Below are 72,089 nucleotides of genomic sequence, written 5' to 3' on the forward strand. Positions count from 1 at the left end.
CGAGCATTTGATCTATCAGCAGAACACCTAGCGGGTTCCTCTGTAGGTAAACCAAACAGAGAGAATGAGAGAGAGTGAGAGCGAGAGCGAGAGCGAGAGCGAGAGAGAGAGAGAGAGAGAGAGAGAGAGAGAGAGCTGTCTGGCACTCAGGGAAACCCACAGTGAGGTCACAGCTCCCCACCCGGAGACGCGAGGGCTCTCTGGTTCTCTGCCCTGGGGAGGTGGCTGGAGCCTCTCAATCCTGAGTCCTCCTTGCCTCTCCCTTTTTTCTGCCTCTTCCCAATCCTTTTTCCATTGGCTTCTGGCCTGGAAAGACTGAGAAAAGAAGTTAAAATCACATCGACATACTGAGTAACTCTGAGCAATAGCTCTCCTCTCTCTACACCTGTTCTTTTTCTCCTCACCTGTCCAAGGGATCTACCTCGTAAGACAGCGGTAGCTCCCAAAATAAACAAACAAGCCTGCAAAGTAGTCATCACACTGTCCTGGAGGAAGGAAGTGGGGCCTGCCTGTCGCCCCCTGCCCTAAAGACTCGATTCACCCAAAGACTTGTATAAACAGACGGTTTCTCTGAGTCACTGGCAGTTGCTGGTTCCCCAGGTCTCTCCTGGCCAGGTGGATAGGAGGGGAGGTGACTCACCTGGGGCTCCAGGCCTTGCACCTGTTTCTGCCTCACCCCAATGGGGAGGCTCTTCTTGGGAGGTTCCCTGCAGGTGCAGGTGCAGCTGTGGGCTGCACAGGTGTGGGCTGGGCCGAGGGCTTGACTGAGCCTGGCTACTTATCCCTCCTCAGCTCCCTGCCCACTGCCTTCTCTCTTGCTGTGGTCCTACTGCCTCTGCCTCTGCTGCAGGGATGCTGGGCCCCCTGGGGACCCTGCCAGAAAGGAGGCAACCTCAGGGAATGTGTCCTCACTCTCCCTCCCTCCATGCCTGCCAGGGGCGAGTCAATCACCTGAGCTTCCCAAGGGCATGAGCAGAGGCTAATGCTCCACGACGCTGGGATCTGGGGCCCTGGCTGTTGAAATGGGCAGAGGAGCAGCCCTGCCACGGCCCTGGGGAGGCTGCCCTGACATATCCCTCCACCTTCATCCTTTCCCACCTCAGTCATGTGCCCAATTCATTGTCTTTTTAAAGATTTCTTTTTTAAATCAAAGAACACACATATATTTGTTCCTTCTTCATAAGTAACTGAAATGACTACAAATAAGGCTAGAGCCAGGCATGCTGTGATGGTGAGTTTGATGGGCATCCTTTCAGATCCTTATGCATGTGGCATGTGGACACATGCAAACCTTTAAATATCCAAGTTCTGTTGTGCGTTATTGTTGTTTTTTGCCTTGTTTTGGAGGTGAAATTCATATAAGATAATTCAGCACTTTAAAGTGTCCAATTCAGTGGGATTTAATGCATTTACAAGGTTGTGCAACCACCATCCCTAATTCCAAAACATTTTCATCACCCCAAAAGGAGACCCCGTCCCCATGAGCAGTCACTCCTCATTTTTCCCTCCCCCTACCCCCTGGCAACACCAATTTGCTTTCTGGCTCTGTGGATTTCACCTGTTCTGGACATTTCGCATAAATGGAATCCTATGTTATGTGAAAGTCTGGCTGCGTTCACTCAGCACGATGTTTTCAAGGTTCATCCATGGTGTAGCCTGGGTTAGGACTTCGTTCCTTTCTGTGGCTGAATAATGTCCATCGTGTGGAGACACCACACTTTATCCATTCATCTATTGACAGACATGTGGGTCATTTTATTTTTTGGCTATTGTGAATGGTGCTGCTATGAACACTGAGTAGTTCATACAAAGATTTGCTTGAATATATGCCTAGGAGTGAAATGGTTGGATCAGATAGTAATTCTGCATTAACTTTTTGACAGACTGTCCAATTATTTTCTGTGTGTTTAACACAGATCTGATTCTCCTGTAGGTATCTTTCTGTAACTTGGTTTTTCACTCAACATCTTGGAGTAAATTCTATGTTAGTTTATATAAACCAAGGTTTCTCAGCTTGGGCAGTGTTGACATTTGGGGGCCTCATCATTCTTTGTGGTGTGGGCCAGGTTGTGCATAGTAGGATGTCTAACAGCCGAATCCCTGGTCTTTATGGACTAGGCGCTTATAGCAGTCTCTCTACCGAGTCATGACAAAAATGTCTCCAGATGTGGCCAAATGTTCCCTGGGGGACAAAATCACACTGGGTGACAAAACCACCCTGGGTGAGGACCACAGCCATAGAGCTACCTCATTTTTATAAAGTCAGCTTGATATTCAATATTATGAATATATTTAGTGTATATTTAGCTGTTCTTTTACAAACAGACACACCTCCATTGCTTTAAAATTTTCACCGTTATTGGGAATAATGCAATATGTGTCCTTTCCTGTCTTTTGCTGCACACAGGCAATATCTGATCAAACACAAATTAAGTTGCGAGGTGGTCAGATTATAGGGGATGTGTTTCTTCAATTTAGGAAGAATTGCCGAATTAACTTCTAAGTGGCTGTGGGAACCCACACTCCCAGCCTCTATGTGTCAGAGGATCTGCTTCCTCACCTCACTAATGCTTATCAGTGTGAAACTAATTTTGGCAATGTGGCTGCCAAATGGTCTCCAGTTGTTGCTTTAATTTGTTTTTCCCTAATTACTAGTGGGGGTTGGAAATCCTCTTTGTTTATTAGCTATTAATATATGGGTTCCCTCGTTGCAAAATGCCTGTTCAAAGCCTTTCCTCATTTTTCTATTAGTCTTGTTTTTGTTGATTTGCAGGCATTTTTTAGGGATTCTAAATACTAATTTTGTCTACCAATCATTTTTTCTTTCTGCTTCTTGTGCCTTAATACTGTTTCTGTCAGAAACATTCTCCTTGGTTTCTTCTAATACCTTTATACTATAAGTTTAGGGGTCGAAACCACAGCATGACGGGTCTGCTGCTGATTTTATAAATAAAAGTTTTTTGGAACACAGCCATGCGCATTTGTTGGCATATTGTCTCTGGCTGCTTTTGTGCAACAGTGGCAGAGTTGAGTGGTTTCTTGCAAAGCCGAAAATATTTGTTATCTTGGGAAAAAGGTCGCCAACCTCTCAAACTTTAATCTAGACATTGTGTGAACTTTACAGATTATGTTTTAACTTATTTTTAAATGGCTATTTTCCCAAAATCATTTAGTAAATATTCCAGACTTTCCCCACTGACTTAAAATGCTACCTTTTTTAAGCCAGGCACATGCCTGTAGTCTCAGCTATTTGGAAGGCTTGGGTGGGAGGATTGCTTCAGGCCAGGAGTCCGAGGCTGCAGTGAGCTATGATTGTGCTTGTGAATAGCCACTGCACTCCTGTGAGACCCCATCTCAAAATAAAATACATGCTTTCTTTTAAAAACTGTAATAAGTCTTGTTTTATATATTCCTGTACAATCAAATGCTATTTTTGAAAAATTATTTTAGTTTTCTAAGATAATTTTGGTACTAATAATATATCTATAGTATGCTATTTATATTATAATGGTAATACTGGTTGTAGTAGTTAACAACAAGTGAGATTTATCTAGCACTTACTCGGTTCTTGGAACTATTCTAGGAGTGTGTGTGTGTGTATATATACATATATATACACACACACACATACAATTTATAGTTTAATTTAGGGAGAACTCTTTTTTGTTTACATTTTTGTTTACATTTTCATATCTTTGTATCCAGGAATACAGTAATCTCTCTCCATTTATTTAGAAATGCTTTTATGTCCATCAGGACAATGTCATAGTTGTCCTTCATAAACTTCTTGCACATTTCTTGCTAGTATTATACTTAAATGCCTCGTAAGTTTCTGTTGCTTTTATGAGAGTGATATTTTTCCAATTATGTTCTGTTCATGAGGATAATTATAGAGGAAATCCATATTGTCAGTTGATCCTCAAAGCTGTCCTAGATACAGTCATTATCTGGAATTATTGACATCACCTCTTCTTGTTCAGTCCTCATACCTCTCTTGTGTTTTCTTGTCTTAGTGCATTGTCTAGGGTCTCCAGTAAAATGCAGAGGAGATGCAATGAGCCAACATTCCTGATTTTATTAGGAACATTTCTGATCCATTCCTGATTTTATTGACAATGTTTCTGATCCATTCCTGATGTTACTGGGAATGTTTCTGTGTTTCACCATTAGATATGATGCTTGTTTCTTTCAGTTCTCTACATTTGGGTGTGCAGGTCTCACTTTTTGATGCCCTCTGTTCCCTCCTAAGCAGACTGAAACTCCCCCCAGCAGCACCAAGAGGCAGGGATTACAATTAGGGTGACAGATGGTCACAAATCTCAATTCATTCAATTTATTTATCAATTGCCTATCCTGTTGCAAGTCCCTATTCTAGGTGCCAGGGATATTGCAGTGAACAAACCAAAGACCCCTGCCCCCATGGAGCTGATGTTTTAGTAGGTAGGGACAGACAAGAAACAAAAATCACAAGCTAAATTGTTGAACTATTTATGTGATATGTGCTGGGGGTGGGGGGAATAAAGCCAGGTACAAAGGATTGAGTGTGGCAGGGTGGGAGTGTGGTTGCAATTGTCGATGGGGAGTCCAAGCAGTCCACTCAGAGGGGGAGAAACTCGAGCAAATATGTGAAAGGGGTAAGGCAATGAGCTCTGTCATGACCTGGGGGAGGATGCGTTAGAGGGAGCTGATGACTTACCAGATCCAACCAGCTCACAAGAACCAGTCAAATTTTCAAAAATTTTGCAAGCTGGTTGTAAAACACAGCTGTTACTAAAAGTACACTGTATAAAATTACAACAAAATAAACTAGAGGAATCTAGGACTGAGCCCTCTCTTCTCGCTTCTGTCACAACTGAGAAGGTTAATCTGTCATTCTCAGTACCCATCCGGGTGCCAACATCAGCATGGCACACCTAGGTCTTGCGCAAATAGATTATAAGGAGATTGATTCTTTTATCTGAGAGTCTCTGGAGTAAGTTCTTAGAGGCAAATAATTTGCTTGAAGATGAAGCAAGTAAGAAAGTGATAATCTAGAACCTTAAAATCATAACAAATGCTCAAAATTCATCACTTCCCAATTATTTTATATATATTTGCCATTGTCTGTGAAATTCTTTATGACTATTGCATGTGTATGATGGAAACACTCTTTAATGGTGTGCTACTGCACACCACTTTCGTTACTTCTGCCATGGGAAGATATTTACACCATGGAAATCGGCAAATGGTAGCACAATGATGGAGTTGAGTCTGGAGGCAGGGAGGCTAGGGAGGAGGCTCTATCAGAGAGAGAGAGAACAGGTATGGAGAGAAGGGAAATTATTACTCTAGAGAGATCTAGGAAGTAAACAGAACAGAATTTAATCACCTAAGTTCAGTCCAGACAAACCTTTTATGTTTTCCAAAGTCTAGGAAGATGATAAATACAAAATATCAGCAGACACAGTAGAACCTGTTGACAAGACTGCCTCAAATGCAAAAACAGACAAAGTGTCTAATAGCAAAAGTTACATTCAATGATTTTGGGTTTTCTTTATTATTTATTTTTTTCTCATCTCTCTATTTATGTATTTATTTCAAAATATTAAGGGGGTTGTACTTTATATCTCTGCTTGGTTCAAAGGCTGGCCTGAGTCCTTGGAAGTACACTATGATGTTGGTTTCTGCAATGCGGAGGTTTTGTTCTGCCCCAAATCCTGCTGCTTCTCATGGGTTGAAAAATCCTCAAATTCTGGGGGCTCTTTTCAGTCTCTTGTGGCTACATTTGTCGATGGGGGGCGGGGAGAGACATGAAAATATTTAAAAATTAGTTAAACAAATAACTTTGCATCTCTTGTTTTGGAAAAAATGCTACGTTAAGGACAATTAAGGGTACAGAGTTCATTTAAAATACATCTTTAGGTTCTTGAACTTGGGGTGTCTATTTTTTTGAACACAGAAGTGTGAGGGTTCAAGTGCTTACTATGTAATAACCCCTTTGATAAGGGGTTAACCACCTGGGGAGATTAATACCACTACTCAATCCAGTTCAGAGATGAGCTATCACTGAGGGATGAAGTTAATTTACTTCCAACAGGCTAGAAAGACTGAACAGTTCCCACTTTACGGAGAAGTAAAAGACTCACACCCAAAGGGAAGGTGAGTCGATAAGAGACACACACCCTGTTACTAATAGTAGGCAAAGGGAGAATTTGAACCCAAGCCTGTCAGGTTTAAAAGCCAGTGTCCCAAAACTATTGCAAAATTTTAGTCCTTCTGCCCTACTTGGCCCAGGCAACCTGTTTGATTCAGTATCACTCATTTCTCAGTCATTTGAGGCAAATGTTTGCCCTGAGTACCAACAAGACTATCATTTACTCAACTTAACATCAACTCATGTTTTTAAGCCTATAACATTTTTTAGTATAAATGAATAGATTACTACCATAAATAAAAAAACAGAACCACTTGACATGGTGAGTGTGCCAGGCAAAACTTGTTTTCCATTTTCCCACCCAAACACCAACTGATACGGAAGATAAGAGTAAAAAGAGAATATCACGAAAATAAAAGAACATTGTTTGAAGCCTAGATAGCTACTGTTGCCTGCTGAAGGCTCTGAGCCCAAGACCCACCTTCCGATCCCCTAAAGGGATGTGATGAGAAAAACGTTAAAGATGTAGCAGCACCAAGGTGAGATGTTTTCTCGGGGTGTCATCAGAAGGATGCAAAGAATTTAAAAGGCAATACCATTTTAGAGCTGCTTAATCTTGTATCTGTGAACCAAGAAAAACCACCTGAGTTCTGACCTTGGGAAGCATTAGTTGATTCCAAAGCAATTGGATCTAAAAGGAGTGGTCAGGACAGGCACAGTGGCTCACGCCTGTAATCCCAGCACTCTGGGAGGACGAGATGGGAGGATCACTTTAGGCCAGGAGTTTGAGACAAGCCTGGACAATATAGTGAAATCCCATCTTTACTAATAAAAGAAAAAAGAGAAAACTTAGCTGGGTGTGGTGGTGCACACTTACAGTGCCAGCTACTCAGGAGGCTGAGGTGGGGGGATCGCTTGAGCCCAGGAGTTCAAAATTGCAGTGAGCTATGATTATGCTACTGTACTCCAGCCTGGGCAACAGAGGGAGACCTTGTCTCTATACATACATAATGAGTGCAATGCGCACGTCTAGGGGATGGACACGTTTGAAGATCTGACTCCGAGGGGTGGGGGGCAAGGGCAATATACGTAACCTAAACTTTTGTACCCTCACAATATGCTGAAATAATAATAAAAAAAGAAAAAAGGAAATAAAATAAAATAAGATAAAATGAAATGAAATAAAAAGTGGTCCATTCTATCTCTGTAACAAAATATCCCACATATCCCACAAGTATGTACAAATATGTACTAATGGGAAGAATAAGATGGAGAGTTTGAGAGTCCAGTGTGTCAGCACCACTATAGATAACAATCCTTGACTGATTATTTCAAAATAGCTTGAAGAGAAGCATTCACATGTTCCCAACATAAAAAAAAGACAAACGTTTGAGGCGATGAATATTCTGGCCGCCCTGATTTGATCATTGCAAATTGTACGCATGTATCAAAATATCACGTGTACTCCAAAAATATGTAGGACTATCACGTATCCATTTTAAAAAAGAAAGAAAGAAAGAAAACGAGCAGTCAGAGAGACTCAGCTCAGCAGGTTCCAGCTGAGCAGCTTGCCAAGGGCGCCCCTCAGCTCTCGGCTCTGCAGGCTGTGGATGAAGGGGTTCGGCGTGGGAGCGACCAGGGTGCACATCACCGTGGCTGCCATGGCCGTCTGAGTGGTGTGCATGGATGCAGGGTTGAAGTAGACCCCGATGATCGTCTGGTAGAAGAGAAAGACAGCACAGAGGTGGGAGCCACAGGTGGAGAATGCTTTCCGCTTCCCCTGGGCTGAGGGCGCCTTCCACACAGCCACAGAGACAGGTGTGTAAGAGGCCACGACATACACAAAAGGGACCCAAACCACCAAGCCCCTGAGGACCAACACCAGCGTCTCATTGACTTGCGTGTCAGAGCAGGAGAGTTTGATCAAAGCGTTAAGGTCACAGAAGAAGTGCGGGGTCCTATTGGTGCAAAAAGACAGGCGGGTCACCAGGAGAGTGTGGACCAAGGAGATGAGGTTGGCTGAGATCCACGGCACCATCACCAGCCAGGTCCAATGAAGGATGCTCTTGATTGTCACACAGCGCAGCAGATGGCAGATGGCCACGTAGTGATCGTAAGCCATGGCTGACAAGAGGATGCTGTCTGCTCCCCCAAAGGTGATGAAAAAATACGTCTGAGCTAGGCAAGCCAGGGAAGAGATGGTGGTGCGCCTGCACAGGTGGTTCGCCGGCATGTTGGGAATGGTGGTGGAGGGGAAGCAGACGTCCAAAACAGACAAGTTGCTGAAGAAGAAGTACAGGGGGCTGTGCAGGTGAGGGTCTCAGATGGCCAGCATGGTGAGCAGGTTCCCCAGGCACCCAATCAGATACAGGCTGACAGACAGGACAAAGAACACCTTCTGCTGCTGGGGCTGCTCAGAGAGGCTGAGGAGGATGAATTCAGAGACTCTGGTCCCCTTGTCCATGTCCAGGTGTTTCTAAAGACAGACACAAGGGCATCAGCAGTGGGTGGATTTCCCATGGAGCAAATGAGACACCTCATTTCTGTCCTTTCCTCCCATCAAGACTCAACTCACCAGCCTGGACAACATAGTGAGACCCCATCTCTTAAAAAAAAATGTTAAGATATTGGACAGTCATGTTGGCTCATGCCTGTAATCCCAGCACTTTGGGAGGCTGAGGTGGAGGGACCACTTGAGCCCAGAGTTCAAGGCTGCGGTGAGTTGTGATCACTCCACTGCACTCCAGCTCCAGCCTGGGCAACTGAGTGAGACCCTGTCTCTATTAAAAAAAAAAAAAAAAGACAGCTCACCTAACCTCTCTGACTCTGTGTCCTCTCATCTCTTACAAGGGAAATGAATAATTCCAACCTCTCAGGGTTGGCATAAGGATTAAGTGAGAAAAATATATAAAAGGAGTGTTAATCTATACTTGCCTTGTAATAATACAACAACTATTTTTATTAGTTAGGGTGAGAATCCTTAGTGATACCATCAGAACAAAGAATGATTAAGGGTTTCTTGTCTTTTTCCACAGAGACAAGCCTGGGTTTAAATCCCAGTTCTGCCACTTGCTAGCTGTGTGACTTGGGGCAAGTTACTTAACCTCTCTGTGCCTCCGTTTTCTCATCTTTAAAATGAGGATAAAAATGGTACCTGCTTCATGGGAGTAATAGCACCTGTCCCGTAGAGTTGTTGTAAAGATGTGAGGGGTGAATATGTAAAGTGCTGACCTCGTGTGTATTTCTGAGGGTTGGGATCTCTTGGTGATTTAATAATCACTAATTATGGGTTCACACAAACCTTGTTTAAATGCCAGCCCTGCCACATTAGTCATATGAACAAGTGATAGGTCCTCTCAGTTTCCTGGGAGGATTTAATGAGGCAATGCTTACAGAGTTCTTTATAAGAAGCTTTTTTTCTTTTTAAGGCATCACTCTGAAATGTTACAACTCATCTATTACAGTGTATCTTCCATATCAGTTTCCTTGTACAGATTATATAATTATATCTTGGGGTAGGTTATCTCAAAGGGAGCTAGTTTCACTCATTTTATGCTTTGTAACATCAATGTTAGCGGCAGACAATCTCAATTTGTCCATAAATGATGGCCCCATAGCCCACGTGGGACTCACATCACCTTGAGCCTGGTATCCACTGGGCCAGTGACTCTGTCTCAGTCAGTTCAGGCTAAATTATGCTGCATAACATACATCCCCCGATTCTTGGTGGCTGATAAGAAAGGCACATTTCTACCTCCAGGCACATGTTCATCATGGGCTGCCAAGGCTTTACTGCATGTTTAATTTACTCCAGAACCCAGACTGGTGAATGAGTCTTTGTTGGGAAACTTGCCAATTAATGCACCAGCCAGAATAATGACATGTATGTTGGCTCCTAAGAGCCTCTGCCAGAAAATGACATGTTACCTACACTCACATTTCAGTAGCCAAGAGTGGTGTCAAGGAAGTGGAGTAGGAGCTACCTCTCCCAGAGAGCAGCAGTAAATATTTATGAACAATAACACACTTTCTGAAGGTTTCCAGCCTCCTTCCACTCCTACTGAAGTCTGGGGAGAGAAGAGTGCATGTATCTCTCTAGGAGGCAACCTCTAAATTTCTTGTACCTCTGGGGCACCATGCTTAGAACCTAGGAGTGCTATTTACTTTGCAGTGCACCTGGGGCATGCCATGGTATGCTCAGGGTACACCGAGGCACAAAAATATTCATAATACAGGTGGAAGTGTCTTGATGGGGGAGGGGGACATCTTCCATACTCTCTTGCACTTTTCATTTAACGGCTCTGAATTTCTGATGACAGCACCCACCTCTCTCCAAACTCACATTTACTTTTCCTTTTTCTTACTAGACATCCTCCAGACAGACACTCCAGTCCCACGAGCTACAAACAGACTCTCCCCTGCCAGAAGCTACTGGGTTTGGTCACCTGGGTCACGCACTGCACAATTCCACAGGGATCCGTTTACGTAGATCGTAACCTGCACAACGGTAACCAGCACAACCAAGTCTCAGAATGGGCATCAACCCCAACTCCTCTCTCACTTCTCACCCCCCACTCATTCCTAACGTGTGGATTTAAAAACTCAACTTCATCCGTTGGACAGAAGTAGAAAATTCAACCCTGGAATAAGGACCCCGATAGTGGTGGTGGTTCCCCGTGTCCGCTCTCGCCCCCTGGTGTCCATTCTTCACATTGCAGCCAGAGTGATCTCGCGAAAATGCGGATGGGGTCTTGTTCAACATAATCCTTTCACCGCTCGCCACTGCTCCTCTAATCCCCAGACATCTTTAGTTTCTGTTTTCCCTTCCGCTTTGTGCACTTGGCTGCAGCCTCCTGGGATTGCCCCCGCCCCCACCCTGCTTTAGGGCCTTTGAATCTGCTGTTCTTTCTGCCTGGAAGTCTCTCTGCCCGCAGCTGCACTTCCCCCTCAGGTGTCTGCAGGGATGCCCGTCCTGGCTTCCCCACTATGGGGTCTGGCTGAGGGATTCTCAACCATGACACCACTGACATTTGGGACTGGATTCTTTTTTTTTCCTCTGTGCTGGTGACTGTCTTGTGCACCGTAGGTTGAGCATTCTTGGCCTCCACCCACTGGAGATGCCAGTGGTAACCTTCCTGTACCAGCTGGGACAAACAGAAATATCTTGAAACCCTGGTTGGGATGTTGAAATTGCCCCTATTTGAGAATCATTGATCTACATTAAATTCCCCTCCTCTCTCCCACCCTCAGCCCCTGCACCTGAATCCTCCAAATTTGAGTAGGACAATGACATTGATCTGATGCAAACCACATACCAGCCCTTGAGCCAAGCATTTGACAGGCATCACCTCACTGAACCCTTAACAAGCCTATGAGGCAGGCAGCTGAGGCTCCAAACCTAACTCCCGCAGGGAACTGGGATTCGGCTCAAGCTCTTTTCCAGCACCCACTCTCTTGACCAGTTCATGATACGCTACCCACCCAAGAGGCTGTGATGCTGGTACCATGGCCTGTGTGGGTTAAACTGAACGAGAGGCCCTCAGCCTCTGAGGGGGGCAGTCCCAGGAGATCTTTCCTTCCTGATACACTTACTTGATTGGTGGCAACTGGGCTTCCATCAGATCGCAGGGCCTGTCCGCTCCCGGGTCATGTTTTTTGGGGTCTTGGGCTGCCTACCGCCTCACCTTTGTCCTGGAACTGTGGAGGAGAGAAGCATGTTTTCTCAGGGAGTGTGCAACGGAACCACCACTGGCAGGTTTATGCCTGACTCTGTGGCTTCTGGGGCACAGTCCCCAGAGACCCTTGTTAGAGCAAACACAATTAGCTTGTCTTCCCTGGTGGAGACTGGGAACCTACTACCTTTGTGAAAAAGAATTTTGTTCCAAGAGTATTGGCTTTTTGGGGGGGGCGGGGATACAGGGTCTGCTCTGTAACCCAGGCTAGAGTGCAGTGGCCCAATCACAGACCACTGTAACTTTGAACTCCTGGGCTCAAGCGATCTTCTCACCTCAATCTCCCAAATTGGGCACCACCACATCTGGCTAATTATTTATTTTAATTGTTTTAGAGATGGGGTCTTGCTGCATTGCCCAGGCTGGTCTCAAACTCCTGGCCTCAAGCCATCCTCTGCCTGGCCTCCCAGAGTGATGGGATTACAGGTGTGAGGCACCTCACTGAGCCTGAGCATTAGCTTTATTCAGACCCGTCTGTCTTGGCTCACAAAGGGTTAGCACAGTACCCATTTTTTGCTATGAAGTAGCTTTTAAATACATTATTAGTAATCGTGTTTATAATGGTGTCAGCGTGTGTCATGTGGCTGGAGCTGTGCTAAGCATGCAATGTCGTATAATTCCTACAAAAGCCTAATGAGGAAGGAAACTGAGACTCTCATGTGATCACTACCACGCAACTAGAAGTGGCAGATTTGGGATTCACATCTAGTCTGACTAATGAAATACAGATGGTCTGGAGCACACATCAAAAGGCAAATCACTCCTTTGGGTGAGGGGTCTTTTTGGGGGTTGACGAAAATGTATTGGAATATAGGCGCTGGTTGCATAACACTGTAAATGTACTAAATGCCTCCAAATTCAATTGTATGGATATACCAGTTTGTTTATCCACTCATCTGTGGATGGACATTTTTGGGTTGTTTCCACCTTTTGGCTACTGTGAATAGCACTGCTGTGAACAGTCATGTGCAAGTATTTGTTTGAGTCTCTGTTTTCAATTCTTTGGGGTATATATATTTAGGAGTGGAATTGTTGGGTCATGTGACAATTCTATATGTCACTTTTGAAGAACTGACAAAGTGTTTTCTATAGTTGCTAACCCTTTTACATTCCTACCAGCAATGCATGGGCATTCTGATTTCTCCACGCATTTGCCAACACTTGCTGTTCTCTCTCTCTCTCATGTGTGTGTGTGTTGGAATTATAGCCATTGTAGTAGGTGTGAAGTGTTATCTCATTGTGGTTTTGATTTGTGTTTCCCTAACGACAAATGAAGTTGAGTATCTTTTTTTTTTTTAATTGAGAATCTTGCTCTGTGGCTCAGGCTAGAGTGCTATGGAGTGAGCCCAGCTCACAGCAACCTCAAACTCCTGGGCTCAAGCAATCCTCCTGCCTCAACCTCACAAGTACCTGGCACTACAGGCACGCACCACCATATCCAGCTATTTTTTTCTATTTTTAGTAGAGACAGGGTCTCCCTCTTGCTCAGGCTGGTCTCAAACTCCTGGCCTCAAGCAATCCGCCCACCTTGGCCTCCCAGAATGCTAGGATTACAGGTGTTAGCCACCCCGCCCGGCTGAAGTTGAGCATCTTTTTTATGGGCTGACATGAATCTCGAAAACATCACAGCAAATGAAAGCAGTCAGACACAAAAGGTCACATATTGTAGGATTTCCTTTATATGATATTCCCAGAATAGGCAAATCCACAGAGACAGAAAGTAGATTCATGGATGAGGAGCCTGGGGAGCAGGGCGAGAGGGAAACAGGGAATGACTATTTAATGGGTATGGGGCCTTTTGGTGGTGGGGGGGGTGATGAAAATGTGTTGGAACTAGATACAAGTGATGGTTGTGTAACATTGTAAATGTACTAAATGCCTCTAAATTGCTAACTTTAAATGGTTAGTTTTATGTTATGTGAATTTCACCTCAACACACACAAAAAAGTGTATAATTTTTCTCATTTTGGGGGAAATACCAATAAGAACAAGAAAATATAACTTAGGGCCTGGAAAACTTGCAAAAACGCACAACACACACAGCTGTCAGTGCTGGCACGTGTGTGGGGAAGCGAGGGTGCGCGGACACTGAGAGTGGGAGTGTAAACTGGCGCAACCCTTCATGGAGGGCAACTGGTGCCCTCCCTAAATTAGCATTTTTCTGCCTTCTTGTTAAAGAAGCACACTCTTTGGGATCTGCTACCTCAATTACAGCAAATGGATTTGCATTTCTCTCCTCCACGAACACTATGTTTGCTCAGGTCCTACTTAATAAAACCAAAATCAAGCTGCCAGAAAAGATTAACAAGATGAAGAGAAACAAGGAGAAGGTGCTAAGAACAAGATCCAACAGTAAACGTGGAAAGTGCTTACAAAGACAATGGATATTTGAAAATAATAAAAATGATAAGAAAAATATAAAGTTAATCCATTTTAAACTGTAGGTGAAATAAATAAATTTTTAGGAAAAAAATGTGAAGTTCCAAAGCTGGTACAAGAAAAAGAGGGGCTCTGGATACTCAAGTAAGTTTTAAAGAAATTGAGACGGTACTTGAAGACCTTCTGTCCTTCCCCCAAATCATCACCAATTTACAAATCCCTTACAAATGAGTTCTACTAAACTTTTAAGGAACTTTAAAGCTTTTAAGAAACTTTTAAGGTAGTGTCTATGACATGGTCTTCAAAAAAAAAAGTAAAATAAGATAGAAAAGAGCTATGAAATCTGCCCAGCTCAGTTCGTCAGGTTAATACAATCTTGGTCTAAAACCAGAAAAGAATGTTTACAAGAAAAGATAATTATAGGACCACTTCACCCATTCATGTAGAGTTTTAAAACCAGGATAAATTATAACTTAGGGAAATTAAATGGTATATTATAAATAGTTTATCATGGTCAAGTGGTGTTGGATTGTCTCATGAATGAAAAGGGTAGTTCAGCATCGGAAATGCCATCAAGTGATTCATCACATGAATCAACTAAGAAAGAAAAATCGTGTGATCATTTCAATCAAGATAGAAATACATAAAAATGTAGATGATCTGAATCCATGAGGAACAGTTTATAGTCTTGGATGAAATGACCTCATATGATAAAGATGCCAATTCTCACCCACATTGTATCTTCAATGCAACCGTATTCACAATTCCAGTGAATCCACTGTAAATTTGCTAAAAATGATCCTATATTTCCTGCAGAAAAATAAAAGTCAGTGCAAAACTTATCTTAATCTTATAAAAATGTAGCAAAGAAAAGAACTATCCTCTCCCAGGGCCTGAGACACCCCAGAGAGTCATAGTCATTTTTAAAAGTGTGAACGTGGAACAGATATGGAGACTGATTAAATTGACTGAAAATCTCAGAAAATACCTCTGTAGTATTCAAACCCTAATATATGATAAAGGTGGCAGCACAAATCAAGGGAAACATGTAGATTGTTCCCTCGTTTGTGGCTTGAAAACTGTTCATTTTCAGAAGCAAAGTAAATCTGAATTTCTCCCTAACACCACATGCAAAGGTAGAATCCACATGGATTCAAGACATAAATCTGAAATATAAAACTATATAGTTAGTAGAAGGGAGTGTAGGGGAATATGTGATCCAGGTGTGGGGAAAGACTTCTTAAAATTTCAAAAGCACAAACATTAAGGTGATTTTTAAAGTGATACAAAAACATGAACACTGAGGATTTCTGTTCAAAAAGGATATCCTGAAGTTAACAGGCAGACAGAAAATTGGGGAAAGATGTTTGTGTTGTCTAAAACTGACACGGGAATAATATCCAGGACAAACAAGAAAACAGTTATAGCTAGAAGTAGGAACCTCAATGCAAAAATGAGCAAAGGATATGAGCAGATGATTCACAGGAGTTACCCAGGCAGATGCAAACATGCTCAAATAAAGGAAAAGGAAGAAGGAAGAAAGGGAAGGAAGGAAGGAGGGAGGGAGGGAAGGAGAGAGGGAAGGAAGGATGGGAGGAGGGAAGAGAGGAAGGGAAGGGAGGGAGGAAGGGAAGGAAGGAGGGAAAGGAGGAATGAAAATAAAAAAGCAATGGAATTTCACTGCATACCTATGCAATTCCCCAAATTCAAACACTGTCAGTGTTGGTTGGACTATGGGGCAAAAGGAACCCTTGCACACTGCTATTAGGACAATAGAATCAGGGAGATTAAGAATATCCACACCCTGTACACCCGAAAATTCATTCCTGGGTATCTACCCTGGTTTCTCAAATCTATTTATAGGGGAGCATGTAAGAGAATGTTCCCAGAGGCATTGTTTTTAGTGGGGGAATTGGACAAGTCCACACATCTGTAACTGGGGAGGAGGCAGGTAAGATGCAGTGGATACAAACAACGGAGCCTCGGGCAAGATTTACATGGACACTTAGCAGGGTAAATGAATCCTTAATATCGAGGATTATGAAAACAAAAAACAAAATGAAGTAGGTCTCTAGCATCATTCCATTTGGGCACATTAAAAATACATGCACATGAAACTATTCTGTATGACCCAGTAATGCTGGACACGTGTTTATTTGTCAAAATCCATAGAATGAAGCACACAAAGAGTGAACCCTAAGTATGGACTTTCATAAATAATAATGATGTATCAATACTGGCTCATCAATTGTAACACATGCAATAAATAAATAAGAGGGAACAAGGCATGCAGGAGGGGATATGTAGAAACTCCCCACAATTTCTGATCCATTTTTCTATAAACCTAAAACTGCCTTAATAAAGTCCATGAATTTAAAAAGTAAAAAATTAAATAAAAATATCACACGCATAGAAAGCAAAGGGGACAAAATATAATTTTTTTAACCCTCATAAGTTCTTAGTAGAGGCACTCCCCTGAAAACAAAAATCAGGAGGCGGGTGGATCGTTTGAGCTTAGGAATTCAAGAACAGCCTGAGCAAGAGTGAGACCCCCTACTCTACTAAAAGTAGAAAAATTAGCCGGGCATGGTGGCACCTGCCTGTAGTCCCAGCTACTCGGGAGGCTGAGGCAGAAGGATTGCTTGAGCCCAGGAGTTTGAGCTAGGCTAACGCCATGGCACTCTAGCCCAGGCGACAGAGCAAGACTCTGTCTCAAAAAAAAAAAAAAAAAAATCCATATGTGAACATGGATACTTTTATTCCTTCTTGTCTAATTTGTATGCCTTTTCTTTTTCTTGCCTAATTACTCTGGCTAGAACATTCAAGAACTTCCGGTACTTTGTAGACAAGTACAGGCTAAGTATCCCTTATCTGAAATCCTGGGAACAGAAGTGTTTCAAGTTTCAGATGATTTTTTGGGTGGACGGATTTTGGGATATTTGCATATACATAACTTGGACATGGGACCCAAGTCTAAACACAAAATTCATATAGGTTTCATGTACACCTTATAGACTTAGCTGGAAAGTAATTTTATACATTATTTTAAGTGATTCTGTGTGTGAAACAAAGTTTGTACGTTGAATCATAAGGAAGCAAAGGTGTCACTGTCTCAGCCGCACATGTGGACAAGCTGTGGTTGTTTGGCGTCACCATCACTCCTGACTCTGCTGACAAGCAATCACTTCCTTGTGTTTATTCACATGGAAGTATGACCGCACACTGCTCCAGTCCTTCAATAAGGCCGTCACATATTTTCATGATGTCATCTATGCACACTTTTTCTGCAATGTTAACACCCTCTTCATCATTGAGGACTATCTTTATATTTCAGAATTTCAAAGATCTGACCCAAGAAACCTGGTGTACACTCCCTAATTACACACCACGGGAGGGTCTTACTTCCCAGACTTTTTTTTTTTTTTTTAAAGACAGAGTCTTGCTCTGTCATCCTGAGTAGAGTGCAGGGGCACCATTATAGCTCACTGAAACCTCAGACTCCTGGGTTTAAGTGATCCTCCTGCCTCAGCCTCCCGAGTAGCTGGGACTACAGGTGCACACCACCATACCTGGCTAATTTTTCTTTCTTTCTTTCTTTTCTTTCTTTCTTTCCTTTTCTTTCTTTTCTTTTCTTTTCCCTCCCTCCCTCCCTCCCTGCCTTCCTTCCTTCCTTCCTTCCTTTCTTTCTCCTTCCTTCCTTCCTTCCTTCCTTCCTTCCTTCCTTCCTTCCTTTTTCTTTCTTCCTTTTTCTTTCTTTCTTTTCCTTCCTTCCTTTCTTCCTTTTTCTTTATTCCTCTTTCTTTCTTTCTTTCTTTCTTTTCTTTCTTTCCTTTCTTTTCTTCCTTCCTTCCTTCCTTCTTTCTTTCTTTCTTTCTTTTTTTTTTTTTTTTGTAGAGATTGGGTCTTGCTCTTGCTCAGGCTGTTCTCAGACTCCGGTGCTCCCAGTTTGGCCTTCCAAAGTGCTAGGATTACAGGTGTGAGCCCGGCCTTATATCACTTTTGACCATAGTTTTACAAATACAGTGTATAAAAGATTCAAAATGTTTCTAGAAACTCAGGAAGACAGACAGTAAATGAAGGGAAAGAATATGATAACTTATGTTAATTACTAATTCCTTTTAAATAAAATGTTGTGTTATTCTAAATGAATTGGGTGTTAACTTGGTGGTGAAGGAATGAACTACAGGTTTTTCCCTGAAAAAAATTCAGTTTCAACTTCAGTTCATTTGTCCTAAGTAGGATTTCACCCTTCTTCTTTTGTGACCTTGGTTTATGAAAACTGCAAATATAAAATATGCATATATAAAAATAAGGCAGGTTTCGTATCTCAAAAATTGAAGTGTTTTTCATATATAACCATAATATCATAACTCACATCATGAAACACAATGTTTCCGGCTACTCCTTTTATATTAATAGAAAGCCATTAAAATTTTCTCTTTGATGATGTCAAATATACCTCACTTTCCACTAAATTAGGATATTACTCAGTAAGTCCCTAATACCAATCGAGATAGTGATATTAAAATCTCACTAAGTATATAGAATTTAATTTTAAGGAATAAAAGACTCCCTTCCATGTGGAGTAGGCAATACAGAAATACATTTCATTTTGTTCGTTAAACAGAGGGGACACTCACTGCCTCCTGAGACGATGTAAACATGTCAATTTAACCTAACATGCACATCTCTGAGAGGCGGGTGGAAACTGGAAACCCGAGCATACGAAGAAAACCGACGCAGACACGGAAAGGACATGCAAAGTCCACACCAATGGCAGACCCGGCCCGGAATCGAATTTTTTCCTCATCATTATAATGAAACATTGAGCAAAATGACATTATTTAAGGACCTGTTATATACACATATACAGTTTTAAGTGTAGCTGTGAATTTTCATAGGTGTGTAGTTACACCATCACCAAGTCGGAAAACAATCAGGTGGAGAGGAGACACGTGTTGCCCACTGTTTTTATTTCAGCATATTCCAGGGGTACAAATGTTTAGGTTACATATATTGCCTTTGCCCCGCCCAAGTCAGAGCTACAAGTGTGCCCATCCGCCTAACCGTGCGCACCACACCCATTAGGTGTGAATATGCCCATCCCTCCCCCCCACCTGCCCGACACCCTATGAATGTTACTACCATATGTGCACATAAGTGTTGATCAATCAATACCAATTTGATGGTGAGCACATGGGAGCTTGTTACTGAATCCTAAACCTTTAACCACTGAGGGGGGTTACATCCCCATCCCTTTGCCTTCGATAGAAATTATACAAATAAAACACCATTTGCCTTACGAGTCCCTCTTATCAGATTTGACACCACATTTGCAAAAGTACCTAATTATATGAAACTGGCAGTATTCTTGAGTTTGATCCTTGGACAGTGCCCAGGACACGTGGTGACACATTCGGCCATCACACTGAGAGACTCTATTGTTATGAGGTATACGAGTTTGGGTAAGGCCCTGTGCTCCCTCTAAAATGGAAGGAATGATTTTGGGGAAATGGAGAAAGGATCAAATGAGATACTAACAACCACGAAATTGCATAATCTCTAAAATGGGAAGAGAAATTAGAACTAAAAAGGGACAATGACTGGATTTCCTCTGTTCTTTGATAACGCGCTAAGCTGTTACTCCCCACCTTCCACGACCTGTGCTGAAGTCTAAGCGTATGGAAATGGTACCTGCGAATAGAAAATGGATCCTGGGAACTTGTGGATCACTGGAACACAATGTTTCTAGCTATTCCTCTTACAGAAAGACATTAAAAATTCCCCACTGTGCAGATGTCAAATATACCCCCCTTTTCACTAAATTATGATATTACTCCAGTGATAACCTCTGTCTGCAGCTCACCTCAACTATTCCTTGGATAACTGCCCTAAGCATCCATAGCTCCTTTTAGTATTTCAACCCGGACATCACAGTGGACTTGCACAGACATCACTCTGCTCGTAGGAAAATACCATGATGGTCCAGCACTGTGTAGATGACCAGTCCTTCCTCAAACTAGGAAAAACTCCATTTTAAAATGGTATACGTATTGCATCACTCACTCTGTACACCAGCAAGATGACACCAAATATCAAAGGCCGTTTAAAATCTTGAATGACATTGAACAGATACACTACAAACACCTGTGGCCCAAAGTAATGAGAAGTCTCAAGTCCTAGAATTGCATGTCCAAACTTAAGGTGACATATTACATGCACTAAAACTTCTAGCCAATGCAAAAATGAAGATGAACTATACCTGTATGTTTACCTTTAGGGGAATCGTGACTGCTAATCCCCCAAATTCAGGACTGGTTATATTGCTCCTTAATGTCTACATCCACACTTGGGCAGTTCCTGAAAAGTGTTGAAGATGTATTAGATGTGGAAACAGAAATGATCGGTGATGATATCTTCACAGACGCTCCTACCATCCGTGGAGAAGACACACACACACACACACACACACACACACACTAGCTTTCTCATTATCTCACATGTCATCATTTATTACACTTTCCTTTAATCTCCATCCTGTGCTTTTCTTTAATCTCCATCCTAAATACCAAAGCATTACCATTCATTCGCCACCTCTTTTTTTTTTCACAAAAATGTAAGCACCAGGATTGCAATGATTTGTTTTTTCACGCCTCTATATTCAGAGCCTGGAGGTCCTGGATTATTTGCATTTAATTCTGTATGTTTTTAGTCCACATCTAGCACAGGAAGAGTGTTGAAAAATTAGCATCAAGAGCACATTATCTGAGCAAGGCTTGACTGGAGTGATACTGTCTTTATCCCTTCCTAGGCTTGTATTCTGACAATTTACCTAAACATTTCGGCCTCTTTCTACCTATAAAGGAGATTTTTTTAAAAAGCTTTATATAGCCTGCTAAGGAGTGAAATTATTTATTTTAACTGAAGTACAGACAACTGACATACAATAGTTTGACTTACGATTTTTCAACTTCGTGATGGTGTGAAAACAATTTGTGTTCAGTAGAAACTGTACTTCAAATTTTGAACGTTAAATTTTCCCCAGCTAGCAGTATGTGCTACGATGCTCTCTCATGACGCTGGGCAGCAGCAGTGAGCCACAGCTCCCAGCTGGCCACATGATCACGACGGTAAACGACTGATGCAGAACACCTTATTCCATAAATTATATGAGACGGTCAGCACTCTGTTATAAAATAGGCTTTGTGTTAGATGATTTTGCCCACTGTAGGCTAAGTGTTCTGAGCACGTTTAAGGTAGCCTAGGCTAAGCTATGAGATTTGGTAGGCTAGGTGTATTAAATGCATTCTCGACTTATATCTTCAACTTAAGGCGGGTTTATTGGGACATACCACACAGTTAGTGGGGGGCCATCTGTACTTTATGGAAAACAGTGTCCAATACATCACAGGAAATATTTCAGTGTTGGGATAATAAGAAAAGCAAAAACAGTTCCAGAAGACTAGAATCCAGTCTCACCTCATTGCAAATTCTTACGCTCTTAAAAAAATACATCATATACCTCAAATATTAGACCGTGCTCCTCTGTAACCATGATGGACCAAGACAAAAACAAGGGCTTTCTGTGACCAAGTCCCTAAAATTGGTAAAAGAGAACACATTCCAGTGGGGGTGTAGGGCGAGGTGACAAAATAAAAAAATAAAAAAATAAAATAAAAACACATTCCAAATCATACAAATGACAAAAATTCTCCTTTTCCTCACTACTGAGACTCCCTAATACAGGAAGTCCTCACTTAACATAGTTGATGGGTTCTTGGAAACAGACTTAAGCGGAATGACATAGCGGATACTGTACTGTATCCCATACGAACCTAACTCTTGCGTACCAATTAGCCAATAGTAAAACAGGTTTCATTATTTAGTTAAGTCATTTCGCTTAAAGTTGCAGTTTCCAAGAACGTATTGAGGACGTTAAGTGAGGACTTACTGTACTCACAAATTAGGTTTCCCTCCCCTCCATTCTTGCTGCCTTCTAGGTAAGAACTATTACAACTGCCAAGGATAGAATCAAGTTCACCCCCTCACTGCATCCAATAGGGCGAAACATCTCACTTCCTTAAACAGCAATCGATCCACCAAAAACAAACACAGATTTGTAAGAAATTCTATTGAGAAGCCACTTACTGATAAATGACACAGTCATTTATGGTTTGAGGTCATATTTATTACCAGAATTTATTACACCCTCTTTGACATAAGGTATGGTTCTGGTGGTCTTTGGCAAGAGATCACTCCTACAGCATGATTTAATTTTTGGTATTATGAGTGAATGAGAAATTGCTATCAAAATAAAAAGTGTAACTATATAAGCATGAAAAGTAAAATTTATATGAGAAAAACAAATGCCTGAAGTTGTATATTCCTGTAATACTGACTCACAATGTCGAACCAATAACGTGGCAGTTATAAATCTGATCCAATCCATAGTGCAATATTTTAATATATCTTCTCAGTAGATAAAAAAGATAATAACATTTGCTAATACACAAGTTGTCTAAAAATAATAAACATCTAAGAAACATAAATTTTGTTTGAAAAAAATACATACTGTGTTTAATCATATAATCAAACATAGCTGAAAACGAACTGAGGCAGCCCATTCAGCAGTGACAGGAAACACCTGCAATCTTCCTGCTAGTAATAAAAGGAAGGTGATTATCATCACATGAAAGTACAGGATGAGACCAGTTACAGCACAGTGTGGCAGACGAACAGGTGTGCATCTAGTTGGTTTTGATGATATCACTGTATTTGTCATGCTGAATCAAGAACACAGTCACTACCAATATAAACAAAGATGTTTCCTGTGCAAATTAGATCTTAAACCAGTTCAATCTCTACACCAAAGGACTCAAAGCATGAGAGAATGTTCCCAACCATGACAGTCTGGATTGGTTGCCTGGTATACACACTGGGGCTTGCAGGAAAATCCAAACTGTGGATGGAGCTTTGGTATGGAGTTTCTGGAGACATCTGTGGAAACCTATACCTCTAAGAAAGTGGAATTTAAGTAGATAGTGGTGGTTTTGAGGATACTCTTGATTGGCAAGACAAGGAAGCTGGAAAACAGGCTGGAAGCAGGTGTCTGAACATCCAGTATGAATCCGGCTGTCTCCCTGTTCGGTGCCCTAAAACACCATACTAATTTTGTTTGAAAAACAATACATACTGTTTTTAATCACACACAATGGAACATAACTGAAAATGAACTGAGGCAGCTCATTCAGCAGTGACAGGCAACACCTGCAATCTTCCTGCTATTAATAAAAGGAAGGTGACTATCACCTTCTTCACTTCTGCCTCCTAAATCTCACCAAAGCTAGGCAACTGGTGAATTCTAACAAGGAAACATAAAGGGAACGGATCCTGGGAAATCTAGGTCCCAACATTACCAACACTGACATAACACAATCCAGAGATCCATCTCCAACTCTAGATTTTATTGTCCTATCACAGGTCTCTTTTCTTAACTCAAAGTCAAATAATCACATAATAGCCAGAAATAATGACAAAGACTAAAGGGCTAAAGATGAAAATAATAATTTGCATAACATTATACTCTATGATAAACTTAGCATACTTATAAATTGATGTCATGTATTCATTAGCAAGGGAGATGGAATAAACTTTGTGCCCCAAAAAAACAAACCAAAAATGTAGTTTTTCCCATAAGAAAGGTGGAATACAGACATAGGGTAAGGGATATTTAGAAACTGCCATGAGGCCGATGAGAAAATCCCAACAGAAACTCATTTTAACAAAGACTCATTTTACAATGGCTGATTAAGCACAGAACTATTTAAAAACTAAGTAAAAATTAAATCCACCTGCATATCAGGAATAGATTTTAATTCACCCACGAATCTAACATGCGTCCAAATGCAAGGAGAAAAATTTTATGAACTGACTTGAGAACAAAAACACTATTGCATTCATATACTATTGCTTAATAAGTTCTTACAGAATTCTCACCTCAGCATTTCTTTTCGAGTAAGAATCCATAGTCCAGAGATCTACTTGAAGAATGAGCCACTGATTAAGGCAATATTTTTAGAACATTTCTTTCATGGTGTGTATTTGCTGGAGCATTCTACACCAGCTACTTTGCATCAGGCTCTTCAAATGACTAACATTTATAGGATTTCTCTACATGAGGAGTTTTCACATGAGTCTGAAAATATCTGTTAAAACAGAAAGCTTTCTTGTATTTTTCACATTTCCAGGATTTTGATCCGGTGTGCATTGTTACATGTGAGCCAACTGAAAACTTTTGCACATGGCTGTATTCAAGAGGTTTCTCTCCACAGTGTGTTCTATTATGGCTTTGAATTGGGCCAGGATAACTATGAAGGCTTTTCCACACACCATACACTTAGAAGTGTTCTCTCCATATGCATTCCCAGGTGTGCCAGAAAGGATGTGCAATAACCAGTTTTCCCACATTCTTTCTTTACAATTTCTCCCCAGTATGAGTTCTTTCATGTATTCAAATGTAACTGGAATCACTGAAGGTTTTCCCCCATTCCTTACATTCATAGGGTTTCTCTCCAGTGTGAGTTCTTTCATGTCTTCAAAAGGAACTGAACCAAATGAAAACTTTATTACACTGCTTACACTCATAGGGTTTCTCTCCAGTGTGCATTATTTCGTGTATTCGAAAGGAACTGAAACTATGGAAGGCTTTCCCACAATGCCTACAGGCATAGGGTTTCTCTCCACTGTGAGATATTTCATGTATTCAAAATGAACTGGGCCAAAGGCTTTGCCACACACCTTGCATTTATAAGGTCCATCTCCAGTGTTCACTTTCATGTGTCTTCGAAGCTTCTGGGGACAAGTGAATGCTTTCTGACATTCCTTACATTCATAGGGTTTCTCTCCACTATGAGTCCTTACAAGGTATCGAAGGGAACTGGAACTGAAGGCTTTCCCACATTGTTTATAGTCATAGGGTTTCCCTCCAGTGTGTGTTCTTTCATGGGTTCGAAATGAACTTGGAAAATTAAAGCCCTTCCCACACACCTGACACTTATAGGGTCCATCTCCAATGTGCATTTTCAAGTGTCTTCGAAGGTTCTGAGGACAACTAAATGCTTTCTGACATTCCTTACATTCGTAGGGCTTCTCTCCAGTGTGTGTTCTTTCGTGTATTCGAAATGAACAGGGAAAATTAAAGGCTTTACCACACACCTTACACTTATAAGGTTTATCTCCACTGTGAATTTTCACGTGTGTCTGAACATTTATGAGAGAAATGAAGGCTTTACCACATTCCTTACAATTATAGAGTTTCTCTCCACTGTGAGTCCTTTCGTGATTTCGTAAGGAACTGGAATAACCAAAGGTTTTCCCACACTGCTTACAAGCATAGGGTTTCTCGCCAGTGTGTGTTCTTTCATGTATTCGAAGTGATCTGGGAAAATCAAAGGCTTTCCCACATACCTGACACTTATAAGGTCCATCTCCACTGTGCATTTTCATGTGTGTCTGAACACTTATGAGAGAAGGGAAAGCTTCACCACATTCCTTACAATTATAACGTTTCTCTCTAGTGTGAATTCTTTCATGATTTTGTAAGGAACTGGAGCAACTGAAGGCTTTCCCACATTGCTGACATTCATAGGGTTTTTCTCCTGTGTGATTTCTTTCATGTCTTCGAAAGGAACTGGACCAAATGAAGACTTTATCACATTGCTTACATGCATAGGGTTTCTCCCCAGTGTGTTATTTCATGTACTCAAAAGGAACTGAAACTAAGGAAAGCTTTCCCACAATGCTTACACACATAGAGTTTCCCTCTAGAGTGAGACTTTTCATGTATTCCAAAAGAGTGGCGATAACTGATGGCTTTCCCATGTGGCTTACGCATATATGGTTTTTCTCCATATTCCTGACACTCATATGGTTTGTGTCCAATCTCAGCCCTGATGTGCCTATGAAGGGATGAATGACTCATGCTGACTTTGCACATATTGCTTTCATATGGTTTTACTCCAGGATAAGTTTTCTCGTTCTGAATGCAATCTGAACTCTGGCTGAAGGTGTCTCCACCTGGACTACCTTCTTTACTGTCACAGAGTCTCTCTAGAATCTGACTTCTGTGAAAAATGAGAAGCACATTACTAAAGGTTTGTTTATAAATGATTTTATATTTATTAATAGGTATTACACTTACATTTTAACATTATCAGGGAAAAAGTGTCAACTGTCCTGTCTGAATTGTTTGAACATGAATAGACTGAATGTCACAAGATGACTATTATTAAAACAATGATGTTCACATGGGTTTCTTAATACTATTTCTAAGAGAACTATATTGCAAACATTTATTAATAATATCTGTGACACATTTCAGCATATATTTTTGAAGAATATTTTCCAAGAATAAATAAATATGAAGATGGGCTCATTTCTTTTGTTTGCTTGTTTTTACAATTTCCTGTCATTCCAAGATTCTCTCCAGGGACAATTGCTTTCTCTTGTGAGTGCAAATTACCTTAAATTTCTCCTGGGATTTTTCATACTGATCTTCAGTGTTCTGGTCTTCCCATTTTTTTCCTAAAATGTAGATCCAGAAAAATCATTATGAATTATTACAAAATTATAGAAAAATTATTAGGCTCTAGGTTCATAGTACTCAGCAACCATCATGTCTGATCTAACACCAAAGTATTTCCTTTCCATGTTGGAAATCATGGAACAGCACTGATGAACAAAATCACTTGTTCTCTAATAGACTAAGTGAAGGGACGATGTCATCCTCACCTAGAGAGGTCAGGTTCCTGAAGGTTTCCCACATCACATCTCTGTAGAGATTCTTCTGGGGAGGATCCAGCAAAGCCCACTCCTCCAGTGTGAAGTTCACAGCCACATCCTCAAAGGTCACTGAGTCCTGAAACATCTCACATGTGCACAGGAGGATGGCTGAGATTCATACCATTGGGGACCTATACTGTATTCTTAAGATCATAGTATTCTGTAGTCTCCAGACATTTATTCCATGGACTTGGTCATCAGATTCTGACTCTGTCAACACTCACTTCCTCCCACACAGCAATTCTGATACTAGAATTGAACTATCTGGTAAAGTAACAGCAGAAGAGAAACACACCTGTAGTTGTTAGGTCCAGGGAGTAAGATTTGCAGCTAGGTCACCCCTAATTTTTACCTCTTTGCACAGTGTGTCTATAGTACCTGTGATAACAAAGTCTCACTAATTTGTGTACAGAAGGGAGTTTATGTGAGTAAGCAGACCTGAGACTGCATATTCACAGAAATGCTTGTTCACAAAGCTCGACCTTTGACAGTATCTGGGATCTGGATTTTGGGAGAGACTCCACCAACCTAACAGATAAGAGAATAACTTACTGTATCAGAAACCCCAAAACTGAAACTTCCATGAGAAACAGTACAATAAAAACCTAAATTCAAATAAATGAACTGCCGAAGGCTGAGTGTGGACAAGTTTGAGAGTCAACACTCCAGGGGACGCAGTCTAGGGGGTTCCACTAATTTGTGAAATTTATCTCCTGAAACTCTACTGGTAGTACTCACAGGGAAGATTAGAGAAAAATTGCTTCCTCCTTCTAGCAGGAGGAGGGAAAGAGTAGTAATTTTGTAACATGTCCCAAGAATTCTGTTCTTAACACAGCTAAGTGATGAGAATGAGAAGTATAGCTGACCCTTGAACACAGGTTTGAACTACGGGGGTTCACTTATACCCAAATTTATTTCAATAAACATACTGGAAAAATTCTTTGAAGATTTGTGATAATATTGAGATGCCCATACTCCCCAAAATGATCTATAAATTCAATGCAGTTCCTATAAGAATCCCCAGTGACTTCATTGTAGAAATCGAAAAGCTGATTCTGAAATTCACAGAGAAGTGCAAGGGACTCAGATTACCAAAACAATCTTCAAAGAGAGCAAAGTAGAAGCATTCACATGCGACAACTTCCAAACTTAATATAAAGCAAAAGTAATCGAGACGGTACAGTGATGACACAAGGATAGTCACTTAGATCAGTGAAATACAACTAAGCATCCAGGGAGAGTGAGGTCAATAAGGTGGCAGAGTAAGCCAGTCCAAACACTCAACTCTCAACAAACAAGCATAAGTGTCAGAAACAGACTTTGTCAAAATTCTCAGAAACCATCAAGCGTTAACAGCAACCATGAACACAGAATCCCACCTCCTCCCCCCCAAAAAAGGCAAGTGAAAAATGGTAGGAAAGTTTTATGGAGTATCTACTTCTCCTTGGCCCAACCCGTCCCCCATTTGATGGCCATCTTGAAGACAGCCACCTGAGTTCCCAGTCTAGGACCCTGCTCCATGTCCAGAGGGAGCAGAGCAGATCTTATTTACAAATTATTGTATTTATATGTTCCAATCTGTCTGGGAACTACCTGAAGGTCTACCACAAGTCTTTCTTTCTTTTTGTCTAAGACAGAAGCAAATAAGGGTGCAAAATTGCCAGGAATTGCTTGAAAGTCTTGTAAACAAAAAGCCTGAAATTGCCTGGGACAAGAATATGGTTGAGACTTAATATGACCACTAAAAGCCCAGGAGGAAAACTAAGGAGAAAAATTTCTTTTGGAACTTATGGTATTCACAGGCACCCAGGTGTACTAGGGAATTCAGAAAACCCCATGCATGCCCAGGAAAGAACACATTTTCAGAAAAGACCTGAGGAGACCCTCCCCCTCCCCCTCCCCCTCCCCCTCCTCCTCCACTGGCTGAAGATACCTACAGGAACAGAGACTTCAGTGACTATACACCACAAGGAATACAGTCTCTGAAAAAATACTTTAGAAAAGTTATGAAACAGTCAACTATAGCCTTCAACAAACAAGAATAGCAAACACCACTGGAAAAGGGGGAGAATGTGATTTCCCAAGTTACCCCATTATAATATTCAAATGTCCAGTTTTCAACAACAAGAAAAATCAGGAACAGTACAGAGTACAGAGAAACAGGAAAATATGGCTCATCGATGGAAAAAAAACTGAGATAAACCATCTCTGAGAATCCCCTGATACTGAACTTACTAGACAATGACTTTAAGCAAATTTCTTAACTACGTGCAGAGGTAAAGGCAACCATAGAAAATGAACAAAAGGAAACAAAGAAAAGGATGTATGAGTAAAATAATATCAATAAGGAAAACAGAAATTATAAAAATGGCCATATATAGAAATTAAGGAGCTTCAAAATACATGTGAAATGAAAAACTCTCTAAAGGTTTTCAACAGTAGATTTTAACAAGCAGAATAAAGAATCTGCTAACATGAAGATAAAACAGCTAAAATTATCTAGTCTGAAGAAAAGAGAGAAAAAAGTAAAATTAAGGGAATGGGTCTCTGGTATATGTGCCTTGCAAGAATTCTTACGAGAAGTTCTTCATAGAGAAGGAAAATGATGTAGGTTAGGAACTCGGTCACATATAGAAGAGTGTTAGAAAAAAATAAAATGGAGGCAAAACAAATGCTTTACTATTCTTATTCCTATCTTATCTAATAGATAAATGTTTGCTCAAAATTATCATATAAACAATGTATTGGGTGGTTATAGTTTCAGATGCGTAAAACGGATGACAGCAATTTCCTATGGCATGGGTGGGAGGAACCGGGAACATTCAGTTATACCTGTATACCACAAACCAGTCTACAATAGTGTTATTTAAAAGTAGATTTACATCAGTTGTAAACGGAAGGAAATAACTAAAAATAATTTAAGAAACAAGTACACTTGATATACTCACACAGGGAAGAAAACAGAATCATGTAGAATGCTCAATTAAAATGATAAGAGAAGAAGAGGGGAAATTTTAAATAAAAAGAACTACAACTAATAGAAAACGGTTACCATATCTAACTATACCAAAAATCACTTTAAATGTAAATTATCTAAATACACCAATTAAAAGACAGACTGACAGAACTAAAAAGCAATATTGAACTTTGTGTTGTCTACAAGAAAAACATTTTAAATATAAAGGCATGGGGAAAGGGGCGATGTTGGTCAAAGGACACAAAATTTCAGTTAGAACAAGTTCAAGAGATCTATTTACAACTTGGTGATCATAATAACAATATATTCTAATCTTGAAAATCGCTAAGGGAATAGATCCTAAATAAAATAAAATTTAAAAAAATCAAACAATCCTATCAAAAAATGGGCAAATGACATGAATAGAAATTTTTCAAAAGAAGATATGAGAATGGGTAAAAAACGTATGAAAAAATGCTCAACATCCCTAATCATCAAGGAAATGCAAATCAAAACCACAATGAGATACCACTTAACTCCGGTGAGAATGGCCTTTATCAAAAAATCCCAAAACAACACATGTTGGCGTGGATGCGGAGAGACAGGAACACTCATACACTGCTGGTGGGAATGCAAACTAGTGCAACCCCTATGGAAAGCAATATGGAGATACCTTAAACAGATTCAAGTAGACCTACCATTTGATCCAGCAATCCCATTATTGGGCATATACCCATAAGAACAAAAGTCATTCTTTAACAAAGACACCTGTACCCGAATGTTTATAGCAGCACAATTCACAATCGCAAAGATGTGGAAACAACCCAAGTGCCCATCAATCCATGAATGGATTAGTAAACTGTGGTATATGTATACCATGGAGTACTACTCAGCTATAAGAAATAACGATGATACGACATCTCTTTGGTTCTCCTGGAGAGAGTTGGAACCCATTATATTAAGTGAAGTATCCAAAGAATGGAAAAACAAGCATCACATGTACTCACCAGAAAACTGGTTTCCCTGATCATCACCTAAATGCACATCGGGGAAGGATACCAATTGGATATCAGACTGAGATGGGGGGTGGGGGGAGGGGATGGGTGTATGCCTACATGATGAGTGCGCTGCACACCCTCTGGGGAATGGTCATGCTTGAAGGTGCTGACTCGGGGAGGTGGGGGGGGGATGGAGGTATGACTACATGGTGAGTGCCAGGCGCACTGTCTGGAGAATGGACACGCTTGAGGCTCTGACTCAGGGGGATGGGCGGGACATGGACAATGTATATGACCTGAACTTATGTACCCCCATGATGAGCTGAAATAAAGAAAAAAAATAAATAAATAAAGAGACATTAAATATAAAGGTATACAGAAATTTATACCATTCCTAACACTAATTCAAAGAAAGCAGGAATAGCTATATTAATTTCAGATGGATCAGGTTTGAGATCAGTTCCGGAGAAGACATAATAATCCTTAATATATATGTGTTTAAAAGTCTCTGATTACATGAGGCAAAAATTTATAGAACTGCAAGGAAAATAGAGAAATCCACATTTTTATTTGGACACTTCAACACATCTCTATCAGTAACTGATCAAAAAAGTAGAATCAGTATATCAATAATGATATAGTTGAAGTCAACAACATCATCAAACAACTGGATTAAATTAACATGTATAGAACACTTCATCCAACAACTGCAGAGTACACGTTCTTCTCAAGATCCCATAGAATATTGACCAAGGCAGACCACATTTTGGGCTCTAACACACCTAACAAACTTAAAAGAATAGAAAACGTACAATGTTCTCAGACCAAACTGCAATTAAACTGGAAAATAATAACAGAAACATAGCTGGGAAAACTCAAAATAATTGGATATTAAACCATAAACTTCTAAATTACACATGGGTTAAAAAGAAGTCTCGGCCGGGCGCGGTGGCTCATGCCTGTAATCCTAGCACTCTAGGAGGCCAAGGCGGGTGGATCGCTCGAGGTCAGGAGTTCGAGACCAATCTGAGCAAGAGCGAGACCCCGTCTCTACTAAAAATAGCAAGAAAATTATATGGACAACTAAAAATATATACAGAAAAAATTAGCTGCGCATGGTGGCGCATGCCTGTAGTCCCAGCTACTCGGGAGGCTGAGGCAGGAGGATCGCTTAAGCCCAGGAGTTTGAGGTTGCTGTGAGCCAGGCTGACGCCACGGCACTCACTCCAGCCCGGGCAACAGAGCGAGACTCTGTCTCAAAAAAAAAAAAAAAAAAAAAAGAAGTCTCAAGAGAAATTCAAATACTTCAAAGGAAATGAAAACAAAAGTTCATCCAATCAAAATTTCTGGGATGCAGAGGAAAGTTTTGTTTGGGGGGAATTTAAAGAATTAAATGCACATACTTAGTAAAGATGATCTAAAATCAATCATCTATCCTTCCACTTTAGGGAACTAGACAAAGCAGAAAATAATCCTAAATCAAACACAGGAACATAACAACTAGAGAAGGTATCAACGGAATTGCAAACAGGAAATCAATATAGGAAATCAACAAAACCAAAAGCTGGTCCTTTGAAAAGTTCGATAAAGTGACGAAACTATAGCCAGGTTAACTACAAAAAGAGAGAGAGAAGACACAAATCACTGCTATCAGAAATGAAACATGGGATAAGACACCATCGCTACCAATCCTATGGATAAAGACATTGTGCTAACAAGTCTGCAATTCAGGAAGGTAAAGGGAAGAGAGGCACACAGGCTTTGGACAGCGGAGTGTCAGGTGGTCATGCTCTGCTTTCCTCTCCTGGTGAAATGTTCGCAAACAGAAAACAAACCTTTTATAATAATAGCCATTTATTGGTATGTGGGAAAATGACAATTTAAAATACTGAAGCTGATAAAATGTAGAATGCGGAACAAACAGATAACGTCTTGGTGAATTTCACAAGGACAGCTGGCATTTGGGAATGCAGTTAGGGGTTTAATGCCAGCCCTAGGAAGAGCTGGGCTGTGGGGACAGGGTCGTAGATTTGAGACTCTGCTTCCCATACCTTTGGAAGACTCACGGGAAACGGGTAACACCTGGAGAGAAAGGAGGGACTGGGAACCCCACAGACCGCAGCCCCGCCCACGCACGACCCCCACACACCGAGTCGGGACCCTCCCCCGATGACCTTCCCGCCGTCACTGCACAATCTGGGACCCGCGGAGGTGCGGGCGCGGAGCTGCCCAGACAGGGCGCCGGTGCCGAGGTCTCCGCGCAGGGACCGGACAGGACGTCCGGGAGCCCGGCTGCCGGTGAAGCCCCTCCCCGCTGGCCGGAGGGACGGAGGACCGAGCTGCACCAGCTGCTACTCGTGTCTGCAGACTCCTGAGCGGACCGCGGGGAGGCCCGGGTCCCGCCACAGCCGGTTCCGGCCGGTTCCAACCAACCCCTGCTACGCGTCTGCGGACGCCCAGCCCCGCACACTCACCATTTCCCAGCTTCCGGGGTGTCCCGGCGTCCCCTCCACCGCTCCTGCGACCAGCGCTGTACACAGAGCGCCAGAAGATGCGGCGGAGGCACCTGGGTCTGCAGACAGAAACAAGGCCCGGCGCGCGCAGGAGAGACAGGAAGACCCCCGCGGGTTTGTTGAAAGTCGCCCCCTGCTCCCAACAGCCCGACTGATTGGACAGTTCGCGCGTGGCCCCGCCCGACACCCCTGATTGGATGGTGCTGCTCCAGGCCCCGCCCCCTGAACTTGACTGACAGTAGACGCAGTCAGTCGCCAGGGTTTTAACCACTGCTCTGCCCAGGCCGGGTTTCCTTCTCGCGCTGGGCACCTGGCCCCACCGAGGGGATATTTGCATTTAAGCGGAGCTTGCTCCTGGCTTTCCAGAATGGGCACTGGCTTCTTCCTCTACTCAGTGGGCGCTTCCTGCTTCTTCCTTCCAGACATGGCGTCGCAAGTGTGCAAAGGAAATTCTAGACTCGGTGTCCCATGGAGCGACCCCTGGCCTCGTAGCAGGAGGGGCGCCCAGACCAAGCCAGGCCACACTGGATCAAGAGGGAGGGCCTACTGTCCTGCTGGGGTCAGTAATTTAGGATGAAGAGAGGCCAAGGCTTCCTCACACCTTAGCTCTCAATGTACTCATTTTCAGCCAAGAAGATAACACACCACCAAGGCTATAAAATTATTAAATGCCTGGAAAAACTGGAGTTATATGGCAGCAATATTCTACAAAGGAATCAAAAGGGAAGAAAAGCAAACATTTGAACGAGCTCAAAGAAGCAGCCTGGTGCACCCCCAGTTCACAAGGAAAACCCATATGGGGAAGGTGAAACATATTCCTGAACTTCAGAGTCAGGCTTTGCTGACATGGAGACCCAGAGTGGATCTCTCCCTGGTGATGAGACAGGAACAGCTAATGATTTAACTCTGGGAGCTCAACATGCCCTCCTATACCCTCTGCAGAGTGTGGAAACACTCCCTACTTCAACACTTTAATATTCATCAGCAGGAAACTCTCACCTGGGCTCAGTTTAAGGTTCTGACCTAAATAAACTGTCAAATTCATGAATCCTTTCTCCAGGAGACCTAGTGAGTCTTTCTGTGAGCCTGACATTTACAGATTTTCTTCATACACAGAAATTACAGGCTGACTCTAGTGACCTTATACATGCCCAAACCAAAAACACTGTCCAGAAAACGGGCCCGGCTCCTGACGTCCAACTACAAAAAGGACAAACAGCATCTGCACGTTTTGGGTTATTATAATATTCACTGCTTTCCTCTGTGTTGTCTACAAGAAAAACATTTTAAATATAAAGACATGGGGAAAGGGGCGATGTTGGTCAAAGCATACAAAATTTCAGTTAGAAGGAACAAGTTCAAGAGATCTATTGCACAACTTGGTGATCATAATAACAATATATTCTAATCTTGAATATCGCTAAGGGAATAGATCTTAAATAAAATAAAATTTTAAATAAAAAATAAAGAGACATTAGATGTAAAGGTGTGCAGAAATTTATACCATTCTTAACACGAATCCAAAGAAAGCAGGAATACCTGCTGTCTGGTTCTCTGGGGCTTCTCAGAATCCACACTCCCTCTGTGTCTGTCCTGAGCAGACAGAGGCCCTTGCAGGAAGCTGCCCAAGAATCCCTAGGGGAGCCCCATGTCCCTCCCTTTGCAGCCTCCAGACTGGCCTCAGCTTGGAGCCACTGGCCTCAGGCTCTGCTGCCCACTGCAGGGTGTTCACCTGCTTCTCACCAACACTGATCAGTTAAATGGGACAAAGAGCTTCAATCCCAGTGTTTGAATACAATACCAGCAGAGTCCCTGTTTTCTTTCTGTGTTTATGCAGAGGAAGAAAATTCTAAGGTGATTTATATGGATTTAAAAAACTGGCAAATAGTAAACGAAGATGCTAGCAAAACTGATTTTCATGTTAACAAATTGCTCTATAAAACAACTAATCAAACAGGAACATTCTTTTCTTCTTCATCATGTCATGTTGTCACCAGGTGCTCTGTGCCTGGGGATATGCATGGCCAGTTCTTTCCATTTGAAACCCTCTCTCAACCCACCTCCACTACCATTAACCCACCCGACTACTTCTGTAGCTAAATCCCAGGCATTGTGTAAGTAGATTTCCCTTTCAAGCAGTCTAACTGGCCTCAGGTTAAATCCAGCCGTGGCTCTCTCTCTTATGTCCCTTGACTTACATTATTCATTTGATTGTCTTCCAGGATAGACTGTGATATCCTAGGTGAGCACTTTATCCATTTTATTTACTTCTGTTCTTTCTAATCGGTCACCCCACCTGCTCATTGAGAGCACACACAGAATATTACAATATTGGGTCTTAATCCTGCGTTTCTAACTCAAGGGCTTCTAGGAACCTTGGACTCACTGCAGTGATATGACTGTCTTTTGTATGTTAATGAGATTACTCTTGGCTGAGGACATCTAGATAGCTTCAGGATAGGGGCTGGGCTGGCCACCAGAAAGACCAAGGCATGATGAGAAGGTTGGAACTTTAAAAAGTTGTTTAAGTTTATTTTTAATTAACAAAGAGAGTTGGAACTTTGTTTTTTTTTTTTTTTTTTTTGAGACAGAGTGTCACTTTGTTGCCCGGGCTAGAGTGAGTGCCGTGGCGTCAGCCTAGCTCACAGCAACCTCAGACTCCTGGGCTTAAGCGATCCTACTGCCTCAGCCTCCCGAGTAGCTGGGACTACAGGCATGAGCCACCATGCCCAGCTAATTTTTTTGTATATATATTTTTAGTTGGCCAGATAATTTCTTTCTATTTTTGGTAGAGACGGGGTCTCACTCTTGCTCAGGCTGGTCTCGAACTCCTGACCTCGAGCGATCCACCCGCCTCGGCCTCCCAGAGCTAGGATTACAGGCGTGAGCCACCGCGCCCGGCCGAGAGTTGGAACTTTGAACCACACCCTCTAGACATCTGGGGAGGGGAGAGGGGCCAGAGATTGAGTCAGTCACTTATGGCCAATGATCTAATCAATCATGCCTACGTAACAAAACTCAACCCCCATAAAAACCTTTAAACAAAGGGGTTGGGAGAGTTTCTAGGTTGGGGAATACATAGAGATTCTGGGAGGCTGATGCACCCAGACAAGGAATGGAAGCTCTGAGCACTTCCTTCCCCTATACCTTGCCCTGTGCACCAATTGTATGTTGCTGGGTTGTATCCTTCATGATAAACTGGTCAGAGTAAGTAAAGTGTTTTCCTGAGTCTTGTGAGTCATCATAGCAGATTATCAACTGTGAAGGGAGGGGGAGATTGTTTAAAACTGATTTTGTAGCCAAGTCAGACAAAAGTGTGGGTAACCTTGTTACGGAGCAAAAGGCTCACTTCCCAACCTGTGTAGAACCCAATAGTATGGCACTGGCTTTTGAGACAACAAAAGGCTTTATTGTGAGTCAACTTGCAAGGAGACAGGAGACGATACTCAAATCTGTCTCTTCGATCTGGGGGTGTGTCAAGATTTTATGGCATTTCTAACTAGCCCCAGGTGATGCCAATGCAGCAGATCTGCTAGGCTGGTAGGGTTAACGATTAGGAAGTTAAAACCCTTTTGCTCATTGCATGTGCTGGGGCTACATAACTTGCAATTTTGGCTGTGCGACATCTGTAACAAAAGCAATGCTTAGTTTGAGCTGTTTCCACAGTTACCCTGTGGGCAGCTAATCCTTGTGACTGGTTTCTAAAGTGAGGGCAGTCTTGTAGGACTGAGCCCTTAAACACGTGAAGTCTGACACTAACTCCAGTTACTGTCAGAATTGAATTGAATTGAATTGTTAGACCACCAGTTGGTGTCTAGAGAGCTGGAGAACTGGTTGTTGATGTGGAAAGAACCCACACATTTGGTGTCAGAAGTGTTGTGGGTAAAAACAGTTCATTCCCTTTCTCCCTTGTCCAATGAGAAACATTTTCCATTCCATACCTGCAATCAGTCTCAAATCTTCCCACACATGTCATTTCACAATACTCTCACCCAGCCCTCTCAGTATCCTCCTGGGTCTCCCCAAGCCCACCCTTGTGTTCTACATCCTGTTCTCCCTACAGCATCCAGAAAGAACTTTCTAGAAACAAGTGACCATGTATCCCACTATGCTTAAAACCAACCAACTGGTGCAACCACTTTAGAAAACTGTATGCCAGTATCTATTCAAGCTGATATAGGCTTCCCTTATGACTTAGCAATTACATTCCTAGAAACAGACCTTCTATTATCCACTAAAGGAAATGGACTAGACATTCATAGGAACATCATTTATAGGAACTCCAAACTGGAAACAACACAAATGTCCATGAATATGTTCACATAATGGAATATCATACAGCTATTTTCTGTATGTATTAAAAAATATGTAGAGGTCCCCATTACCCTTGGAACAAACTCTTCCAGTGAACTTCATGGTTTTGCATGCTCTTGTCCTCCCACCTGTCTGCCTTCATGTCCCAGAAACCCTCCAGCCACATCCAACTCTACAGGGCTCACTGGACATACCATTGTCCCTGAATGCACCATGCTTCTGTCACCCTGAGCCTTGCACTTGCTGTCCCCACTACCTGGAAACCCCTCCTCCACCTGGCCATCTCATCTGGATAACACTGACTCACCTTTCAGGGAACTCACTTTAGACCACCTCCAGAAGCCTTCTGTAAGTCTCTGGTTGAGTCTTTGACTTAGCTCCTACACTTAGCTCCCCCAGGCCCCTGGGCTTCCCTTATCACACCTCTGACCACTCTTTCCTGGTTACATGACAGCATGCCCCCACTGGACCATGAGAAGCTGAGGGAAGAGACCACTCTGTCTCTGGTCATTGGTGTATGTCAGCATCTAGAATATTTCAGGGGCAACAGAGCTGGAGAATTTGTCCTCCCAAGCCCATCAGTCATTGGTTAAAAACTGTTCCCAAGAGAATGCAAATTCCTAGGCAGGAGTGCCCACAGGAATCAAGAAAAGTGGGTTCTAGTAGCCTCAATTCCTAAGGGTCAGTGAGAGCTCACCAGGTACTTCTGAATTAAGACACCTCCCACCACAACTCTCTAAGAAGTGAGCCCTTCCTGGGGGGTTCCCTGCCCTTCACAACCATAGCACAACTCTCCCTGGCTCCAGAACGGGGTGTATGACCCCACTGGACACTTCCCATTATGGGTCTCTGAACTCCAAATCCCCAGCTCTGACCTCCACACCCTTTCTATTGGTTAAGGGCAAAGAAGGCCACTGACTGTCCCTTTAAAAAGTATCAACGGACTATGTCCAACTGCTGTTCATGCTGAACCCTTCGCTACGTCAACAGTCCATTTGAATATTTGCTGCTGCGACCAAGGTTTGCTACTTGCACCTGCCAAGGTACAGGGCACATGGAAGACACTCTGCCTGGTTTACAGGTATAGGCTGAGCTGTGGGAAGAGTGGACAAGAGAACAGTTTACGGTCTTAGATGGTATGATCTGTGAGGATAAGGATGTCAATTCGTTCTCAAATTACATCTGCAATGAAATTGTACTTAAATCCCAGTGAATCCACTGTTAGTTTGATAAAAAACAATTCCAAGATTCCTTCAGAAAAATAAAAGACAGTACAAAACCATACTAATCTTATAAATATCGAGCAAAGAGGAAAGTTATCCCTTTCCAGGTTCTGAGACACACTATAGAGTCATAGTCGTTTTATTTTTTAAAATGTTTTGAAACTATTTTTCTTCCAGATTTATTGAGGGCTAATTGACAAACAAAAATTGTACATATTTAAGGTGTACCATGGAATGTTTTGATATGTGAAATGATTGCCACAATCAAGCTAGTTAGCATATCCATATCCATCTCCTCACATAGTTACCTTTTCTGCCACGAGGAGAAAACAGTAAAAATCTACCCTTTTAGCAAACTTCACGTATTATGTCGTAGGCTACATTATTAACTATATCCACCATGCTGTACATTAGAACTTCAGGACTTAATCATTCTGCATGATTGGAACTTTGTACCCTTTGACCAATATCTCCCCATGTCTCTCCCCTCTGACACACATGCAACCACTATTCTACTCTCTGCTTCTATGAGTTTGACTATTTTAGATTCTACATGTAAGTTAGATCATGTGACATTTGTCTTTCCGTGCCAGGCTTATTTTTCTTAGCATAATGTTCTTCACGTTCATTCATGTTGTCACAAGTGGCAGGATGTCCTTCTTTTTTAAGGCTAAATAATATTCCATTGTAGTTACTGTGTAGACCACATTTTCTTTATCCATTCATTCAATGATGGACACTTAGGTTGATTCCATATCTTGGCTATTGTGAATAATGCTGCAATGAACATGGGAGTTGAGGTAGCTCTTCAAGACCCTGAGTTTGGTTCTTTTGGTAAATATTCAGAAGTGAGATTGCTGGCTCACAGGGAAGTTCTATCTTTAATTTTATGAAGAACCTCCACACTGCTTCCCTTAGCAGCTGCACCCTTTTACACTCCCACCCACAGTGTACAAATGTTCCACTTTCTCCACATCCTTATCATAACGTGTTATCTTTTTATAAACCATTCTGCAATAGCCATTCTAACAGACATGAAGCGATATCTCATTGTGGTTTTGATTCACATTTCCCTGATGAATACAGATGTTGTACCCTTTTCATGTAACCTGTTGGTTATTTAGTGAAATGTCTGTCTAGGTGCTTTGCCCATTTTAAGTCGAGTTATTTGTTTTTTTCCTAAGAGGTTGTCTTAACTGTATATTTTGGCTATTGACTCCTTATCAGAGGTATGGTTTGCAAATATTTTCTCCCATTCCACAGGTTGCCTTTCATTTTACTGATTGTTTCCTTTGCTGTGCAAACACTGTTTCATTTGATGTAGCCCCATTTGTTCATTTTTGCTTTTGTTACCTGTGCTTTTGGGGTGGTATCCAAAAAATTATTGCTAAGACCAATGTCAAGGAGATTTTTCCTTATCTTTTTTCTAGGAGTTTTATGGTTTCAAGTGTCATATTTAAGTCTTTCACCCATTTGGGTGGGGAACCTAGGGCCTTCTATTTTAATGAAATCTTTTTATTTTTATCAATACATTTTTGTTCATGTTTTATATTTTTATCTTATTTTTAAAACCAATCTAGGATTTGTTCTATAAAATTTGAATTCAGTCGGAAGGCTGTGCTTAAGGACCTAGAAGAACACATGTTTTATTTGGTGGTTGTCTATTCTATTGCATTGGTCTAAATATCTGTTTTTATGTCAGTACCATACTGTTTTGATTACTATAGCTTCGTAATATTAATATATTTTGAAATCAAGACTCTCTGATGTGTCCTCAAGGAAGGATGCCCCAGGGCTTTGAGTGATGGGCACTGAGAGCTTTGGAGCAGGGCTGGAGGTGGTGGGTTCAGACAAATTCTACTTATTGCCTGATTTGGGGACCCCATGATATTATTTCAGTTGAATTCTCTGGGGGCTTGTTGTTTTCTTCGTTAAACATAGACCACCTGGTTATCAGTGTGAATTTTTTGTTTGTCCTCAGCTTTTTAATCACATATTAATAGGGAAGAGGAGATTTGTATAGTAGCCTGAATGGCTTCATGGTTCAGGATGCTGACTCACATCAGACAGAGACTAGGGTCCCAATTCTGGCCCAGCCACTTCCTGGCTGTGTTGCCTTGGTGAAGTGAATTGATCTCTCTGAGTTTCTGTCTGCAAATGGGGAAGCTAATAATGATAACACCTGCTTCATGACATGGTACATGTAAACTTGCTGGCACTTAGTAAATGCTCAATAAACGCTAGATAGTATTATGTTCTTTCATCATTCAGTGGGAGTCTGCAAAGGCAGGTGGGCGGGGTCGGAGTGGATCTAAAGCTTGCAGTGGTGGGTCACTGCGCGCCCGCTCTTAGCGGCTCCACCCGCAGCCAGAGGCCGCCCTCGGCTCGCAGGATAATTTCTGGCTTCCTGCGCGGCTCGGTGTCGGGCAGGACGCGGAAGTGCAGCAGCGTGAGCGCCAGGGCCACCTTCATCTCGGTCATGGCGAAGTTCTTCCCAATGCAGTTCCTGGGGGTAGGGGTGGGGACTCTGACTGCACCCAGGACCCCCATCCGGGCCACATCGCACCTGAACCTGGCCCGGGACCCACACCCTCACCCTGATCAGCCTGAAGGGCAGAGGGGGTTATAACTATGCCTGGGACCCCCATATGGGCTCTCGTATCCCCTGAACCTGGCCCAGTTCCAGCCCCCAGCTCAGACCAGCAGACAGCAGACGGGGTTCTGAGCACACCCCTTTTCCAAGGATCTTGTTCAAATCTGTGTCCCCCTGAAACAGCTGCCCCACAAGTCAGAGACTGGTGGCTGGGGGATGTGACGAAATTGCCTCCTAGACTCTCAACACCCTCATCCAGTCTTCGCCTCAGACCCCCACTGGCCTCACCTGGGCCCCACCGAGAAGGGAATAAATGCCAGAGGTGACCTCTCCTGGGAATTTTCTGGGTCGAAGCGGAAGGGGTCATAGACCTAGGGACGGGGCAAGATAGAGCTGCTGAGTGGGGTCTCTCAGGAATCACAGCCACCCCCAGAAAAGACAAATGTGGGCACAGCAGAGGGAGTGTCTGATTTCACCAGTCAGGACCCCTCCCCCTCACCAGGTCCAGGATGGAGAAGGGGGGAGGGGCAGCACCTCAGGGTCTGACCAGACTGACGGGTTGTGATGAATCCCAAAGATGCTGATGGCACAGATGTTCCCTGTTGGGAGGAGGGGACAGTCAGGACAAGGCCCAAGCTGCCTGATGGGACCACCACCCCATCCAGGAGCCGCCTCCCCCTGCCACTGTGGGCACCTTTGGGGATGACTCGGCCATCTGGGAGCACAACGTCCTGGGCACAGTAGCGGGAGATGGTCGGGGATGGAGGATACAGCCGCAGACTTTCCTTGATGCACATGGTGAGGAAGGGCAGCTGGGCCAGGTCCTCCCTAAGGAGCAACCCCAACAATTATCCAGGGAGCAAACACAGTCCTACTGATGTCCTGTGACTCCCTCTCACCATCTTTCTTTGACCCTTAGACCTATAACAAAATAAATTCCAGATGAATCCAAGATTTAAGCACTAGAAAATCAAAGTCACAAAGTGCTAGAAGAAAACTTGGCCTTTAATTTTAGAAGCGTCTGTGAGCAAGATGTAACACTCAGGGGGTAGCCTTAAAAATGTGAATACATTTACATGAAAAGGTTTTTTAAAGTATATAATGAGCTAACAAAGCAGGGGGAAAATCTCCACAAAGGATCTATAAGGTTATTTGAATAAACAAGATCCCACTTCACACTATACAGCAAGATGATGTAATATAAAGGTGTCAATTCTTTCGAAATTAACCAATATATTCAATGCAATCTAATAAAAAATCTAACTGGATTTTTTTTGGAAGTTGACAATCATATTGTAATTGGAAGAGTCAATGTTCATCAAGAGGTAGGTCAATTTAGAAAGGAAAGATAGAAGAAAGAAACCCAACCTACCTGGTATTAAGACCTATTACAGGCCGGGCACGGTGGCTCACGCCTGTAATCCTAGCACTCTGGGAGGCTGAGGCAGGCAGATCGCTGGAGCTCAGGAGTTCGAGACCAGCCTGAGCAAGAGCGAGACCCCGTCTCTACTAAACATAGAAAGAAATTATATGGACAGCTAAAAATATATATAGAAAAATTAGCCGGGCATGGTGGTGCATGCCTGTAGTCCCAGCTACTCGGGAGGCTGAGGCAGGAGGATCGCCTGAGCCCAGGAGTCTGAGGTTGCTGTGAGCAAGGCTGATGCCATGGCACTCTAGCCCGGGCAACAGAGTAAGACTCTGTCTCAAAAAAAAAAAAAAAAAAAAAAAGACCTATTACAAAGGCATAGTGATACTAATGAAATAAAGTTATTTTTAAAACCAGGGTTCTGCTGCAAGAACAGGAAAACAGACACATGGAACAGAGAACTTAAAGTCAGGCACATAAATAGGTGAGTAGTTGGCATCTGGTAAAGGAGTGTCCACACAACCCTGGGCAATGGATAGATACTTTGGTAAAAGGTATTCAAACAAGTGGTAATGTGGAAATAGACAGAATCAGATCCTCGTCTACGCCATATACAGAATGGAATCTCTTCCTATAAGAGAAAGGCAAAACTGTACGGTCAAAAGTTGATAACAGAAAAGACATTTTTGTGATCTCAGAGTAGGAATTCTTAAAACCTCAAAAGCACAAAATGGGAGTTGAAAAAAGGAGAAATAAATATGTATAAAATGAAAATTTCTGTGTAATAAAAGACACCACGGATGGAATCATCACTCCAACAAGAGATCTGGAGAAGATGTCCACAATAAATATATAGACCTAAAACAATATCTAAATCTAGAACAACATCTTGAATAGGTAAGGTATTCCTGAAAATCATCAAGAGAAAGGACAAGTCACCAGAGGGAAAAGTAGCCAAAGGATAAGATCTAAGAATTCAAGGAAGCTCAAACACAGGAGATTTAAGAAGGGATGCTCAAGGTTGCTGGTTATCAGAGAAGATGAGATTATCTAACAATGAGATGCCACTTCACATCTATTCGAGACAAGAATTAACAAGGTAGGTAATGCTAGGGGTTGGCTAAGGTTTGGGGTAGAGTGGCCTCATGCCCTGATAATGGTGTGGACAGGGGCTGCCATTCTGAGTGGCAACTGCCAATATATGGTCAAGGAAACACGATGCATGTTTTACCACCCAGCACGCTGGCTCCCAAGTATATATCCCAGAGAGATTCTCGGACAAGCAGATAAAGAGACATGTACAAAGATGTTCATTGTACTGGAGGGATGGAAGCAGCCTGGGTATCTAGCGCTAAGAGATGATAGAGGAAAGGACTATATGATGGTTAAAAGCAACAAACTAAGTGTACTTAGAAGCATGGATTGGTAATAAAACCACAGTGCTCCATTTCGGGAAAAGTAAGAACCAGAACAAGATCTGGGATATAAGAACATATTTACAATTTTAAAATACATCCACCCCAACAACAAATTTTATGAATCCCATAAAATTCTAGAGAGACCCATCTCTCTAGAATCATATTGGTGGAGGGCTTTGAAGTGGAGAATGGGGGTAAATGGGAAGAAATAAGTACTGCATGGAAAAAGCAGGAGAACTGGCCATGAATTGAAGAGCATTGTTAACTCAACTGAGGTCCCAAAAAGTAATTAATTAAAATTTCCAAGAGTATTTTTCAAACTAGCTAACCTGAGCATAAAGTTTAAATGGAAAAATAAGAACTCAAAAAAATTTATAAAACAAAGTAATGAGACAGAACCAACTTTATCAAATATGAAAGTATTTTAAAAGTATGATAATGAAGACTTATTTGTGTTTATATATGGCTAATAAATAATGAAAAAGAACAGAGTCCAGAAATAAAGCCAAATGTATAAGTAATTTTAGCTTGTTGTGAAGCTGCTATTATTTAAAATCATAAGACAAGTACAAAATATTCATTAGATTCTGTTGGGACAATTAGCCATTTGGAGGAAAAAAAAGAGACTCCTACCTCAGTATTTATAAAAAAAAGGATTTCATAGAGAAAAAAGCATTAAATATTTAAAATATTAATAAACTTTAAATACATAAAATATTTGTAAATAAATAAATAAACCCTCTAAATATTTAGGGGAAAAATAAACCTGAACTGTATTTTAATATCAGAGTGTGAAAAGTTTTCCACGCATAATTTTAATAAAATAAGAAGAGAACCTTTAAAAGAAAGAATTAATAAAATTGCCTACAAATAATTGAACTAAACTAAAGCAAATAAACCAAAATCAAAAATAAAGTCAAAGACAATTGGAGGAAGAATTTTGCATAACACAAAAGCTAATTTTGGTGATATATAAAGAGTTCCTACAAAATCAATAAGAAAAAAACTAGAAGAACCCAAAGAAGGAAGGACAAATTATGCAAACTGACACTTCACAAAGAAAGAAATATGTATAGGTGATCAACAGTTGAACACAATGCTTAATTTTACCCATACTTAAAGTGATCTTCAATAAAATAATGAAGAATTTCATGGCACCTATCAGATTGGCAAACATTTTACAGTTTCATTTAAGGGCAAACATTTTACAGTTTGTGAGGATAAGAGAAAATTGGCACCCTCAAAATCTGAGTGTAGGAGTGATTTTTCCAATAGCTATAAAATTGTAAAGCTCAAACGGTCTTTGGTTTGGCAACCATGCTTCTAGGAATTTGTCTTGCAAAGATGCTCGCATGTGTAAGCAATGGTCAGTGTACAATGATGTTCACTACACCGTATTTGTTATAGCAAAAGGCTGGAGACTACACAAATGTCCACTAGCAGGGGAATGTTTTAATAAATTATGGCACATCCATATAACGGAATTCTATACGGCTATCGAAAAGGAGGAATAGGTATCACTCATCCCATCATACACTGGAGGGTAAATCACCACAGAGATACTAGCAGGAAATTTGGCAATATCTACTATAATTGAAAATGTTTGCATAAATGTCTGCAACAGAGGGGAGAGTCAAATAAACTCTGGAATGCTACACAGCACTCAGAAAAAGCTCCACGATACATTGGTGAGGAAAAAGAATAAGTGACTATTTTTTATGACAAACTGATAGCTCTAGAGACCTCTCAGAAGATGGAAGAGAGGATTAGGCTTGAGGACAAAGGTGACAAAAGTGAACCTAATTTTTCTTCCAGTGTCTTGTTTTGTAAAACAAAAGTGGGGGGACTTGTCCCGATGATTCATTTTACCATTCAAAATTAATGTTTCAAAACTTTATTTTGTAAACAAGGAAAAGATCTTGAAGCTGTATTGTCAACACACCTGCCTGAGTGCCCTGCCTGTACTCCCAGTTGTACTGAGACAGAGAGAATGAAAGATGGGCAAGAGGACAGAGAATGTGAACAGATGAATGTGGGCGTAGACTGAACTGTCTGGAAGGACACAGGAAGAGGAAAAGAATTGGGATGCTGGTATGAGAAGGAAGCCTATATTCATTGTAACCCTTTAGTACTGTTAGAATTTTTACCAAGTACATAATTATTTTGAAGTTAGGGGAAGCACAAAAATGTCTCCCTACTTCACAGGATTGCTATACTAAGTGAAGCCTTGAAGTTGGCATCACCCCATAACGTGTGTCGAGTCCAGCACCTCCTCTCAATCCCTCAGCTACTGGCCCAGAAACTGTTCTCTGGACCTTCAACCCCCATCTTGTCCCCTCCAGTTTGCCCCCATAGCCACAGAGAGATATTTCTAATGCCCAGATCTGGCCTGTATCTCTCCTGCTCAAACATCTCCCGTGGCTCCCCATTGCTCTCCAATGTTAGTCATGGAACTCTCTTCAAGAAAGAGTTTGCCATCCAGCTGTAAGGATTTCGGTGAGCTGCTAGCCTCCAACTATAGGATCTTCAGACTCTGCACCATTCAAGCTAAGACCACACTATCTTGAGCAGCCCCCAGCCAATGACTGAGCATGGTCATTCGCTAGTGTCTCACCATTTCTTCCCAGTGTCTGACTTCCCTAACAATAGCATCTCTGCCCACTTTTAGCTGTTATCTAACATCAGCTTCCCAAAGGACTTGAACTGACACACATCAGGTTAAAGTCCAATCTCTTTACATGGTTTCCATGGCATCCCAAGAAGGGCTTCCATTACCAGCTCCAACCTCCTGGGGAGCCCCTCCCTGTTCCTCACACTGTGCATTTCACAAGGATTCAGACACCTTTACTGCTCCTCACCCCCCAAACACACCAGGCTCCCTGGTGCATGCCTCCATCCTGGCCTTTGCATGGCTGTCCGCTTGAGTGGAAGCGCTGTCCTGTCCCCACGCCCAGTGTGGTGAGTTTGCATTCACTGCCTCCCTCCCCAGCCTCTCCTCCTTTTCCTTCTGCCCCAGCTTTGACCTTGTAGGATGGACCCCAAGTTAGAAAAGGTAAGGCAGTGTGGAAGTGTTTACTGAACGAAGAGACAGATGACTTTTACCCACTAAGATTTTTGTAAATCAATGGAATAGATGGTAAGGTGTGAATTAGAGGGAAGGGCAAAAATTAAGGAGGGTGAAGGTCTTGGAAAAATGTAACTTTAGCCAGAAAAGCAAGTGGGTGGAGGAGAAGCTTGTTGACTGAATACATGCTGGGAGGCATCTGCTCTACATACATTGTCACTAATTCTCCAAGCAGCCCTGCAGCGTAGAAATTCATCCACATTTACAGAGGAGAAAGTAGTTCAGAAGAGAATATTGCATTACTAATGTCAATAGCAAGTTATGGGACGATAAATATGGACTCCCTGATGTTTCCGCCCCAAAGCCTGCAAGCTTTCCTTTGCTGGCCAGGCTGGGTACCAGACACGGCTTCTGGGTTCTGCTCCTACTGCCACTAGGCAATAATGGCCCAACCAGGATAAAGATCTTCCCCTTCCCACCTGGGCAGCCAATGAGAGGGGCTCAGGAACAGGCCATGAAGAGCTGCACTCACCATTCAATCTCTTTAGGCTCGCGGTCCCTCAGGAGCTCTTGCACCTCCTGCCGGCAGCGCTCCTGGTATTCTGGGTGCTTCGCAAGGTTGTACAGGACCCAGGAGAGGCCACTGGCCGTGGTGTCATGGCCTGAGGGGCAGCCAGGCAGGCTTGAGTCTCCGGGCTGCTCCAGCACCAGGGTGTGGACAGTGCCCACACATTGAGGCTCTCAGGGAGGAGGGGAGGAGGAGAGGATGGGCAGAATGGAGTGATCCAGGGTCCACCCACCACATCCCTGGGATGGAGAGACCCCTGTCCTCATGGCAGTGGTACACTGGAACCCTCACCTGCAACCATGAAGGTATCAGCCTCTGCTCGTACGTCCTCATCTGACAACTCCTTCCCATCTTCATCCTGGAAACAAGGCAAAACCCCCGAATCACACCAGCTCTAAGGGCACCTGAGTCCAACTTGAAAAATTCCTGAAGAGCCATTGTCCAAGCAGGATGCCGCCATTGTCTTCTCCAGAACTTCCCCACAGGCTTCCTCCCTGGTCTCCTGCCTCCTAATTGCTCTCCCCAAGCACCAAACAGGAGTCACCTCAAAAATTTATCTCTGACTTGTCCCTCCCTTCCTCAAGTGCCTTCCATAGCTTCCCAGTGCCCTCTGAATCAAGTTGAAATTGTTTGAGCTGACATTTGACATCACTGTCTATTATGCCTCATGAATTCAAATCCCAGAAAAGCCCACCTTGGCCAGCAGGAGCACATCAATGAAATCCAAAGTCTTGGACTTGGTCTTGATCTTGAGGAAGTCATCAACACCCTGGGTGGCAAGAGTGCGGCGCTGTTCCTGGATAATGGGAACCGTGAAGTTGCACACCAGGTTGCAGACCCTGCGGAAGCGCTTCCCACTGGGAGTGAGGTAGTACAGGAAGTCCATGTGCAAGAAGATCTTCTTGTACCGTTTTAATATGAGAGCACTGAGCTCCAAGATAGCAGCAATGTATTGACTGGGACTCCTGCAGGACCGGGCCAGAGAGAGGAAGCAGCTCATTAACACACACAAAACCCTGGGATCACTTCCCAATCAGAATCCCAGAACCACGTTCCATCCAGGAAAAAAGTGCCCCCGGCGCCCACTTCTCTCTCCGTCTCCCACTCTCTGAGAGCTGCCTCATGCTCCAGGTTCCCAGGGCAGAGCTTGGGCATCATGCTCATTTTCTCTCTTTCTTACTCAACACATGGTCCTGCCCATTCTTCCATGGTTTCTCCCAAATCTGTCCCATTTTCTCCACCAAGCTCAGACTCCTCCTGTCCAGGTCTCTCTCCATTCTGTCTCTGTGTAACAGTCAATTCTCTGCAGAGTCAAATGTCCAAGCTCAGCCCTGACCATGACTGTCATCTGCTCCGTAGCTCCTTGAAAACTTGAATAAAGTTTATACTCTTTTGCCTGGCTTTTCAATGTCCTTGAGATATGGCCATTGCCTACACCGCCTCCCACACAAACTCATTTCCAAGGTGTCTCCTTAATGCCTGTTGCACATGCTCTGCTTGGCCTATCCTCCTTACCTTCACACACACAGTTCCACCTACCTGGAAGAACTGCTCATTCTCTCTCCTATTCAGGGTCTTTCAATGCCTAGTTCTGGCTCACCTCCTCCAGGAAGGTTCTTTTGGTTGCTCTGACCAGTCCTCTTTCCTCCACCTACTCTCAAGAGCCCACGCCCTGGGCAAGGACTCACTCCTGACAATTGCTGTCGAAGCTGAAGATGCATTTCTGCAGACTGTCCAAGGTCATGAGGCTGATGTGCTCAAACATGTCCAGATGGACACTGCCCTCTGAGGCCAGACACTGCCACTTGACCTGGCCAGAGGAAGGGACAAAGCTGGAGCCAGGCCCTGGATCCCCTGAGCCCCTCCTGAACTCCCACCACCAGGATAGACTCCCCAGAACCAGACTCTTGGTCCTCTGCCCGAGGCACTCACCCCCAGGGAGGACCAGAGGTGGGTGGGAGAGGAAGCTGTTACTATTACGAGATGAAGACCCCAAGGCTGGGAGTTAGGAGACCTGAGTTCAAGTTCCAGCACTGCCTCCTATGCTCTGAGTCCCCTTGGTCAACCCATTGCCCTCCCTTAGGTCCCACTTACTCACATCTTCAATACAAGTTAAGTTGACCTGCTTTGCTTCCAGATAAACCAGACTGGGACCCCTGCCCCTCCACTCCTATCTCACTTACTAACTGGTTGAACCTGGGCAATCTCCCTGAGCTTTCTGATCCTCAGTTTCATCATCCATCATGTGGCCATCACGGTCATCTCTACCTCATAGGGTTGTGAAAATTAAATCAGACAACATGTACCATGGAATTGACATGTTTTTTCTGGTATGCAGTAAGTGCTCAGCAAATGTTAGCTCTCATTATCAACCTCCACTTTAGCATAGAAGCAGGTGATGACAGAAATGTCCCCAATTTTTCATCTCTCCCTATATCCTCAGGCTTTTTCAATGAGACTTTGCATCTCCTTCCATCGGGAGGCATAACCTATTTCTCCACCTCTTGAATTCCAGCTGGCCTTGGGACTTGCTCCAGCCGATAAAGGAAGGTGACATCACGATGTGCCCATTCTGAATGTCTCTATGCACTCTCTGGAACCTCCAGCCCCTGAGCAAGCTACTGGAGTATGGAGAACAAATGCAGGAGTCCAGTTGACCCACCAAAGTCATCCTAGACTAGCCTACAGCCAGCCCCACACATGAGACAGAGCTCAGCTTGGATCTGCAGAGTGTTCTACCAGACCCACTCATGACCACAGACATAGGAGGGAGCCCAGCCAGGATGAGAAGAGTGGCCCTACCTACCTGTCCTTTCATGATCAATAGCAAATACTAATTCTTTCAAGCCAGTGACTTTTAAAGTGTTTTAAGAGTTGTAAAGTTATGCAGAAAGAGTTACTTTATAAGTTTCATTATTATCATCCATACTCAACAGCCTGCAGGGCTTCTGTGAGAAATACTGAAAACTAATGCCTTCTGAGCACCTACTATGTGCCAGGGACATGACTCCACTAAGTCATCTTAGCTACCCTTCAAAGGGGGAATTGCTATTTCCATTTTACATATGGGGAAACTGAGGCTGAGGGAGGATGAGCAATGGCTCCAAAATCACCCATCACATCCAAGACTCTAGATCAGGTCTCTCTGAGGTCCCTTCACCCCCAAGGCTCCAGCTGGGACTCTGGATTTAAGGAACTCACATGCATGATGTTCACGCTTTTGTTGAAAATTGTAACATAGGACTTCAGGATCTTGAAATGGAAGGCGGGTGTCAGCATGATACGGCGGTGTTTCCACTTGTCACCAATGCTCAGCAGGAGCCCCTCCCCTAGTAGGACAGCCGAGGGCAGTGGGCAAAGACAGCATCTTCTCCTGGCCCCACAAAGTTGTCCCCAGCCCTGGTCATCTGCAAGTACTCACCCAGCCAGGGCTTCAGGAACTTGCTGAAGACCATGTCCTTGGGCCTGATGGTGTCTGACAGAAGAAATAGACCCTCAGAAGCCATGGAAAGGAGCAGGTGGGAACTTCAGAAGTGAGGGGTGGGCTCCCAACCAGGGATTTCCCTTCCTCATCCTGCCTGGCATAGAAAGAATGAGGCCAGTGGTGTCCAGAACACAGGTGATGCTGAGGTGGGGGCTGGTTGAGTACATGTAGAGAAGAGGAAGGTGGCTGAGGGAGCAGAAGGAGGAGGGACCCAGGTACTTCAGGGGCCACACAGTGGCTTGAGGCAGGAGGAGCTGGAAGCCCTCAGACATGGCACAGCACCACCACCACTAGCTCTGCATGGTACCTGAGGCATTGAGGACAGATTGGACGAAGTCGGGGTGGCACAAAGTGACGACGGGGAGGGTGGGGCCCAGCCACTTCATAAAGCCCTGGGGATAGGTGGCCACCAGCTGAGTCACTTCCCACATCCCCTGCTCAGTGTTCATGACCTGCAAGCAAGGCAGGGCCGTCACCTCCTGTGACAAATAATTTCAGGTGCCAACATGACTGGGCTAAGGGATGCCCAGATAGCTGGTAAACATTTTGCTGGGTGTGTCTGCGAGGGTGTTTCCATAGAGATTAGCATTTGAATCGTCAAACTGAGGAAGGAAGGTATGCCCTCCCCAGTGGGGCCAGGCACCGTCCAGTCCATTGAGGGCCCAGAGAGAACAAAAAGGTAGAGGAGGGGCTCTGTCTTCTGGAGCTGGGACATCCACCTTCTCCTTGGACATCAGAACTCCAGCTGCTCTATCTTTCAGATTCTGGGACTTATGCCAGCAGCTTCCAAGTTCTCAGACCTTTGGACTCACAGTGGATCAGTTCCTTGGTTTTCCAGTTTGCACACAATATAACACGGGACTTCCCAATCTTCATAATCACCTGAGCCAATTTCCACAATAAATTCCCTCTTATCTCTCTGTATCTGTATCTATATGTATATATCTTATTCATTCTGGAGGACTGTGACTAATATACTACCCCAAGAGGAGCCACAGCAGGGCCCCCCTGCAGCCTCCAGACATGGCGTAGCCTCTGCAGTGACCGGCGTGTCCAGTTTCTGCACAGGTGGAGGGAATCTCTGCCTCCTCCTGCTCCTTCCCTATCGGGACTGTCTCAAAGTCCCAAGCGTTCATCCCAGGGCCCACAAAGAGGCCCACCTTGGATGGAAAAGATGGATTTTCTCATCTTGGGAGTGGTTCCAGCCCTGGGGGCAGCCACAGAGCGAGGTCCCCAAAGGGCAGCAGTGTGACCTCAGGACTTCAGCATCAGAGCTGATTTCCTACATCTTCCCAGGTCACAGCCAATGGGTTCCCAGTTCCTCCAACCAAGAAGAAAGAGTCTGCAGACCTGGGAACTTTTTCATGCCAGCCTCGGGGAGCGTGCAAAAATGTGGGCTCAACTTAAGCCTGGCCTCAGCCAATCCCACAGGCAGCTCAAGGATGCAACTCAGTTGGAAACTGTCTTCAGCCTGAGGTCACAGGGAGTTCCAGACCATGACGAGTACAACAAGGATGTGGGCTCAGCTAATGTCTGGCTGCTGCCTGAGGCCCTGGGGATCCCCCAAGGGTGCATTGCATCACAGAGTTGCACCACTCAGAAGGAGGGAGAACTGGGCGTTTGCATACCCCTAGCAGTCAGTTACTGGCAGCAGGATCCCACCCCACCCTGGGAGTGAGGGATTCAGCCTCCCAGATGTCTCTGAGCAAGCCCCCATCTCTGGAAGTTCCCATGAGCTGAGGGTGATCCTCAGAATTCGGGGACAGCCGTGCATAGTGGGGACCACGCTCACAGCAGCTGGCAGAGTGTGCCCTGGCCTGTGGAGGGCTCTGGGCAGGATACCAGCAGCATCTACCACAGACACATGGAGAGAGACAGAGAGAGGGACACATGGAGGCAGACACAGACAACTGAAGGAGGACGCTGCAGCTGACAAGGCTCTTCTTCTAGACACTTTCCTCCTGGCTTCCAGGGCAGCTCCGTCTCCTGGTTTCCCTCCCACTTTCCTGGCAGCTCCTTCTCTGATATCTCACTTCTTCTCCTCCACCTGACCTCCAATGATGTTGGGGTTCCTGGGTTCAGCCCTGAGCCCTCCTCTCTCTCGGGGCTCTCTCATTCTCCCAGAACCCAGCTTCAGGTCCCTTCTCAGCCCTGGCTCCCCAAAGCCCCCACTGCCAGCCACTTTCCGGGCAGCCCCCTGGACAGCCCAGACCTCCAGACTCAGGGTGGCTCAAACAGCTCTGTCATTTTCCTGCAAACTGCTGACACACCCTCCCCAGCTCCCCACCACCATCTGTATTAACCCCAATCCCCATCTCCCCAACCCCTTTTCTCTGCCCTGGTCACTCTGGTGGCACCGATTCTCTTTCGTTGCTGAAAAGCCAGGTACTAACACTCCAGCCTCCAGGCCCGGGGGCGGGCTACCCCTCTATAGGGAACACACCTTCTCTTCTTTGCTTAAAAAATTCCTACTCATCCTTCCAGACCCACTTCCAACAACCCCTCCTCCAGGAAGCCTGCGTGCCTGCCCCAACGGCAGAAACCTTGATTCCCCTCGGGGCTCCCCCAGCCCCTGTCTCTCCCTGGAAACAGCCCTGACCACACAAGATTGGGGGGGCCTCAGTCTCTCTAGCCCTGGGTTCCCAAGATTGGGGGTGCCTCCAGGGCAGAGCCTGGGCTGAGTCTCCCCAGAGACCCCCACAGGGGGGTTGGCAAGTCAATGAGAGAAAGGAAAAGGTGACCAAGGTGCCCAGAGCTGCAGGGGCCTTGGGTTCTGCAGGGGCCACGCACGAGCTGGGCAGGGAGGGGCCATCAAGTTTCAGAGGGTGCCACGGCCCCACCACCAGGTGTTCCAGGTGGGTCCTAGTGGCATTGGCAACAGACCAGGCACCGTCGGGGTGGCAGAGACTGAGGAGGAGGAAGATGGGGCCCACCCACCCCTTAAAGCCATGGGGATAGGAGGACAGCAGCTGAGTCAGGACCCTCAAGCCCTGCTCTGTGGGGTGACCTGCAAGGTGGCTGTCACCTCCCCAGAAGGAGCCACAGCCCATCCCCCCTGCAGCCTCCAGAGGCGGGTGGCCTTGGCAATGAGCTGTCTGTCTGGATTCTGCACAGATGGAGGGAATCTCTGCTTCCTCCTGCTCGTTTCCTCTGGGGACCAAGGTGCATCCCAGGACAGAGGGAGAAGAGGAGGTGCAGGAAGGACGGGACAGTCAACAGTCAGAGAGCTGCGGGAGACGGACGAGGTGGGCCAGGAGGTACCCCTGGGATTTGGGGGCCTGGAGGTCGCAGTCATCTCAAGGGAGCATGATAGGGCTGAGGAGCAGGGGAGGAGGGAGCGGGGAAATAGAGGCAGTGAGTGAACACAGCTCCTTGCCCAGGAGGGGCAGTTTGGGTGCAGAATGAGGTGCCCTGCACGGGGGCCGGGTGGGAATTTACATGTCACCGTCTGTCCTGTTTAGTGACTCTCTCCTGCACCCCTGCAGAGAAGCCTCAGAGGAGCTGGGTGGTTTATCCCATCCAAGGAGAAGGTTTCTCCAAAGAGCCATGAGGACGGGGTTCCAGGCTGGGCTCTGGGACGCATCGGGACAACACGGACACTGGACGATAGGGTGAGAGGAGGAAGCTGCCCCAGGAAGGGGGTGGGGAGAGACTGCGATTTCTCCCCGTGGCCCAGCTGTGCCGTGGGCAGGGGTCGCAGCTGATCCCTGTGGGGAAGCCTCTGGCCGGAGAGAGGCAGAATCTGGCCTGAGGCCGACTGAGATGGCCCAGGCAGGGGTCAGACCCCGGTCAGTGCTGCCCCTGAGGAGGTCTCAAGTCTAGTGATGAAGACTATGGGTGGAGCGGGGTCCCTGCTCTGTGCAGCCCGCCCTGGAAGCCCCCAAGTAAGAGAGGGGTGCGCTACTGTGGAACAGATGGGCAGAATTTGACCCAAAGCAGGCTTGGGGCACGGAAAGGTACGAATGGCAAAGGCATGGGGCATGGGCGGGACTGAGGGAGGAAGGGATCTGGTGGGGCAGTGGGAAAGAGGGGCTCCCCTCGGCCGCCCTCGCTTCTCTGCCGTCCCAGACCCCAGCCCACCTCCGTCCCGGCTCCCTGAGCCCCTTCCCGGCCCTGGGGACGTCCACCCGCCCTGACACCCCAGCCCCGTCCTGCTGCCACACTCACCAGGCCCAGGTGACCCCAGAACCAGCTCCGCGTCGGGGGCTGCGGGAAACAGCGGAGGCGGCTGCAGGTGCCATAGAAGGCGTAGGTCCAGGCCAGGACGCGGGCCAGGAGCCAGGAGGCCCCGACCAGCAGCAGCAGCAGCCACGGGGAGGCGGCCACCGGCCCCAGGCCCAGCCAGGACAGGCCCAGCTGCGGCATCCTGCAGGGCAGACGGGTGCAGGGGGGATTCCTGAGGCCCAGGGGAGGGAAGGGGGCTCCAGGGCCGATGCAGAGGGGCAGGGCCGGGAGGGGTCACAGATGGGGACGCAGGGACTGAGAGCAGGGAGGGAGACCCAGGGACCCCAGGGGAAGAGGCAGAGTGAGGGGACAGAAACACAGTCAGGAGTGTCTTCTCCCCCTACAATCTCGTCTCCCCTCCTCCTGGGACTGCTATGCCCTGGTCTGTCCTTATACCCTGGACAAGGCTGAAAGGGCTGAGCTGAGCCACCCGGTCCCGGTCCCAGCTCGTCCCTGCCTAGCAGCCAACCAAAAACAAAGGGCATGGTGCAGAGGCGTTCAAACAGCCTGAGGCGCCAGATCCGGGTGAAATTGGATGGGAACCGGGCTCTCATGACTCTGCAGTGCTGAATCTACAGTTAGAACACTCAGATTTTGGGGTTGGACGTCGAGCAGAAAATTCTATACCTGCCAAGGCTGCTTCTACAGCTGTGTGTTCACTGAGCACCTGCTCAGTGCTAGGCCCTGTTCCAGGCACTGGGGGTGCAATGTCCAAGTCCCTGCTGTCAAGGAGGAATATCTGGTAGAAAGAGGGGCCATGGCCACATAGAGAATCAAGAACACACAGTGAGAGAGACAGGAGGACTTCCAGGAGGAGGCGTCCTTGAGTGGGAACCAAAAGAAGAGGGGGTGAGGGCTGTGTGATTGAAAGGGCCTCCTTGATCATGGGTGAAGTGCCCAGTGGTGTGCACAAGCCAGTGTGTCCTTGTGTAACACCCATGCCCTGATGGCAGTTGGCGGCCCTGAGGAAACCAGCCAAGGAAGAAAAATCTGGTCCATTATGCAATCCAGAAGCAGGTGTCAGAGATTCCTTCAAACCCCAGCAGGTGTCTGCAGCCATGGCAAGGGGGAGGTCCATCGGATGGATCCCAGACCAGGGGGCAGGAGGCAGAAAGCGAAGCAGCTTGGGAAGCAGGAAGTCTCAGGCAGGGATTTTTTCAGCCTCAGGAAGCTGGAGTCTCTCCAGTGGTTTCTCATCCAACAAGGAACTTCTCAGCTGCCAAATCACACATCCTGACTGATGCCATGTCCCCAGCGAGTGCTGTGGGGAGGGGTCACCTAGGGAAGACGGAGGCTGGTGCTTCTCTCCAAGGGCCCTCCCACCCCACCCGAAAGCGGGCAGTGGGCAAGTGAGTCAGAGCAGCAGTGGGGGTCACTCTGCGTGACCAGCCTCACACAGGACCCATCAGCTTATAAGCCTTGGTATTCACGTCTGCAAAATGGGCCCGATGAAGCTTCACAGGGCTTAGCAAGTGTTGCATCAGACAAAGCAGAGGGAGCAGGGAAAAGCCAATCTCAAATGATACGTGAGTGATGCTCCCATCTCTGTATAAAATGTGTCAGAGCCTGTGTGTGTCTGTGTGTGTACATTTGTATAAAAATTGCAGAAGAATTAACATATCACATTGGAAGGAGGGATGTAGAATTGGAGTACAGACACTTCATTTCCTACACCTCCCTGTTGCTTTGTTTTCACACTGAGCTGCTATAAATTTCAACGTTAAAGCAAATTAAAACATTGCAGTTTGTGTCGCCAAGAAGACACACCTCCCACGAGTCAGCCTGGAGTCTCTCCAGGACAAGCATGCGGGCTGCACGCTGGCTGCGGTTTCACATTTCCTTTCCTCATACGTCAGGGGGGAACAAGTTCTGGATTCAGCAGAGCTGAGTTCAAATCCATGCTCTGCCACTGGCTGGCTGCGTGTCCCTGGATAAGTCGCTTGCCCTCTCTGAGCCTCAAATCCTCCTAGGTCAAATGCACAGTGACTCTGCACCGTTCCTCAGCAATGAAGTTTACTTGAGCCCCTACACGGTACCAGGCACAGTGCTGGGACCCAGGCATGAGCTGAAGAAGACAGGCGAGGTCTCTGCCATCCTGGTGCTCATGTCTGATGGGGGAAAACAAAAGTGTGTAAGACCAAGTCACATGCTGGTGGTCATGAAAGAATTGACCAGAGTAACGCAAGCCAGAAAGTGACAGAGAAGGCTGCTCTGGACACAGTGACCAGGGAGGGACTCTCCAAGAGGTGACCTTTGAGCAGAAACCTGAGTGACACGTAGAAGGGGTCGTGCATAAGAACCACCCTCTGAAGCCTTGCCCGGAGCGTGTAGACCCAGCACGCAGTGCCGCGATGGGATGATGCGAAAAGCGTGTCTGTCCTTCTTGCTTCCTTCCCCATTCATGCTGAACTGAACAGCCATGGAGCAGCCTCCCTCCCGCTCCAGGGGGAAGCAGGAACCCGCCTTGCTGCAGACGCACAGTGGTGATGAATCCCGCCCAGCCTCAGGTGGGAGGCGGTTGCTGCGTCCCATTTCTGGCGATACAAACCACGAGTGGTAACCAGCCCCTGAAGGCACGGCCAGGGCCAGATCCACTGGGCGAGGCTGCCAATGTCTTGGCAGAGGTACCAGGAGACCACAAGAGCTGGTTTGGGGAGCAGTGGCCCAAGGAAAGCCTCAGAAAAGTCCAGCAGACCCACAGTAGTTGGAACCCACCTCCCCAGGTGGGACCCCTTGGTTGGTGTCAGTGCTGAGCAGTTGCCAACACCCCCACCCCAGCAGCCCCAGCCCCAGAAAGGAAGGACTCAGGGTGGGGTCCACAGAGACCGTCCCTGTGGAGGGGGAAAGGGTGTTTCTCATCCAGAACTGAGGGAGGGGACCCCAAGCACATCAGTCGAAAGGAGCAGAGGAGCCTGCAGGAGGAGAGACGGAATTTTCCTCTTTATTCGAGCGTCTGCTTAGCCGGCAGCAAGGGGACTGCCCAGGGCAGAGGCGCTGAGTGAACCCCAGGCTTTGCAGGCTTGCAGAGATGGTGCTGACCCACTGTGGGCAGTGAGATTCTGCAGGAGTCTGTGGGCACCTGCTGCAGCCTCCACTCAAATCAGGAGGTGGGGGTTCAGTCAGAGGGGGGCTTCTGTCCTCTGCTTTCCTTGATCAGCTACAGAGTCTCCCTCTGGGTTCCAGGAGCAGCTGCTCCCTGGACCCCCAGCCCTGGCGGTGGAGACAGCTCTTGGACGATGCTACCCCAGGGTGCTGCACCCTCCTCCACGGCTTCCCTGGACGCTGCCCACCCCTTGGAAGTGGCCCCTTCTTCAACCCCCTCCTTCAGCCCATTTTGAGATCCCTGCCAGGACCCCACTGCCACATTCCCCAAAGTGAGGGGACTCCCAGACAAACCAATCTTGTGGGCGTTGGTGTTTGTATAGCCATAAAGGAAAAACTACTCCCAACCTTTGGAATGGGAAGGGGGAGTGGAGGGTAGAATTTTGCTTATAAAGGCCTACACTTACCAAGTGTTTCCTTATCTTATGCAAAAGCTGTATAGCATTTTTAGTTATACTTACTGATCTGTATAATTGTAAATTATATTTTTAAAGCAAATTGCTTAGCATCATGCCTGACACATAGCAGGACTCAATCTACATGACTGGTGAGAAGGCAGAGAGGATCATGGTTAAAAACAAGGACTCCGGGTACAGACAGCTTGGTTCAAATTCAGAACAGCTGTGTGACTTTGGGCCAGTCTCTATACCTCTCTGTGCCTCAGTTTTCTAACTTGAAAACGGGGGGGTAATAACAAGGTGACTGTGACAATTAAATGAGTTGAAATGAGGAAAGTGCTTACAAGAATCCCCAGCATACAGTCAGTACCCAGCGTGTTTGACTTTATTACTCTGATGGCAGAACAGGGACATGGGCACCAGCCATGACCTTGGGACCCTCTGGCACAAACATCAGGAAACTTCCTGGCTTTGAACATCCCTCATGCATTCCTGTGGCCCTTAGCAGGGAGGAGTCTCTCAGGAGAGGAGCGAGTGCCCAGTTTGGGGACAGACAGGCCATGGTCAAAGCCAGACTCTGCCACTGGTCAGCTGTGTGACCTTGGGAAAGTGACTTGCCTACTCTGAGCATCATATTCCTCATCCATGAACAGGACACGATGATAGGCTGAAGGAGATTAGAGGAGAGAGCTGACGTGTGTGCCTTACCTTGGGTTCCCTGGAAGTCGATCCTCATGCAAAGATTCGAATGCAAATATTTCATCTGGAGGTGACCCTAAGACAAGTATTCAACTGGGAGGCAATCCCAGGAACCACCAGTAGGGCAGTGAGAAAGTGAGACAGGAAGGAAAACACAGCAGTTGGGGGAACTCATTAGAGGAATTTCCACTGTGGGCAGCAGGGGCTCGGCCCTGCCTGGTGCCTCTGGGAGACAGCACAGGACATGCACCTCGGAGTCATCCCAGAGCGAGAGAACAGGGGCATCGATCCACCGATACCCACCCGCCATTACTCAGGGCTGCTTCCAAGGGCGTTATTTCTCCAGAATGTCCTGCCGGCGCTGCCAGGGTCAGACCTGGGGACTGGGCAGGGGCTCTGACATCAGCTCCAGCGGTGAGCAGGAGCACAGCCGGTGTGGACTGTTACAGCCGCTCAGTGACACCGACACACACACACACACACACACACACACACACGTGCACACACCACAGTCACGCTCCAACACAGTATGTAAGTACACACACACACATGCACACATGCACATGTGAACCCACACATGCACACATTGTACACACTAACATACACATGGGCACATACTCACGTATGTCACAAAAACAAACACACGGACATTGAACTAATGGAGACCAGACTCCTTAGAGCCCGTTGTCCCCAAACCATCCAGCATCCTTCACACTCAGGAGAGGAAGGAGACTCCCCGCAGGGTAGCCCCTGATAGGACCAGGCCTGCGTGTGGTTTGAGAACTACACACTCAGGTGCAGCAGAGTCCCGGGGACCCACAGACATCAAGTGTCCCTGCTCCCTCTCTCATTCATTCACCATCACTCCCCTCGGGAATCTCAAACCCTGTTGGAGTGGGAGAGGAGAAATCTGACATCCTAACGTGTAAATGACTCTTTGAAGGAGTTTGCTGCATCATGGAGCAAAGATGTGGAGCAGCAGCTGGTGGGAAAGTGAAGCCTGTAGAAATTTCTTTGACAATGAGGAAATAGCAGCATTATTTGTAAACCAGTGGCAATGACCCAACAGAGTGCAGGACACACAGCCAATATACAAAACTCAATTCCATTTCCGTATTCCAGGGGTCAGCAAACTATGGTCTATGAACCAAATATGGCCTACGGCCTGTTTTTTATGGTCTATGAGCTAAGAATGGTTTTTATATTTTAGAAGATTGTAAAAGGAAAAGAAGGAGAAGGAACCAGAAGGGACATCCAAGGCCTGAAATATTTACTACGTGGCCCTTTATAGGAAAAGTGTGCCAACCCCTACCATGTAAAATAGTATAAGCAATGTGAAAATAAATGTTTGAAACTATAGATTTTTTTAGTCTCCTGCACCAGAAAAAGTGAAATTCTCAGCTGTAAATTCAACAAAATACATGCAGGATCCTCATGGTGAAAGCTTCAAGACATTGATGAAAGAAATGCAAGAAGACATAAATAAATGTAGAGGTATACAATGTTCATGGATTGGAAGACTCGATATCATGAAGATGTTAATTCTTTTTCAATTGATCTACAGATTCAAAGAAATCCCAGCCAAAATCCCAGCAGGTCCTTTTGTAGAAATAGACCTGCTGATTATAAAACCTACATAAAAATACATACGACATAGAATAGCCAAAAATTAATTGAAAAGAAAAAACATACTTAAAGCATGCTAATTACCCCTTTCAAGGCATACTATTATATAAAGCCATAGTAATCATGACTCTGTGGTATTGGCAAAAGACGGACCTTAACAGGCAGTTCAGAAATACATCCACCCAAATTTGGTCAATTGATTTTTTACAAACCTGCAAGCCATTTTAACACAAAAAGAATAATCTTTTCAAAAATGAAACTGGAATAATTGGATGCCCACATGCAATAATTAAAAACAATGAATAAACAAATAAAAATAAATATGATCAATTTAAGAAATAAAAATAAGTCAAATTTTACCTCACACCTTACACAAAATTTTACTAAATAGAGATCATAGAATTAAATGTTAATCTAAAACTATAAAACTTTTAGAAGAAAACATAGAAGAAAATGACTGTGACTGTTGGTTAGGAAAATAGTTCTCCCATGTAACAGTGTAAACATAATTCATAAAAGGAAAAAATTGATAAATTATACTTCATACAAATTTAAAACTTTTGCTGTATGAAAGAAACTTAATGAAAAGACCAGCCACAGACTAGGAGAAAACCCTTGCAAATCACATATCTGACGAAGGCCTTGTATGCAAAATGTATACAGAAGTCTCAAAATCCAACAATAGGAAAGCAAACAACCTATGGAAAATTAATGGGCACAAGATTTGAATAGACACTTCACCAAAGAAGATATACAAATGGCCAAAAGGCACATGAAAAGGTGTTCAACACCATAAGTCATCAGTAAATGCAAACTAAAGTCTCAGTGATATACCAGCGCACATGCATAAGGATAGCTGGAAAAAAACTGACACTGCCAAGTGCCGGTGAGTTCGTGGAGGAACTAGAATTTGCAGACATTATTGACAGGGATTAAAAATGACAGACACTTTAGGAATGGTTTGGCAGTTTCTTACAATGTCAAAAGTGCATTTATAATACGATCCATCCATTCCACTATGACAGCTATGAAAATGTAAGTTCTCATGAAAATCTGTACACAACTATTCATAGCAGTTTTATTCAAAACTGAAAACAATTCACAGATCCTTTAACTGGTGAGAAAAAGTGGCCCATCTGTGCTCAGAAATGAGCACTAAATATTACAAACTTTATTTATGAAAATTTGAATATAATTTAAGATGGGACAGAGGGTGATTAATTACACAGATTATTTACCTAAAAATACTATGAAAGGCTACATAAAAGTACGAGTGTTTACCTTTATGATGAAGAAGAAACTGGGCAGATGAAGGCCATATGTAGCACTCGTATTTCTCACTGGGTGCATTTTATTTTGTACATGAGTGAATGTATTTCCTGTGAAATTATTACAGTTGAAAATTTAGGCAGCATCTGTCAAAGGGTCCAATCTGCTAAGTGGTTCCCAGGTGATCTGATGTGCTGAGGGCTGAGACCCCCTTTGAAAACCACTTTCTTTGCAGGTTAAGGCATGGCCTCTGAAGCCACACTGATCACATTCACTCCAACTCCACCTACCACTGACCTTAAGCAAGTGAGTTAATCTCTCCAATCCATAAGACTGGTGTGAGGAAGAAATAGACATATTTACCTGGGGGAGCTGGAGTATCACCTTCTCCCTTCTCAGTGGTCTACCTCTGTTAATAGAACCAAAAACTCAGTGTCTGTGGAGTCTCCAGGCCATACCTGCTCTGTGAAAGGTGTCTCACCACACCCATATCTACTATGAATATATGTGCATCTATTGCTACAAAAATGAAGTGTCTGGGAGAGAAAGTTGGTGGAGTGGTGGTGACCTCCTGGATTTGTGCTCCCAGAGAGGAAGGCATGGATCTCAGTCTGCCACAAGGCTAGAGGATCACTCCCCCACAAGAACAGCGGTGTGAATCCATGGAGAATCGGACACAGAGAACAAGAAAAGACTGAGGTGAACGGGAAATCAGATCGTGACAATCTGGAGAGTGCAGGACGGACAATAGAGAGAGGAGTGTGGGACGGCTGTACCCGCCTCACCAGCGAGTGAGGGGGGCTCAGCCCCACAGGAAAGCAGCCTGTTTCCCCAAGCCCCACAGGAAAGCGGCCTGTTTCCCCACTGACCCCCACTCCCACTCAATTAGGGATCTGCCTGAAGCCGGTGTGGAATCACCACGGGAGGCGCAGGGCTCTGTGGAGAGGTGACAATAGCGGGGGGCATTTCGGACCCCAGAGCTCTGTGGGCGGACTGCAACCCGCGGGAGAGAGTTCGCGCTGGGCTGCAGCGAAAGACACCTGGGGGACGCCGAACTGTCTCCTTTACATGGGCAGCTGGGCTCCCTCAATCCCCGGCTCCTCTGGCCCCTGCCGGACCCTGAACATTTGCCCCCAGCGCCAGCAACTGGCGGGCGGGCAGCCGCCATCGTCGGGGTCCACAGCCTAGCTGCTGAGGGGCGACTGGGAACGGGGAAGCTCCCAGGACGGCTCCATCCCCTAGTCCACAGCCCCCCACTAGGAGCTCCGCCTTTGCATGAACACTGAGCGCTTCCCCAGCCGCGAGGGAGTGGAGCATGAACCTTGCGGACATTGGGGCGGGCGGACCATCGCCCCCGGGAGCCGCAGCAGCCAGGGCGCCAGGCAAACGTGGGCATCCCCCCTCCCCCTATCCACTGTCTTTCATGCAGAGAGAGGCAGAAACCACCTCGGGAGAGGAAGAGGCAAGGAAAAAGTCGCTTTCCATCTGCAATTAAATCAGCCCAGTGATGGAACTCTCAAACTGGGTTCGGATCAAATTAATTCTCTGGGGCTGGACCCAACAGGAGCAGCCCCCCAGCTGAGGTAGCAAAATCCTGAACAACACGTGAAGGGCTCCCCCTAGTGACAGAGGAGGCAGCTTACCTGGGCAGCTGCACAGCCGAAGATCAGCGCTCACGGCGTGCCTATATTCATGCTAAAGCGGAAAGAAGGGACCTAGGGATTGATCCAGATGGGAAGGGCTCAGCAAAAGATCTCTGGGAGTATAAAGAATCAAGCTGAAACCTTGCCTCCAAAGAGGGTTACTAGTTCTCTATCAATTGACACAAACCAGACTCGAAATAGCAATATGTCACAGGAAGAATTTCAAACATGGATCATAAATAAGCTGAATATTATGCAAGAAAAAATGGATAACCAACACAAAGAAACCACAAAAAAGATCCAGGACTTGGAAGAAAAATTCACTAAAGAAATCGAAATATTAAAGAAAAATCAAACTGAACTCCTGGAAATGAAGAATTTATTCAGGGAACTACAAAACACAGTGGAAAGTCTCAGGAGCAGGGTAGATCAAACAGAAGAAATAATCTCAGAGATCGAAGATAACACTTTCCAATTAAATAAGTCAGTCACAGAGATGGAGCAAAGAAATAAGAGAAAAGACCAAAGTCTGCAAGAAATGTGGGATTATGTGAAGAAGCCTAACGTGAGAGTTATCGGCATTCCTGAGGGTGAAGAAGACAATAAGCAAGGGTTGGATAAGCTATTTGAAGACATAATTGAGGAAAATTTCCCAGGCTTTGCCAAAACTCTAGATATACAGGTTCAAGAAGCTCTGGGAGATTCATACCAAATAGGAAGACACCACATCATGCAGTTGTCAGACTGACCAAAATTTCCACTAAAGAGGCCCTCCTTCGAGCTGTAAGGAGAAAGAAATAAGTAACATACAAAGGAAAATCCATCTGAATCACGCCAGATTTCTCAACTGAAACCTTACAAGCAAGAAGAGACTGGGGCCCCATTCTCACCCTTCTGAAACAAAATAATGCCCAGCCTAGAATCTTATACCCAGCTAAGCTCAGCTTTATATATGAAGGTGAAATTAAGACATTCTCAGATAAACAAAAACTCAGAGAATTCACCAAGACAAGACCAACTCTCCAAGAAGTACTCAAAACAGAGCTACACATGGACCAGCACAAGAAAGACCCACGAATATAAAACTACTCAAGAGAAGATAAAAACCCAGTTATCACAATGGCTCAAGTGAGAAAACACAATAATGAAATTCAACCCAACATGAGGAACAGAAATCAGTCTCACTTATCAATTCTCTCATCAAATGTGAATGGATTGAATTCCCCACTCAAGAGACATAGACTGGCCCAATGGTTAAAAAATACAAGCCAAGTATCTGCTATCTTCAGGAAAGACATCTAACCTGCAAGGATGCATTTAGACTGAAAATAAAAGGGTGGAAATTGATATTTCAAGCAAATGGAAGCCAAAAGAAAGCTGGCATGGCAGTTTTAATCTTCGATAACTTAGTTTTTAAATCAATAAAAGTAATGAAAGACAAAGATGGTTACTATATGCTGGTGAAGGGTACAATTCAACAAGAAGACATAACTATACTTAATATATATGCACCCAACTTAGGTGCACCCAGATTCATAAAGCAAACACTACTTGATTTGAACAAAATGATAGATAACAGCACGTTAATAGTAGGAGACTTTAACACGCCGCTGACAGTACAGGACAGATCCTCCAAACAAAAAATAAACAAAGAAATAATGGACTTAAATAGAATGCTAGAACAATTGGGCCTGACTGACATCCATAGGACATTCTACCCAAAATCCACTGAATATACTTTCTTCTCATCAGCTCATGGGACATTCTCCAAGATTGACCATATCCTAGGACATAAAGCATGTCTTAAAAAAATTTTAAAAAATAGAAATTATACCATGCATCTTCTCAGATCACAGCGGAATAAAAGTAATAATGAACCCTAACAGAAATTCTCATTCCTACTCAAAGTCATGGAAGCTAAACAATCTTCTCCTGAATGATTATTTTATAAATGAAGAAATCAAGATGGAAATCAAAAGATTCTTTGAATTAAACGACACAGGAGACAAAACTTATCAAAATCTGTGGGACACAACTCAAGCAGTCCTGAGAGGAAAATTTATTTCCATAAATGCCTATATTAAAAAGGCAGAAAACTTACAAATAAACAGTCTAATAAATAGACTCAAAGAGGTGGAGAAGGAAGAACAGACCGACCCCAAACCCAGCAGAAGGAGAGAAATTATTAAGATCAAATCAGAACTGAATGAAAAGGACAACAAACAAACCATACGGGAAATTAATAAAACAAAAAGTTGGTTCTTTGAAAGAATAAACAAGATTGACACACCTCTGGCTAGGCTAACCAAGAGCAGAAAAGAAAAATCTCTAATAACCTCCATCAGGAACATGAAAGGAGAAATCACGACCGATGCCACAGAGATACATGACATCATCTATGAATTTTACAAAAATCTTTATGCACACAAATTGGAAAATGAGGAGGAAATGGACAAATTTTTAGAAACACACAGCCTTCCCAGACTCAACCAGGAAGAAATAGAATTCCTGAATAGACCAATATCTAGATCTGAAATCAAAACAGCAATAAAAAACCTTCCCAAAAAGAAAAGCCCTGGACCAGATGGGTTCACACCTGAATTTTACCATACCTACAAAGAAGAACTGGTGCCCATCCTACATAAACTATTCTCCAATATCGAGAAGGATGGAATTCTCCCCAACACATTTTACCAAGCCAACATAATTTTAATACCAAAACCAGGAAAGGATGCAACAAAAAAAGAAAACTACAGACCAATATCCCTTATGAATATAGATGCAAAAATTCTCAATAAAATCCTAGCAAATCAAATCCAAGTGCTTATCAAAAAAATAATCCATCACGACCAAGTGGGCCTCATCTCAGAGATGCAGGGATCTCTATGGTTTAACATACGCAAATCTATAAATGTAATTAACCACATAAATAGAAGCAAAAATAAAGATCATATGATCCTCTCAATAGATGCAGAAAAATCATTTGACAAAATTCAACACCCTTTTATGATAAGAACACTTAACAAAATAGGCATAGACAGGGCCTATCTAAAAATGATGCAAGCCATATATGACAAACCCACAGCCACCATCATACTGAATGGGGAAAAATTGAAAGCATTCCCACTTAGAACTGGAACAAGACAAGGCTGCCCACTGTCCCCATTACTTTTCAACATAGTATTGGAAGTCCTTGCGAGAGATATCAGGCAAGAGAGCAGAATCAAGGGAGTCCAAATAAGGAAAGAAGAGATCAAACTCTCACTCTTTGCTGATGATATGATGTTGTATCTAGAAAACCCCAAGGATTCAACCAAGAGACTCCTGGAATTGATCAATGAATTCAGTAAAGTCTCGGGATACAAAATCAATACACACAAATCAGAGACATTCATATATGCCAATAACAGTCAAACGAAGAACCAAATTAAGGACTCAATACCCTTCAAAATAGCAACAAAGAAAATAAAATACCTATGAATATATTTAACTAAGGAGGTAAAGGACCTCTATAGGGAGAACTACGAAACACTGAGGAAGGAAATTCCAGAACATGTAAATAGGTGGAAAACAATACCATGCTCATGAATTGGAAGAATCAACATTGTTAAAATGTCTATACTGACCAAAGTTATCTACAGATTCAATGCAATCCCTATTAAATTACCAACATCATTTTTCACAGATATAGAAAGAATAATTTTACACTTTGTATGGAACCAGAGAAGACCCCATTTAGCAAAAGCAATTTTAAGCAACAAAAACAAAATGGGAGGTATTAATTTGCCAGACTTCAAACTATACTACAAAGCTGTGATTATTAAAACTGCTTGGTATTAGCACAAGTGCAGGGACACAGACCAGTGGAACAGAACAGAAAATCCAAATATAAAACCATCCTCATATAGCCATCTAATCTTTGACAAAGCAGACAAAAACATACTCTGGGGAAAAGATTCCTTACTTAACAAACGGTGCTAGGAAAACTGGATAGCCACATGTAGAATACTAAAACAGGACCCACAGTTTCACCTCTCACAAAAATCAACTCACGGTGGATAACAGACTTAAACATTAGGTTGGAAACTTAGAATCCTAGAAGAAAATGTAGAAAAGACTCTTACAGACATTGGCCTAGGCAAAGAATTTATGAAGAAGACCCCAAAGGCAATCACAGCAACAACAAAAATAAATAAATGGGACCTGATCAAATCAAAAAGCTTACACACAGCCAAAGAAACAGTCATGAGAGTAAACAGACAACCTACAGAATGGGAAAAAAATTTGCATACTACACATCAGATAAAGGACTGATAACAAGAATATATTTAGAACTCAGGAAAATCAGTAAGAAAAAATCGAACAAACTTATCAAAAAGTGGGCAAACGACATGAATAGAAATTTTTCAAAAGAAGATATAAAAATGGCTAACAAACATATGAAAAAATGTTCGACATCTCTAATCATCAGGGAAATGCAAATCAAAACCACAATGAGATACCAGTTAACCCCAGTGAGAATGGCCTTTATCAAAAAGTCCCAAAACAATACATGTTGGCGTGGATGCGGAGAGACAGGAACACTCATACACTGCTGGTGGGACTGCAAACTAGTGCAACCCCTATGGAAAACAATATGGAGATACCTTAAACAGATTCAAGTAGACATACCATTCAATCCAGCAATCCCATTATTGGGCATCTACCCAGAAGAACAAAAGTCATTCTATAAAAAAGACACCTGCACCCGAATGTTTATAGCAGCACAATTCACAATTGCAAAGATGTGGAAACAACCCAAATGCCCATCAATTCACGAATGGATTAGTAAATTGTGGTATATGTATACCATGGAGTATTACTCAGCTATAAGAAATAACGGTGATACGACATCTCTTTGGTTCTCCTGGAGAGAGTTGGAACCCATTATATTAAGTGAAGTATCCCAAGAATGGAAAAACAAGCATCACACGTACTCACCAGAAAATTGGTTTCCCTGATCATCACCTAAATGCACATGGGGGAATGATACCAACTGGATATCAGACTGAGGTGGGGGGGGAGAGGATGGGTATATGCCTACATGATTAGTGCGTTGTGCACTGTCTGGGGAATGGCCATGTTTGAAGGTGCTGATTCGGGGAGGTGGGGAGATGGGGGGAGGGGATGGAGGTATGACTACATGGTGAGTACCAGGCGCACTGTCTGGGGAATGTACACGCTTGAGGCTCTGAGTCTGGGGGATGGGCGGGACATGAGCAATATATATAACCTGAGCTTTTGTACCCCCATAATAAGCTGAAATTTAAAAAAATGAAGTATCTACCCCAACATTATTTGATGAAGAGTAACTCAATTTGTAATTGACAATGATATCTCAAGCCATCAATGTGTACGCAGAGAATTCCTCAAAAGTGAGACAAAGCACTTTTAAATTGTTTCCTAACCTAATGCCATCTTTCTAAAACATAAATAAAGGGTGGCTTGAATACTTAACACAAATATTTTAAAGACAGCCAAATAATATTTCATAAGATGATTTAATCTCACAGAAAGATGTTTATGACATATTCCTACATGAATGACAAGATTAACAAAAAAATAAAATAGCATTTTTTGTTGAAATAAAACTGCATAACATAAAACTAACCATTTTAAGCATTTTAAGATGTACAATTCCATAGCATTTAGTAAATTCACAATGTTGTGCAATGGTCATTGCTACCTAGGTCCAGGACATTCTCATCATTCCAAGAGGAAATTCTTCACTTAGGAAGCGGTTACTTCCCATTTCCACCTCCCCAAGCTCCTGGCAACCACCCATCTGCCTTCTGTCTCTATGTATTTGCCTAGTCTGGACATTTTATATAAACAAATCATAAAGTATGTGAACTTTCAGGACTGACTTCTATCCTACAGTTTAATATGTTCAAGGTTCACCCACGTTGTAATATGAACGATTACTTTATTCCTTTTATGGCTGAGTAATTTGTGTGGATGGAGGACCCTTTGTTTACCCATTTATCTCTCAGTGCCTATTTTTTTGTTATATAGATGGTGAAAATCTATAACAAAATCCTGGATAGTGGTAACTTATGGGGGAAGAGTGAGGGTTATGATTATGGAAGAATATACAATGAGCATCAAAGGTTCTGGTAATGTTCTGTCATTACGTTGGATGGTGGGTATATAAGTGTATGTTTCATTTGTATTATTTGTTCTATACATATGTTATATAGTCTTTTTTGACATATTTTTATAATGAAAATTATCAAATAATTATACATATGTATTTTTTAAGTTGAGTAAATTTAATTTAATTTAATGGAAAATTGACTGCATTGTTTTTATTTTTCTTATTTTCTACCAGACTGGTGAAAATATCTTTTTTTTTTTCAGCATATTATGGGGGTACAAATGTTTAGGTTACATATATTGCCCTTGTCCCTCCTTCCCCCTGAGTCAGAGCTTCAAGCGTGTCCATCCCCCAGACGGTGTGCATCACACTCATTATGTATGTATATACCCATCCCCTCCTCTGCCCTCCCATCTTCCCAACGTCTGATGAATGTTATTCCTATGTGTTCACTTAGGTGTTGATCAGTTAAAAACAATTTGATGGTGAGTACATGTGGTGCTTATTTTTCCATTCTTGGGATACTTCACTTAGTAGACTGGGTTCCAGCTCTATCTAGGAAAATACAAGAGGTGCTATATCACCATTGTTTCTTATAGCTGAATAGTACTCCATGGTATACATAGATCACATTTTATTAATCCATTCATGTATTGATGGGCACTTGGGTTGTTTCCACATCTTTGCAACTGTGAATTGTGCTGCCATAAACATTTGAGGGCAGATGTCTTCTTTATAGAATGTCTTTTGTTCTTTTGGGTAGATGTCCAGTAATGGGATTGCTGGATCAAATGGTAGGTCTACTTGTATCTCTCTGAGGTATCTCCATATTGCTTTCCACAGAGGTTGCACTAGTTTTCAGTCCCACCAGCAGTGTATGAGTGTGCCAAGAGACTCCTGGAATTGATAAATGAATTCAGTAAAGTCTCAGGATATAAAATCAATACACACTAATCAGAAGCATTCATATATGCCAATAACAGTCAAACTGAGAACCAAATCAAAGACTCAATACCCTTCGTAATAGCACCAAAGAAAATAAAGTACCTAAGAATATATTTAATTAAGGAGGTAAAAGATCTCTACAGGGAGAACTATGAAACACTAAAGAAGGAAATAGCAGAGGATGTAAAACAGGTGGAAAACCATACCATGCTCGTGGATGGGAAGAATCAACATTGTTAAAATGTCTGGACTACCCAAAGTGATCTACAGATTCAATGCAATCCCTATTAAAATATCAACATCAATTTTCACAGATATAGAAAAAATAATTTTACACTTCGTATGGAACCAGAGAAGACCCCCTGTAGCAAAAGCAATCCTAGACAAAAAGAACAAAATGGGAGGCATCAATTTACCAGATTTCAAACTATACTATAAGGCAATAGTAACTAAAACAGCATGG

The 72,089-nt window shown here is 43.8% G+C and overlaps 2 protein-coding genes across 19 annotated transcripts; both read right to left on the minus strand.

Moving 5' to 3' along the window:
* Window positions 1–5,345: 5,345 nt before the first annotated feature.
* Window positions 5,346–33,714, minus strand: LOC123638910 (olfactory receptor 24-like). 18 transcript variants are annotated; one of them, XR_006735570.1, is made up of 7 exons: window positions 33,513–33,714; window positions 27,034–27,169; window positions 26,765–26,826; window positions 20,507–20,604; window positions 11,726–11,830; window positions 10,579–10,630; window positions 5,346–5,758 (listed from the first exon to the last, which is right to left on the minus strand). XR_006735570.1 is itself a non-coding variant. In XM_045552722.1 (7 exons), the coding sequence occupies exon 7, from the start codon at window positions 8,364–8,366 to the stop codon at window positions 7,674–7,676; it is 693 nt and encodes a 230-aa protein (XP_045408678.1). In that variant the 5' UTR covers window positions 8,367–8,609; window positions 10,579–10,630; window positions 11,726–11,830; window positions 20,507–20,604; window positions 26,765–26,826; window positions 27,034–27,160; window positions 33,513–33,714; the 3' UTR covers window positions 7,255–7,673. The 18 variants fall into 18 exon arrangements, 11 of the variants coding, with proteins under 11 accessions (XP_045408678.1, XP_045408681.1, XP_045408676.1 ...); XM_045552722.1 differs by lacking the exon at window positions 5,346–5,758 and adding an exon at window positions 7,255–8,609 and having other exon boundaries at window positions 27,034–27,160; XM_045552725.1 differs by lacking the exon at window positions 5,346–5,758 and adding an exon at window positions 7,255–8,609 and having other exon boundaries at window positions 20,519–20,604.
* Window positions 33,715–41,419: 7,705 nt separating this feature from the next.
* LOC123638863 (cytochrome P450 4F2-like) lies at window positions 41,420–55,966 on the minus strand. The gene is made up of 12 exons (XM_045552673.1): window positions 55,752–55,966; window positions 51,892–52,036; window positions 51,522–51,575; window positions 51,302–51,429; window positions 49,789–49,910; window positions 48,795–49,065; window positions 48,392–48,458; window positions 48,065–48,194; window positions 42,376–42,509; window positions 42,216–42,280; window positions 41,970–42,052; window positions 41,420–41,594 (listed from the first exon to the last, which is right to left on the minus strand). The coding sequence occupies exons 1-12, from the start codon at window positions 55,947–55,949 to the stop codon at window positions 41,420–41,422; spliced, it is 1,572 nt and encodes a 523-aa protein (XP_045408629.1). The 5' UTR covers window positions 55,950–55,966.
* Window positions 55,967–72,089: the final 16,123 nt, after the last annotated feature.

Source organism: Lemur catta, chromosome 1, assembly GCF_020740605.2.
Source record: "Lemur catta isolate mLemCat1 chromosome 1, mLemCat1.pri, whole genome shotgun sequence".
NCBI classification, from domain to species: Eukaryota; Metazoa; Chordata; class Mammalia; order Primates; family Lemuridae; genus Lemur; species Lemur catta.

Coding starts and splice junctions, on each gene's coding strand:
- LOC123638910 (XM_045552743.1), bottom strand. CDS start 8,366: ATGCCGGCGAACCACCTGTGCAGGCGCACCACCATCTCTTCCCTGGCT.
- LOC123638863 (XM_045552673.1), bottom strand. CDS start 55,949: ATGCCGCAGCTGGGCCTGTCCTGGCTGGGCCTGGGGCCGGTGGCCGCC. Junction 51,430..51,521: donor GTTCCTGAAGCCCTGGCTGG/GTGAGTACTTGC, acceptor CTGTCCTACTAG/GGGAGGGGCTCCTGCTGAGC. Junction 41,595..41,969: donor CCCTTCTCGGTGGGGCCCAG/GTGAGGCCAGTG, acceptor CCCTACCCCCAG/GAACTGCATTGGGAAGAACT.